General features: G+C 32.0%; 2 protein-coding genes and 1 pseudogene across 2 annotated transcripts; 2 read left to right on the top strand and 1 right to left on the bottom strand.

The window, feature by feature from the left end:
- The first annotated feature begins 24712 nt into the window (after window positions 1-24712).
- LOC120067293 (selenium-binding protein 2-like) lies at window positions 24713-28483 on the top strand. The gene is made up of 7 exons (XM_039018833.2): window positions 24713-25060; window positions 25352-25547; window positions 26013-26240; window positions 26614-26845; window positions 26952-27059; window positions 27215-27487; window positions 28043-28483. Exons 1-7 carry the CDS (start codon window positions 24934-24936, stop codon window positions 28322-28324), a joined length of 1446 nt encoding a protein of 481 aa, XP_038874761.1. The 5' UTR covers window positions 24713-24933; the 3' UTR covers window positions 28325-28483.
- Window positions 28484-33200: 4717 nt separating this feature from the next.
- On the bottom strand, window positions 33201-35292 carry LOC120068416 (Exostosin family protein). Its single transcript, XM_039020176.2, has one exon. It carries the CDS (start codon window positions 35070-35072, stop codon window positions 33495-33497), a length of 1578 nt encoding a protein of 525 aa, XP_038876104.1. The 5' UTR covers window positions 35073-35292; the 3' UTR covers window positions 33201-33494.
- A 2174-nt stretch (window positions 35293-37466) lies between these two features.
- LOC150032180 (uncharacterized) lies at window positions 37467-38168 on the top strand (annotated as a pseudogene).
- Window positions 38169-57529: the final 19361 nt, after the last annotated feature.

The raw sequence follows: 57529 nt of genomic DNA, 5'->3' as shown, positions 1-57529 counted from the left end.
CATAAAATTAATTTTTTTACCTAATTTTCTGTTTAATAGATTTTTGAAATAAAAATATTTTAACAAGAGATTCTTGAATTAAAAAAATGTAGATAAATCAATAACTTAATAGATATGAAATTAAAAATTCAAACATATAATTAAAAAAGTTATGGATTTATAAGAAACTTTTTAAAATTAACAAACTATTAGACATAAAAATGGAACGTTTAGAATATAATAGAAGGTTTTTAAAGTTAAACTATTTGTAAAAAAATAAAAAAATAAAAACTGAAAATTGATATATTACTTTTGTAATTCAACCAAAAATATGCCCCTTATTTAAACATTCGTGGAAACAAAAATAAAGAAAAAAAGAAAATCATAAAATGAGACAGTAATGGGGTCCACCTTTTACTTAATAAACTTAAGTGCTTTCCGATTCATAAATTAATAAATTAGTATCAACATTAATTAGTTAGATTTTCTTAAGGCTATTAATTAATGAGATTATTAAATAAATCCTTCGAATGATTTGACTGCCACGTGGTCAAGTCAAGGACTTATCTGATTTGGCTTTACAAATGGTCATCAACGTCATCATATAATCACAGAAAAATTAAATAATAAAGAATTGCTCTTTACGACTTTTCCTTATTTTAGATCACGTCCTTATTATATTTATTTAAATAATAATAATAATAATTTTGTTTACCAATTTTTTACTTTTATTAAATTGAACAATTCTTTGAAACTTAAATTAGAAGTTGTCGTCAACGTCATAAATAAGATAGTAATTAGCAATTAGTTTCTGGTTTTAAATGATATAATCTCAATTTTTAGAGGTATAAATTAATTTACGGTTAATTTTATTATTAAACTTTAAAAATGTTCAATAGAATTTAAACTTTCAATTAAGTCTTTGATATGTTCTTTTTTAAAAAAAAAAAACAAGTTGATTTATACAATTGATCATTTAGATGTATAAAATTGAGTTTATATGTCTAGCAAACCCTAAAAATTTCAATTTTATATTTAGTAGATACATGAATAAAAAAGAAATGTCAGGTAAATGATCTTTTAGATACGAAACTAGAAATTATTAGAAACTTAATGGACATAATATTGAAAGTGTAAGAACTTTTTAATCATATTTTAAAGTTTAAAGATTAATTTGATACAAAATTGAAAGTACAGATATCTATTTAGTCACTTTCAAAAGTCTAGAGACCAAATAAACACAAACTTAAAAGTTTAAACGTCGAACTTATAATTTAACTAATTATTTTACCCTTTTTGCTAAAAATAAGTATATGAAAAAGAAAAAAAAAACATAATTTAAGATATGTATTTTCTCTCGTCGACCCACAATCTATTTGGAAATAATTAGATGCTGACAAAATTATAAAAGAAAATTGTCCTTTTTTTTGCTCTTATTCAACAACGTATGAATAGTTCCTTAATTTTGATAATGAGATTGTTGAACCATTGCCACGTGTCATTATTCTATTTAACTTCAAAATAAGTAGATGGTTGAAAATCCCAAATCCTCTTATATTTGATTGGAGTGTTATTTGAAAGAGATTGGTAAAGAATTCCAACACTCAAAACGTTGCAAAAATGGCTTCAACTTTCCCAAAAGCTATGTCTTTTCATCAATCCCTATCTTTTGACCCAACAAAACCCATTATTGTTTTTTTACCTTTAAAAGAAAATGGAGACACGAAAACATCAAAATTATGCTTTTCATAATAGTATAATTAATATTATAAAATTATTTAAAATTTGTACGTTTAGGTCTAGGTTAGATTTATCCAATTTTAATCTCTATACTTATAATGAATCTCAAATATAGTTCTTCAAAGCTAATTTTTATCGAGACTGACTAAATGTAATAATGATAATTTTCAGGGTCTTTTTAAATATAAAAAATATTTAAAAATATTTACACTTTATAGTAAAAAGTTTTAAAACTACAAATCAATTTTAGAACTTTTTGCTGTAAAGTATTATTTTTTAGATTTTTCTATTTATAAGAATTTCTCTAATTTGCATGTAAAAAAAATACAATATGTGAATATGTTTTCAAAATTTTACAATGAAAATGCTAATAGATAACTTTTTTTTTTTTTTTGAATAAATCAATAAGAAACAAACATAGGGACTAAATTAAGATTTATTGAAAGTATAAGAAATAAAATTGGACATTGAGAAATGCAAGGACTAAAGTTAAATAAAAACTTTAAAATACAAAGATCAAAATGGTATTTCATCCTTAGATTTTTGTTTATGTAGTTTACAAAAAGAAAAACGTATAGGAAATACTTAAAAAAAAAAAAAGAAAAAAAAAAGAAAACTATTTCATTTTCTTTCAATCAATTCACTTTTATGCTTTACATTATAGTATATGGATTCTATTTGTTTAGTTTATTTATTTATTAATTATTTTTTTAATAACACAAATAACTACTTTGATAAAAATCGTGTCTATAGGTTTAATTTTCAAAAAAGAAAACAAAGTATCAAGTTCGAAAAACCTAATACAAACAAATATATAAATAAAATTCAATATTTGATTATATATTTAAATTGTTGAAATTCTAAGATTGAACCTATTTTAGTGTTGATGCTTTAAATTTTGATAGGTCCTTTCAAAATTGTATCAATGGTATTAAATTTATGTTGACATGTCGATATTTCTATCGACATTTTCATGTATCAATAGGTTTGATATCGACATGAGGGGTAAATTGATATTTTCATATATAGTAGAAAAATTCACGAAACACAAAAATAAACGTCAAAATGCTACTAATATAAATTTAATATAAACAATAAATATGTTAACTAGTTTAAATTATAAAATATATATCTATTGATTTAAATATTTGTTTTTATAATTTTTCTAGAAATATCTATCGAAATTGACATTTTATTGTATTTCCATCAAAATTTTCATAAAATTAAGACCTCGATATTTCCATATATAATCGGTCTTACCTTTAAAATGGGAGACATATTGAGCGGCGATGTTGCTACTCTCACCCATACAGATTAAAGGATAATCATGAATAAACAGGAGTTCATAGTTAGCTCAAGAATGATATTGAGTTACCTTAGGTCATCGACTTGAAATAGTCAGCTTTAACAGTAAACGACCTTATAAAGAAAAGTGATTATTTCCTTGTCCGGTCTTATGCAAACATCCTCTTACTCACATGTCTCCACATAAACGACTTTGGGATCACTTCGTTTGTATCAATATACATAGCGGGTCACATCCATAGTGTCTCCAAGATAAAGTATCCAACTCTATCTTTATACTTATAGACCGTTTTGGCTGTATACTTAAACTTGATTCACTTTTATGTCTCTACATAAAGTTTAAGTATTCATGTTATAGACCTGGGTTCGTTAGTTTATTGGATTTAGGAATCTATAAATGCAATTTACATGTTCAATAACAACTTCATTGAATAAATCTCAATAATAACTTTATTGTAAATAGAATATGTTTAGAGTTTACAAACTACGAGGTAGGACATATTGCCCAATGATATATGGTTTTTATTAAATTAATTAAAGAAAAATAAATTTTGTTTAATTAAAGGGAGTTATTTGGTAACCTTTTCCCCTTCCCCACATTATTCTCTCATTAACTAACATATAGAAGTGGAAAAGGTGGAATCTTTGATCTTTCTCCTTATTGATCTCTCTCCCTCTCCAGGTTCTCTTATGATTCCCTGAAGGATTTTCTCTCAAATGATTCTCCTATCATTTTCTACCAAAATTGAGTGCAAACCCACAAACTCTGCATGATTCTCGTCCTTAATCATAACGAGGAAGACTTCGTGGTGGTGTCCTCTTCGTTTTGTACGTGGTGTTTATGGTAGCAGGTTTAGGAGATGTTCATGATATGGAGAGGAAATGTGAAGATATAAATCTTCAAGGATATGTATCTTTTAATCTCTTCTTCTCTCTAATTGCACATTAGAAGTATGTTTAGGTTTTGTTTCATCTTTGAATTTCTATTGTTTTGTAAAATGAAAATTGGAGACCGATGCATTCAATTGATTCCACTACGAGTATTCAAATTCCCTTAAAAAATATCTTCAGGTTAATCAACACATGTGTTACTACTAAAGAAACATGAGAGATCCTTGCAGTGACACATGAAGGAATTCTCGAAAGTAAAGATGTCAAGGTTGCAACTCTTGACCACCCAATTCGAATTGCTTAAAATGCATGATAATGATAGTATTGTGGAGTTTAATATGCAACCCCTTTATATTGCTAATGAAGTTTTTGGCCTTGGAGAAAAAATTTCGGAAGAGAAACTGGTTCGTAAAGTGTTACGATCATTACTTGAAAGATTCGATATGAAGGTTACTGCTATTGAAGAGGCACAATATATTGATACCATGAAAATTAATGAATTATTCAGTTCTCCTTGAATGTTTGAAATGACCCTTGATGAAAAACCAAAAAGAAAGGCCAAATGAATAGCCTTGAAATCCCCGATGAATGATGGTGAATTGTCAAGAAAAGTCAAAGAGTCTGATGAGAATCTAGCAGAATCTATATCTCCCTTGGCTAAACAATTTGGGAAAGCTCTCAGACGATGGGATAAACACCCAGCCACTCGTGGTCCCTATGTTCTACCTCATGACAAAGACATGAATAACAACAATAATAACAATGTTCAAGACAGGGAAATCAATTTGTTAAAAAGAATGAATGCAACAAAAGAGGCAGTGGTGGTTAAGATCCTTGCAAAAGGAACTTCAGATGTCGTGAATATGAAGGTTTTGAGCATTTTCAAGCTGAATGTTCTAACTTTCTTAGAAGGCAGAAAAAGGTCTTCTCAACTACCTTCTCTGATGTGGAAATAGACTCTGGCAGTGAGTTAGATGATGACGTGCGTGCTCTTATGGGAAGTCTCTCTCTTATCTGTTTTAAAGACTGTAAGACATCACGTCTTGATTATTCTGCTTCAAGATCCCAGTCTGACAAAGCTACTATTTCTCGTGGAAAATTGTCCTATGAGGAAGTTTATTAGATGTGGATTGAAGACTCAGAGGCTTTGGCTATTTAAAAGAACATAATTACGAATCTGATTGAAGACAACTGTTGTCTACTAAGCACCATATCTGACCTAAAAAAAGAGTCACATGTCATCAAGGATGACCTTGAAACTATGTCTAAATCTGTTTGGATGCTCAACTCTGGCACAGATGATCTCAACAAAATTCTATCATCAGGAAAGAAGGTCTCGGATAAACAAGACATCAGATTAAGCAAGTCTGGGAACCATTTCTACAAAGGAGAATCCTCCTACTTTGAAGGGTTTGTTCCTGCCAAAGATACTGTGATATTTGATTCAATGTCTAAAGTAAGCGAAGGAACATTAGTCCCTCGAAATTCGTTAATAAAAAGGAAGTGGATTTGGCACTATTGTGGGAAGGAAGGTCATATTTGACTGTACTGTTATCAATTAACAAGAAGAATGAATGATATGCTATGGTGAAATTATCCCAGGTTTCCTACCCAAGGAAGATATGTCTAGAAATCTAAAATGGAGTGGAGGATGAAAAGGGATCCTCCTAAACTGATGATAAATGTCATGTTACCTTCACCTCTCTCTATGCCTCATCAAAAGAGAACTAGAACTTTGACAGTGGATGCTCACATCACATGACAGGTGTGAAGTCTTATATTAAAAATATTCAACCCTGTGGTTCTGATCATGTTACTTTTAGAGTTGGAGCAACATAAAAAGTTCTCAATAAAGGTCAATTATCGTATCCGAGACTTCTCCCCCTAGAAAATGTTATTTTTGTTGAAGGATTGACTGCAAATTTGATCAACATAAGTCAATTATGTGATGAGGGTCATTTAGTAAATTTTTCCAAAGAAAATTATCTTGTGACCAATGTAGAAAACGTGACTATCATGTCAGGTATGATTCATCTGATAACTGTTATCTTTAAACTCCTAATGTTTGTTATGATGTTTGTCACACAACTCGAAACAATAATGTTAATCTTTGGCATAAGTGGTTATGATATTTTAATCTCCGCCCTATCAAGAGGGTTGTGTTTGAGAATACTGTTCTCGAGATTCCCTTCTTATCTGGAGACAGAGATGTTGTATGTGGTGATTGTCAAGCCGGAAGACAAGGCAGAGTTGCCCATAAGAAAGTTCTCGTTCATACTACCAACCGAGTATTGGAGTTACTTCACATGGATTTGATGGGCCGATGCAGGTGGAAAACTTAGGAAAGTACGATATATTTTTTTTCTGCATTGATGACTTCTCTCAGTTCACATGGGTATGCTTTATCAGAGAAAAGTAAGACACTTTTCAAGTCTATCAGATGCTATTTCTCGAACTTCATATGGAACAATAGGCACAACTTGTGAGGATCAGGACTGATCATGGTAAAGAAATCGAAAACACTCAATTTGAAACCTTTTGTAACTTAGAAGGCATTCAACATGAGTTCTCTTCTCCTATATAACCCCTTAACATAATGGTTTTGTTGAAAGGAAGAATCACACCCTTCAGTATGGCAAAAACTATGTTGCATGCAAAACATGTGCCTCTACATTTCGAGGTGAAGCCTTGAATACAACTTTTCATATTCACAATCGAATCTCTATTCGGTTTGACACTAAGCACAAACTATAAAATTTGAAAAGGTTACAAGCTAAATATTAAGTATTTTCATGTGTTTGGAAGCCTTACTATATACTTTCAGATTAAGATTCTAGAAAGAAATCGAATACCAAAGCTGACGAAGGCATCTTTCTTGGGTACTCGTCTAACAATCGTGCCTTTCGTGTCTTTAACAAGTGAACTTGAAATGTTATGTAATCTATCAATGTTGTTGTTGATGACTTGTAAGATACTGAACATCCCTATAAAGAAGATGAAGATCATGGGCTTACTCCTTGTGTTGCCACTCATTCCATCATGTAGCAACTGTTGGGGTTGATGCCCTAAATCTCGTAGGATCCTATAGTTTGTAAACCATGTATGAACAAACTTGTATGTGATTAATAATATTTGATATTTTATTCACTTTGTCTATGAAATATGTGATATTTTAGTTGCATTAACCACAAACCAATAAACTAACATCCAAGATCATCATTGTAACTTAAACATGTATGTGGAGACATACAGGTAGATCATGTTTAAATGATAACCTAAATAGTCTGTAGCATATGGATAAGGTTGTGGTTCTTTATCCAATAACCTCCCACTCAATTGGTTATAAGAGAAAAAGATATAATTATCCAATAATTAATATCATTATAAATATATATGATAACCAACTTACCATATTATATTTATAACCTATAGTTTTAATATTTCATTTCATGAAACATATAAACCATAGTTCTTTTTCTATTTCATGGTACTTAATATAAATCTCATTTACATTAATCCTCCACTTGATGTATCTCATACATCACACCGATCATATCATATATAATCAAATTTCCTCTTGTCAATTTAAACATTTCAAATCAACACCAAGAACCGATTCTCAACTTGAATCCATTAAGCTACCAAGGGGCCTTATGGACCTATAGCTTGAAGCTCCAACGATACGTGAATAACTGACTAAACTCTTTAATCACGGGATCCACCATCCGTTAACTGCCAGGCACTCCATTAAAGACTGACAACTGAACTTTCTTTACTACAGATATATTTTGTGTCCATATCAACCAATCAACAGTGCGATAATCCTTCACAGATTGCTTGTAAGTACAGTTGGGCCAATAATCGTTATGCTCATGTAGTTACATCTAACTCCTTAAGTATCACTGATCCCTTTAATGAACATAAGTCATAGTTCTACTATGACTGAGTCCTCTCTTCCAAAGAGAAGCTATGGCCACTATGTTCAAGACTCAGAATCAGCCTTTAAGGGAGTAATCTATCTACTTACCCCTGCTTTGGGGAAGGAGTGAATTCCATCTTGTGTAACTGAGTTTCCAGCTCCCAAATTAAACAAATCCTCAAAAAAGTAGGCATGTTGAGTTGACAATCTGGGAACTCTCACCCATACTAATCAAAGGATCGCCCTCAAAGGTAGGAGTTCTCAAAACACTCAGGATTAAGGTCATGTCACCTATGGTCGTTTAGGTGAGATGTAAGTCTCAAGTATCAACGACGTTATATAAAAAGACGAATCATCTCGTGGTTTGGTTTTATACAAACTCTTTGTATAGGACACCCCCGCTCGCATGACTCCACATGAATGGTCAAGATCTACCATTTGTAGTAGTTCACAATACTTGTAAACCTCTACAAAGCGGGCCGTATCCGTAGTGTCATTAAGATCAGGTACCCCTCCTTAATCCTTATATTACATACCTTTTTAGGTTATCACTTAAGGCAAGATCCACTTGTATATCTCATATACATGTTTAAGTTTACATACCATAACCATGGAGCTTTATTTATTGGATATGAGTAAATGCCAAATAAAATAACTCTTATTTTATTCATAATAATGTGTACAGTTTACAAATTACGAGACTCTGGGAGAATTAAGACACTAATCCCAACATTCCCCACTCAGTCTTGTCTCCAAAATGGTGGGCTTATTGAGTCAACAATCGGCCATTCTCACCCATACAAATCAGAGAAAAATCTCTCATGAGCAGGAGTTCATAATACACGCAGGATTAAAACTATGTTACTAGATCATTCTATTGAAATATAAACCTAACTAGTCAACAATGTTACATCTAGTAGTCACTATTTCGTGGTCTGGTCTTATGAAAACTTATTGCATAGGATACCCTCACTCACATGTCATCACATGAACACGTTGGATCATTGTGATTGTATCAAATAAAAAGTGAGTCATATTCATAGTGTTGCTAGGATAAGGTACCCAGCCTTATCCCTATATTATAGACCCATAGGTTGTATTTTGAACATTGATCTCTATATGTCTCCACATATAGTTCAAGACTCATCAGACAGTTTAGGGTGTTATTTTATTGGATTTAAGGTTATTAAGACAAAATAGAATACAACACAATCAATAACACTTATTGAAATAACATCGATAACTCTTTATTGATGACAGTCAAATACTTACATTTACTATCTACAAGTTTTAGGACATGAAACTCAACAAGATCCACCTTATTTTTGTATCAGAGCGGGTTAATTGCTAGTTCATTGAGTATTCAATGGAGTCGATCAGGGAATGTGGATCAACTACTCATCCTCCTGGTTTAGATGGAACGAATTACTCATATTGAAAAGCTTGGATGATTGCTTTTCACAAATCTATTGATAGTAAGTCATGGAAGGCCGTTGTGACTGGTTGTCTCTTCCTTAAGTTGTTGATAATAATAGAGTAGTTAGACAAAAACCTAAAAAATATTGGACAAAGACTGAAGATGAAGCATCATTTGAAAATTCTCATGCTCTGAATGCTATTTTGAACAGAGTTGATAAGAATATTTTGGATTATCAATACATGTGTTTCTACTAAGGAAGCGTGAGAGATCCTTATCGTGGCGCATGAAAGCACCTCTAAGGTGAAGTTGTCTTGTTTGTAGATTCTAACTTCAAAATTTGAAAGATGTTGGATGATGAAAGTATTGTCGAGTTCAATGCTCACATTGTGGATATTGCAACTGAATCCTTTATTATTAGTGAAAATGTTTGAAGAAAAACTTGTTCAAAAGGTTCTATGTTCGTTACCAAAAAGATTTGATATGAAAGTTACAGCTATTGAAGAGATCCATGATATTGCTACCATGAATGTGGATGAGTTGTTTGGATCTTTATGAACCTTTGAATTGACCTTTGATGAAAAATATGATAAGAAAGGTAAAGGTATAGCTTTGCAGTCTATTTCTAATGAAGATCAAACTCAAAATAAAGGCAAAGATATAGAAGAAATCTTGTCTAAACAATTAAACAAAGTTATCAAATGCTTGGACAGGGGTTTGGAAACTTCACACGTCAAAGACAACAGTAGTAACAACAACTCTATTATGACAAAAATTTTAAACCATTTGGAAGAATGAGAGAAAGTGAATGTGGTTTAAGGAATGCTCATGACAGCAAAAATTGAAACTTCAAGTGTAGAGAATGCGAAGGGTTTAGCCATTTCCAAGCTGAGTGCCCAAATTATTTGAAAAGATAGAATAAATGATATTCAATGACTTTGTCAAATGATGAGTCTGATTCAAGCAGTGAATCTGATGAGGACAAAAGAGAATGAGATATCTAATAAAATTTTGAGTAAAGACTCAAAGGTATCCGATCATGCTTCAATTTAGATTTATAATTTATCACTAGAAGAAGCCTATGAAAAGTGGGAGGAAGACTTACAAGTTTTGGAGTTGCAAAAGGAATGAATAGAAAAATTAATTGAAGATAATCATCGTCTGTTAAGCACCATTTATGAGTTGAAGAAAGAGTTGAGGGCATCACAAGTTGAACTTGAATCAATGTCAAAGTCTGTTCGCATGTTGAACTCTAGTACTGATGATATCAACAAAATCTTAACTACAGGAAACCTATGTTAGATAAAAAAAGGTGTTGAGTTCAACAAATCTAAGAAATCCAGTTACAAATGTAAGTATCTTCCCATATCATATTCATTCCAGCTAAACACTCTCATATGTCTGAATTGAAGTCAATATATAAAGAACCCACTTCTCATGCCTCAACTAATGGCATGAAGAAGAGATGGGTGTGTCATTTTTGTGGTATGGAAGGTTATATTTGACCTTACTACTTTCATCTCTATGGTAGATCTATATATGGAGCTTAGAGTATATTTCTACAAGAGTTAACTTTATCAATCAAAATACTAGGAGTGTCCAAGGAATAGGCCTGAATGGTGTAAAAAGGGGGCATTATCCCAAACTAACTTTGAATGCAATGTGGCTTTTACCTCTCAGCATTCTTCAATTAGAGAGGACTAGTATTTTGATAGTGATTATTCTCGCCATATGACAGGTGAAATTTTTTTTGTTACAAATGTTGGATGGACACCATCACGCAGCGGAAGAAATCAAGATCCATAAACATTTTAATTCATTAATTTTGGTTGAAAAGAAACATGCTAAAAACAGAGTATAATGGGTTTCATGAACATACCTTGACCGAACCAACAAAATCTCCATTTTTAGCTGCAAAATCCTCCGAATCCTTGTGTAGACCACCACAAGATCTTCCCTACTATTATCTTGGTGCTCTAGATGGAGTTGTGGGACACAAAATAAGCTGGAATCAAAGGGAATATGGAGAAAGCTCACTGAACAGAACCCATTGAAGAACACCTTCTTCATCCGATTTTTTTAGCAAAAATTCAGTCAGTTCTTTTTTTCTTTCTTCACTTCAATCTCTTCAATATATTGCAGACAATCATGCAAAGAGATGTGTTGCATGAGATGTAGCTCATGCTTGGAGTAAACCAAAGGAGAAGGTGGTGGGTTTCTTGTAAGCTACTTTGAACATGACTTGAAAATCCCATTTTCAAGTTGTGTAATTTTCAATTTCCAAAATCCATTTTGATTTTAAAATCATATTTTATTTCTAAAATCAAAATTTATTAATTTTACAAATTAGTTTCAAAAATTAATTTTTTAATAAAATTAATAAATAATTATTTAAATAATTTAAATAATTCTAATTAATTTAATATCTAATATTATATTAATTTTTATACAAATTCATCTTCATATATTTAAATCATATTTAAATATATTTTCTCCAATTCCATTTGATTCTAATTTGAATGTTTCAAATTAACTTACCATGCTACTCTAGAGCTAATCCATTTTCGAGCTAGTAGGGGGACCTCATGGACCTACAGATCATGGGCTCCAACGATCCGAGATTAATCAACTAAACTCATTAGACCGACCCCCATTTGTTAACTAATGGGTCACTCTACTCTCCCCTCACTGTAGATATATTATGTCCACTCGATATAACCATGATTAGTAAGTTAACCTTTCACAGGTTGTTTGTAATAACGACTGGGTCAAATCTTTGTTTTATCCCCGAAATTACCTCTTGTTCCTTAAGTCCCCACTAATCCCCTAATGAACAATTGTTTTGTGATCCAATCACAAAACCGAGTTCCTCTCATGACATGAGAGGGCAGGATCCCTTGTTCAAGCCCTAGAATCAGCAATTAAAGGAATAACCTCTCTACTATCCCTAAAGCAGGTAGGAGCGAATTCCCTCTTGCACCCTATGTCCCCAACTATCTATCTAGTCTCACCCCTGAAATGGCAGTCATATTGAGCCAACGCTGTTGAGCTAATCCTCACCTATGCAAATCTAAGGGAAATCCTAGATAAACAGGAGTTCATAGTTAGCTCAGGATTAAGGTCAAGTAACCTAGGTCATCGCTTTGAAATAGTCAGTCTTAAACAATAAACAACGTTATAAAGTAAGAATGACTCATTACGTGGTCCGATCTTGTACAAACTTTTTTTCATAAGGACACCCCCACTCCTCATGTCCAACATGAACGAATTAGGATCACTTCGTTTGTAGCAATTTACAACTCCTTGTAACAACTACAGAGCAGGCCGTATCCAATAGTGTTACCAGAATAAGGTACCCAACCTTATCCATGTACTATAGATCACTTTGACTATTTACTCGAACCTGATCTACCTTTATGTCTCCACATAAAGTTCAAGTACTCATCCAATAGTCAAGGGACTTTTAGGTTTATTGGATTTCTATTCAAGCAATAGATCTATTCAATAACACCTTTATTGAATTTTCAGAATAAGCTCCATTGTTTACATACCACGAGTTTTAGGACAAAAAACTCAACAACAAAAGTCAATTGGTAAATCCTAGCCTTCTAGCTCTTCAGGATGTCCTTCTTGTCGAAGGGTTAACAAAAAATTTAATTAGCATAAGTCAGCTACGAGATCAGGGACTTGCTGTAAGCTTTTCAAAAGATAAATGTTTGGTGACAAACAAAGACAATGTGACTGTCATGTCAAGTGCACACTCATCTTATAATTGTTACTTGTGGACTCCTAATGTCATTAATCAAGTTGGTAACATCCTTAAGCACAATAGTTGTGCCCTCTCCCCAGAAAAGTGGAATAGTCAAGTGCAAGACTAGTACTCTTAAAAAGACAATTCTTGATATGATGCAATGTACTAATTGTCATGTTTCCAATTGCTTTGCTCTTGAGTCAAGGTGTGTGGGCCCAATTGTTGAATTATGAAGGGGAATGAATTCTAATAATGCTTCCATCTTTCTGGTGGCCCGAGTTATATTATGGCTAATTGTGCCTTGAGACAAAAATGGGTTCCAAGTAGTTATTATAGTGTATTTCTAGGATATTCCACCAACAGTCGACTGCATCATGAGTATGAGCTTAAGCATGTTCGATTTTCAGGAAGCCAGAAGGAAAGGTGATTGTTTTTCAGATTTATGATGATAACATAGCTTTCAGAAGGATGTCTTAGAAGATGGTGGAGCATTCTGCCCAACACACGCAAACTGAGTTTGAAATGAGTTAAGTCAACCAACTTACTTACTTTTTGATATCTCAGAATAAATAAATGAAAAATGTGGAGGTAGTTCAATTTGAAATCCTCGAAAGAACTTTATATCTTTGTAGATCTATTTAATAACAACTAAAGATATTTGATCAAGGAAAGTCCAAGTGGGTCAAGTCAGCTTCTATAAACAAGGTGAATACCTGTCAAGGTACTCAAACATTTGGATGTAAAATGGTCAATAAATCAAAAAAGAAGAAAAAAATTTTCAAGAAAGAGGGTTTTCCATTAAGAGTCAATGCCTATGGTGTTCGAGTGCGAGGTCTTCTTTCTTTTTTAGTGGTGAGCCTACGATACATAAGAAAACTAAGAAGGAAAAACGTGTTGTTAAACATGTTGTCTTGATAATAAAATACCGCATAGATCATATCATTGTGTTCTCCAGGTATGTTTTTGTGGATAATTCATATTAGATCTCTGCCTTACCTAAAGATCTTGAAGGTATTACATCTACAACTAAATCTAGTTTTTCTATTGAGAAATCTGAAAGGATCGAATCCCACAGCGGAAGCGTCTTGCATGAGATCGCCTTGCATCTCATGATTCGATTTTACATTAAACAAAATCGTTATAATAAATAGAATAAATAAACACGTAAATTAGCATGCTTCTAGGGAAAAGAGTTAGAATGGTTCTTACCTTTGTAGATTCCCTAAAGCCACGAACAAGCCTCTCCAAAGTTCCACCGAATGGATCTCCAAACGGTCTCAATCATGAATAACTCCTTGAGCGATCTTGAACACTACCATGAGAGAAAACTCATTATTCTTTGGGATTCCAATAGAGGGATAAGTGGTATCCAACTATTGGGAGAGGGAGAGGATAATAGGGTTTTTGGAGAATTGAGAGAATTTATGACTTAGAGAAAATTATGCACAATAACATTAGAGAATTGTGTATTGTTAGAGTTTCTCTACAACCAAAGTTGTGTAGGAATGTGTATTTGCAAAAAGGTCTTGAGGAGGTCTTTATATAGGGAAGGTTCAAGGATCATTTCCAATATATTTTCCTTTTCTGTAAATATATATTTTCAATTTTTGTAATTAATTAAACAATACTTATTTAATTAATTAGACCAATTAAATAACACTTATTTAATTTTCACAATTAACTATCACTTATTTAATTTTAATTTGCACAATAATTAAATAACTATTTATACATTAATTCCGATTTAATGTATATATTTATTTATCATATACACCGCATGTATATGTGGAATATCTCTCTATTAATTAATTCTTTATAAATCTAATTCATTTGAGTTAATTAATTTTAATCTTTTTCAAATATTACTTTCTAATTTAATTATAAATCATATCCATAATTAATTATATATTAAACACATTTATATATAGTTTCCTCAAATTAATTTGAATAATTCAAATTATCCCTTTTAAGTATCCTCTAGTGAGCTAACAAGAGGACCTAGTGGACTTGTAGATCAGAAGCTCCAATGATATGATATTAACTGGTTAAACTCTTTAACCAAATTAATCAATATTCGTTAACTGTGGGTACACTTCACTAAAAACCCACAATTGCACCCTTTTCACTACAGATATATTTATGTGTCCACGGATATAGACCAATAACAGTAAGTTAATCTTTCATGAGTGTTTGTAACTCTAACTGGATCAAATTATCGTTTTACCCTTGGGTTACCTCTGGCTCCTTAAGTATTAGTACTCCTCTAATGAACAACCTGTTTATGGTCCAACCAATAAACAAAAACCCTTCTCAGGCCGATAAGAGAGTAGGACTCTTTGTTCAAATCCTGGAGACACCACTTAAGGGAGCACTCATCTACTTACCCTCAAGGAAGGAAAGAGTGAATTCCATTTTGTATAATTATGTTTCTAGCTTCCCATTCAGTCCGTCCTCAAAATGGTAGACTTGTTGGGTCGGTGATCTGGTCACCCTCACCTATGAAAATCAAAGGACAATCCCTCGTGAACAAGATTTCATAATATACTTAGGATTGAGACTAAGTCGCCTATGTCATCCTATTGAAATAGGAACCAAACTAGTCAACGGTGTTATATTTAGTGGTTACTATTTCGCGGTTTCGCATGTCACCTACACGAACGCATTGGATCATTACGTTTGTATCAAATACAAAGTGGGCCGTATCCAAAGTGTTACCAAGATAAGATACCCAACCTTATCCCTACACTATAGACCCTTTAGGCTAAATCTTGAACATTGATCCCCGTATGTCTCCACACAAGACTCATAATACAGCCTTAGATGTTAGTTTATTGGATTTAGGGTTATTGAGACAAATTAGACAACAATTCAAACATTGATATTTATTGATTGAACATCTATAACTCTTTATTGATGATGATCAATCAATAACAGTTACTATTTATGAGTTTTAAGGCATAAAACCCAACAAAGTCTAGCAATTTGACTCCTCTTTATTTGGTTGTGGTTACTGAAGAAACTAAAGTTGTGAGTGGCGACCAAATTGTTAATAACATTGATAGTACTGTAATGGAGTCTATGGATCTTGTTGATCATACTAACCATGTTGTTAATCATGCTGAATTGTTTAATGTTTAGATTGTTTCTTCTGCTAAAACTAGGATTGATCATTCTTTGGTTGCTGAGATATTTATTGAGACTCTTGTGTTGTATGATGGTGTTATTGATAATGTTGTCTCCTTTAAAAATATTACAAATGATAAGTCTCTGATTGTTGATCAAATTGAATTCATTACTCATGTTGTTGTTATCATTGATTCCCAAAAGACTGGTGATCTTGCTATTTCTGAGGGTGTTATACAAAATGTCGTTTTTGTTGTTGATAATATGAATGTGATATTTCTTGACCCTCATGTTGTTGAAACAAATGTGCAAAATATAATGGAATATCTTGAGACATATAAGTCTTTTGGTCTTGAAAATGTTGGATTTTATGTCTTAAAACTTGTAGTTTGTAAATTAATAAACATATTCTATTTTGTTTTTCGATAAAGTTGTTATTGAAATTATAATCTTGAATCCAATAAACTAAGATCCTGAGGCTACTTAATGTAGTTTTAACTTTATGTAGTGACATAAATGTGGATTAAGTTCAAATATACAACCAAAATGGTCTATAGTATATGAATGAAGTTGGGTACCTTATTCTGGGGACACTATAGATGTGACCCTCTTTATAGTTAGTACAAACGATGTGATCCTGAATGGTTCATATAGAGATATGTGAGTGAGGACATCCTATGCAATGAGTTTGCATAAGACTGAATCATGAAATAGTCACTTTTTACGTTCTAAATGTCGTTTTATGTATAAAACTAACCATTTCGTTAATTGATGACCTAGGTAACTTAATCTTAATCCTGAGCTAACTATGAACTCCTATTCACTCGGAATTATTCTTAGATCTGCATAGGTGAGGGCAGCTCATCATCGCTAGCTCAATAAGCCTCCCATTTCAGGGGTAAGATCGGGTGGATATCTGGAAACATAGGGTGCAAGACGGAATTCACTCCTACCCGTTATAGGGATAGTAGATAGGTTGTTCCCTTTAGTACTGAATCCAGGTCTTGAACAAGGGGACCCACCCTCTCCTTGGCTCGAGAGGGATTCGGATTATAGGTTGGACCTTAAACCAATTATTCATTAGAGAATCAGTTGAACTTAAGGAATAAGATGTAGTGTCGGGGGTAAAACGGTTTTTATGACCCAGCCAAGATTACAAACAATTGTGAAGGATTAGCTTACTAATCATGGTTATATCAAATGGATACAAATATATCTATAGTGAGAGGAGTGCAACTATAGGACTACAATGGAATGACCCATTAGTTAACGAATGTTGATTAGCTCCATCTAAAGAGTTTAGCTAGCTAATCTCGGATCATTGGAGTCCATGATCTATAGGTCCATTAGGTTCCCTACTAGCTCATATGGAATAAACTTAGAACAGTATGATAGAATAATTCGAATTATTCGAATTGGATGAAGAGAGAGAAACCGACAAGTATATGTGATATAGTGGTCGGGTTTTTTAGTTTAGAGATACAACTTTAATATTTAAATGTGATTTAAATATCAAGAATATGAATACGTTCATTTTAAGAAGCTCGAAAATAATGGAAATGGTTAAAGATGTAAAAAGTCAAAGAGTTGACTTTTGACTTTGAAAAGTCAAACTTTGACTGACCTTATATTCAAATGTGATTTGAATTTCGAGAAAATGAATGCGGATTCATGCTTGGGAGGTCAAAATTAGTCAACACGAAAAAAATCATAAAAAATCAAAATATTGACTTTTTGGTCAAAGTTTGACTTTGACAAAATGACTATTTTGCCCTTTGACTATAGTTAGTGGGAAAATCTAAACTTTTGTTGGATAATTCCACTAACAAAATAGTGGGCTAGGTGTTGGCTTGTAGTGGATACATTAAGCCCACTTAGATAGTGGATACTAGGTGGGTTTTTATGAATTGATTTCATGCAATTGTTGCATGACCCTTTTCTATAAATTGGGCTTTCATTTTGAATGAAAATTTTTTTGGCCTTTTTTGCAAAAATTGTTTTCTAAATTTGGGCTGGAAAAATCATTTTCTTGAGTGAAGTCCAAAACCCAAACCTAACCTACATTTCCATCTCTTTCTCTCTCTCGGTTTTCTTCATCCACCAGGTCCCACAACTCGGTTCTGAGTCCAGAGGATAGTAGAACTCTAGTGGTGGTCCGAAAAAGTTCGGGTCGAGATTCAGCGAGGAAAAGTGGTTTTCGAGAGCTTCAAAGGTAATTTAATTTACTGTTTTCCCTTCAATTGCATGCATTTTTTCCTTTAAATTAAAAGAAATTAGAGTGTAATTAGGTCCTAATTCCATTGCATATGTCTTGTGTTCCATCATAAAAGAATATTGATAATACTTTTACTGGAATCAATTGTGTATCTGAGGTGAACAAAGTTGTTATTGTTGCTTCAATTAGTCAATTGGATGATTTTTATGTAAATGTCTTAAAGGATGACATTGCTTCTACTAATATATCTGCTAATGTTACTACTGAAAACTGGTCTTCTATTTTTGGGTGCTTGAGAATTTGATTATTGGTAGTGGTCTGGTTGATAGAATGGTTGTGAGTACTTATAGTCCAAAAGCTAGTAAAAATGTTGTTGAAAATGTTGACAGACTTGTCTCAAATATTGGTTTGCATGATGTTACAAATAAGTCTGCTCTTAATCAAGAAGAAACTAGGGTTCTTGAAAGTAGTGTTCCTATTGTTTTTACTTGTGATTTTGTTGAGATTAAGTGTGCTTATATTATTTCTTCATGTAAGGCTGATGATGTGTGACAAGATATTCTTGAAAATGTTGTTGCCTCAGTCTTAGTCGATGTTGATATAGATTCTCAGAAACCACAACAGAGAAAAGAGTCAAACCTCTGACCAGGTCACAACCAGCACCATTCTTTTTAGATAACTCTAACTTAGCAGGACTATTTCAATTTGGTTTAATTATTTGATTTAAAAATAAGTACAATGCTAATTAAAATTTGATTTAATTTTTTCATATATTGAATTAAGAATACAACTCAATTTCAGTTTATTTATGAAAATTTTCTTTATAAGGTGCGAAAAAACTATTTTTAGGAGTTGTTGGAGAATAAATTATCCAAAAAATGATAAAACTAAATAAAACTAAAATAGATATATGTAAATAAATTGTATTATAAGCAAAAAAAATATATATACTAAAGTTAATAATAAGTTTGGATTGGTTTGAGTTTGTTTCAGTTATTTTAGGTGAACCCATGAACCAACCAAATTCATAAAATTTTCATTTATTTGAACTCAACCCAAACCACACGGAGTAGATTAGGTTGATCGATTTTTTCGTGTTATCGGGTTCTTTGAACACCCCCAATATCTCATCATTTTTATACGATATACAAGGAGTAGGAGAATTCAAACCATAATCATCTTGGTTGCTACACCCACCACATGTTAATTTAGATATACTTGCTTTTTGGGAAAAACCTCACTTTATTGCAGAAATAAACATAAAATAGTAGAGAAATTAAAAAAGAAGCAATAATACTGGAAACACAAGAATTAACATGAAAAAGCTCCAAACTGAAGAAAAAAGCACGGACCACAAAATTTCACCATGTGAAAAATTATTACAATCGTACAAAATAATTTTCTCTCATGCTCTCAATTACAAGCACACTCTCTTAAATCTTTTATACTACCCACACATTTTTTTTTCACACTCAAACTAGAGAATACATGAATTTAACTAGAGTTAGCAAACTTAAGTTTAAAATATTTTCTAACTGGAGCTAGACCCGTAACTGACTTCGGAATGATTTAGAGAAATCAAATACATAGACTTCTTTTATAGTTCTTGGAGTCCATCATTTTGTTGAACATTTTAACTACACTTACTGGAACCCAGCACTTTGTTAATAAAGCTCATGCTACCTTTTAAGTTTTAAGGGAAAAAAAAGCAAAAGAAAAAAACGTTTTTTAATTCATATATTTGCTGAAGAAGAAAGTAATCTCTAAGGAAAAAGAAGAGGCCAAAATTTGTATGAGAAGAAGAGTGTTAAAGAAAATTCCACATTATTTAATCACGTGAAATGACAACTCACACCCGGATTAGGAGACACGTATGAATTATGATGAATGAGTCCGTCCAACCTTGGAATAATATCTTGAAAAATAAAAATAAAAATAAAAATAAAAGGGAAACACAAAATTACAGATACATCCCCTCTGGACATGTTTGGCCGTTGCTCCCACTTTTTCCCATACGTATTTATGTATGGTATGACGTCTACCCCTATCCACTTAAAATCCGTTTAAATTGACTTGAGAAAAAATATTTATCAAAATTTTATTTTTAATAAAACGAATTAAAATATATCTTAAAAATTATTTTGAATAGTTTCCGAACACTCTAATTCATTTCAAAATGCCTTATTTTTTAAATTAAATATTCGAAAATGTATTTCAAACACACCCACCATAAATATAAATACATATACATTTAATTTAAAAAGTAGGAAATTTAATAAATTCTAACTAATATTTTCCTAAAAATATATTTGAGAGATTGTTAAAAAAAAAAAAAAAGAAAAAGCAAATATCAAATTATACTCTTGACTCTTAGAGTTGTTTCAATTTAAACTCAAAAGTAATAATTGTATCAATATAAATCCTGAACTTTAGGATTGTATTAATTTAAACCTTGAACTTTATGACTTGTATAAATTTAAATCCTAAAATTTTATAAATGTATTAATTTAAACTTTGAGATTTCATAAGTATATCCATTTAAACTCTAATCTTTCATAAGTTTTTCCAAATAAAATATAATTGAGGATTTAAATTGATACAATTATAAAAGTTAATGATTTAAATTGATACACGAACAAAAGAAATTGATACAATTATTAATTTGAGTTTAAAATGATATAACCTCAAAAGTTCAAGGTTTAAATTGATACAGTTATTAGTTTAGTGTTTAAATTGATATAACCCCAATGTTTGGAGTATAAATTGATATTTGCTTATTATATATATGTTGGAGAGAAAAGTTCAAAATGTCTACTAGAAATATAGTTTAATAGTAATTGACATGTACTTTTTTCAATAAAATAATGAGGTTGAAATCCTCGTATTACTATTTGTTAAGAAAGGAAAAAACATATATTTTGTTAGATTATAAGTTTAATTAGGTTGTTGAAGGTCCATTTATTAACTATTTGATTTTTTGTTTTTAGTTTTTGAAAGTAAATTTACCAATGGTAATTCTATCCATTAATTTCTATGTTTTGTTATCTAACTTTTTATTAATAATGTTTTTGAAAACCAAATTAAATTTTGAAAATTAAAACAAAAGTAATTTTCAAAAACTTAATTTTTGTTAAAAAAAAAAAAAGGGGGTAAAAACCATCCTTAAAAAATTGGAAGTAAATAAACATATATATTTTTTAAATAAAAAATAAAAAATAAATTATTTTCAAATTGTACCCTAAATTTTTAATTTCATGTGTATAATAAATCTCTCATAGTTAACCATTTAAATGATGTGTTGGTTATGTTTTTTTAAGACAATTTAATTTGTTTGGTTATGTTGTTTAAGTATTGATCCTTTTTATGTGTGTGTTCCTTTTTCAAAGATTGTTATTTTATGGATCTTTTACTGCTTGAAAATTTGAAATTAGATTATTTTTTACTTTCAATATATATGTGTAGCTTTCTTTTTAAGACAGCAATAATCTTTTAGCATATACGACAATAGTTTTAGATATTTTTGTAATTATTTTTTTTTTGGAAGAGATATATATCTTTTTAAAGAAAAATATCAATTTTTACATTTCTTGCTTTCATTCAATCTGCTCTTCGATGATAGCAAGAAAATAAGAGAAACAACCCAATAAAAATTGTCAATACTAATAAAAATAGCCCATGTCATGATCACAAAGTATCTCAATAGCTAGCCAATTTCTATTATTCTCATATATTGCTTAAATTCGAAAGTTCAAATATCCATATTTAAATATTTTTTATATTTAAATTTAGAATTCAATTTGATTCTTTAAAATTTAAAGATATATTAACTTGTCAATCATAGTTCAATTAATTAAGATGTATATCATTGATCAAAAGATCAGAGATGTATTTAATGCATTATCTTTACATGTTGAACAATAAGAGTGGAAAATGTGATAGTTTAGAGTAACAATGTTATTTTATTCCTATAACGCCTTTTTTTTATTGATTAATATAAATAACAAAAAAAAAAAATGATTGTTTTCAATTATATAAAAATAAGTCAGCTTATTTATAAATCTAGAAAATGTTACTGTCTATCATTGATATCGATAGATAGTGACATTTTGTTATATCTGAAAATTATTTTTAGTGCTTTTACAATTTAAAACAATTATCCTAAAAAAATATAAAAAAAATAAAATATAAAATATACCTATAACGTCACATTTATCAATAAGTCAAAATCTACCGTTGCTGTAAAATTATAAAACTTCTATAACATGTCTAGATACACACGGTAAAAGTTCTAGATATTCTTGTCAAAAAGTTTTACGTCAATATCAAAATGGAAGGAATCTGCCAGATGGATGACCAAAAAGTTAGGTAAAAAAAGTGAAATGACTCGATTTTTAAAAAATGTCGAATGACCTTTTGCTGACGTCAAATTTGGGTGAAATTACCAAAATATACTCGTGCGTACGTGGAAAAGCAATCTCGCTTTCGTTCTCACTTGTCTTGCTCTCACTTCTTTTTTCGCTCACAAACCACTATGTATCTTGCTCTCGCTCGTCCTCTCTCTTCTTTTTTTCACTTACAAATCACTATGTCTCTTGCTCTTGCTCGTCTCGCTCTCTCTTCCTTTTCTCACTTACAAGATCACTCCTCTCTTCCACTCTTGCTCATCGAAGTTGGTCATGGCGAAGCTACTCGTGTGGACTCGTCGTGTCGGAGAAGAAGAAAAATGCGTACAGAGGAGGAGAAGCCGAAAAAGAAGAAGACGATGTGTAGATGAAGATTTCTTGCATCGGATAAGAAGAGGAAAAAAAAAAGAAGGACAATACTGTAATTTCACGTGGTCATGACTTCAGCAAAGGGGCATTTGACATTTTTTTCAAACGCTAGATCATTTGCCATTTTGGAATTTTAAAATGGATCCTTTTAGCAATTATCTCAAATAGAAGATTGGAGTATACAAATAAATACATTAATTTATTTTCCACATCCTACATTTTAGGAAAAAAACTAAGGTTAAAATATCATCATTTCGATGGGTGTATATTTAGAATTTGTTTTGCATGCACATATCTAAAACTCGTCTTTCTACTTTCAATAAATCTTAAAATTATAGTTTTAGGAGTTAGTTCACTATTAGTGTACGTTAATTGTCAAAAGTATCATGAACTACAATGCTTGTTTCAAATATATCCCTGAACTCTTAAGAGTTCCAATTCAACTAATGAGGTTTAAAATAACCCTGGTAGTTTTTATTGAAAAATTTATAAGTGTTAAAAAGTCTGTATCTACTTTTGTGAACAAATCTAAACACTTATATATAAAATAATAATAATAATAATAATAATAATAAAAGACACATGATGCATTTGTAAATCAAATTTGTTGTCCTCTTTCTCCCCTTTCAAACTCCACATCTCTAAATTTTGTTGTTTCATTTATGATTTCTTTTGCTAACTCTAACCCTCAGATTTACTTCCTATACGTGTTTAGATTTATTCACTAATCAAGCAACACATAAGGATTAGACACAATTTTTTTGTCCACGAATTTAATGACAAAGATCTTTCCATGGTTGTTTTGAGAAAACCTTCAAACTTTAAGAGATAAAATGAAACTTTTCAAAAACTGGGAGCATAATCGAAACTAATTCCATAATAAGAATTTTTTTTTATGATAATTTAACCTTTGTTATCAACTTTTCTTAAAAAAAGAAAAAAAGAAAAAAAGAAAAAAAGGAAAGAAAAAAAGAAAACTTTTTAAAAAGAAAGAAAAATATCTTTATTAGTAATCTATCTATAAGTTTTAAAAAATATTGTATTGTGTGATTCTTTTTACCCTAGAATTATTATTATTATTTAACTAATACACACATATTAATTTCAAAATACTAAGTTTAAGATTTATAAACATTTAAAAGCAATTAGCTAAAATAGAATGAGACTATATATTGGACAAAAAAAATTACATTTTTTTAACCATATATAGAATAAAAAAATCTAATCTCTAACATTGAAATGAACATATAGAAAAATTTTAAAATACTTGAACTCTCTTCATTTTCACACACATTTTAGTCCAATGATAAATAATAGTAATAGTAAAAACTAAAATAAAAATAAATAAAATAACAAAGTATCTATTATTTAAATACCGTCACAATCGAATTATCATTATTATTAATTTTTTGAGTTATTTTTAAATAAAAAAACGAGTGGACTTATTTACAAATACAACAAAATTTCATTATCTATCCAATATCTATCACAATTTGCTATACTTAAAAATAATTTTAACAATTTTACCATTTAAAATAATCCACTTATTTTTTTTTTTTCAGAGTACCAACAAATATTTACATGTGTTTTAATCTCCATTAAATTAAACTTTAGTAGATACTTTCCTCTTGCATCCAACGGTGCAACCGCAGGTCTTGTCGAATAATTTCTAATTTTCCCTCTTTTTTAGAGCAAATTTCTCGACGTTGTTATTTATAGTTGTACGTTGTGACATGTGAAGTCCATGAAACCGATAATTTTGTTGCTTTCGATTTTTTCTCAAAGGTAACAGAGTGATTGATTCTTGAAGCTCAGAAAGCTATGGCGGATGAAGTGAGGAACGGGAATGGCAGCGCTTGTTGCCGCCATGGACCGGGCTACGCTACTCCTCTCCAAGCTATGTCCGGCCCCAGAGAGACTCTGATTTACGTCACCGCCGTTTACTCCGGTAACGTTCATTACCACCACCGGAGTATCTTCATCTCTCGTTTTTTTGGTTTATCCACTGTTTGATGGTACTTTGAGACTGTGTTTCGCCGATTTTGTAGTTTGATTTTGTTTATTGATGGATTTATGCAAAATGAGTCAGAATTGAATATGGATGAACTGATTGAAGTCTTGTCTCTTCGACAAATTGCTTGAGTGAGAGAGAGGGATGAAATTTAGTGTTGGGTTTTACGTGGATTGATGGTGGAACTACTTTTTTATGCTTGTTCTGAATTGTTGTTTTTGTAAACAGGGACTGGGAGAAACAAGCCCGATTATCTGGCTACAGTGGATGTTGATCCTAATTCTCCTAATTATTCTAAAGTTACCCATCGATTGTCTTTGCCGTATATTGGGGATGAATTACATCATTCTGGGTGGAATTCATGTAGCTCTTGCCATGGAGATCCTTCTGCAGATCGCCGTTTTTTGATCCTTCCGTCGCTTTTGTAAGATTTTGAAGTTTTCTTTTGAGCTTTAAAAGGGTTTCTCCTTTTCTTTATAGACAAATTCTAGAATCGTTGAGATTGTCAAGTGTTTTTAACGAACAAGGAGATTCAAAACTACTTTATAGAAAGAGTGCATGTGAACTCATTCTGTTTTTCTCATTAAAATTCCAAGTTCACTAGCAGTTTTTGGATCGGCCCAGTCGGGGATATACTTTGAATTAGAAAATAAAGTGAGAGAAGTGATTAACTGAAGAATCTGATTCTACTCCCCAACCAACAGTTTAAATGTACTTGTGTTTGTCTAGATGATTTAACTTTCAAAGTCGTGTTGCATAATGAAGAAATACATGATTTTAATGTCTTTAACAAGCCTTTAGCGGATGTTCCATAACTCGGAAGTTCATGATTTCAAAGATTGCTGTCAATTGTTTGTGTAAATTTATTGTTGATTCTGTTTACATGCAGGTCAGGCCGAATATATGTGATCGACACGAAATCAAATCCCACTGCTCCATCTTTGCACAAGGTTGTTGAACCTGAAGACATCATACAGAAAACTGGATTAGCTTTCCCACACACGTCTCATTGCCTCGCTTCTGGAGATATAATGGTGTCATGCTTAGGAGATAAAGATGGAAATGCAGAAGGAAATGGGTTCCTTCTTCTCGATTCAGAATTTAATGTCAAGGGAAGGTACTTGATATTTTGCTTATTCAAGCATGCAAGCAAAGTTTCCTTCAAACGAAAAAAACCTTCCTTTTGTTGAATTTTTTCATGGCTTGATTCGTACTTTGATAAGCCAATGTTTTTTTTTTTTTTTTTTTTTTTTTTTTTTTTTTTTTTTTTTTTCTGTGTTTCAAAATACGGTTAATCTACATTTTAACGTGAAAGTGTGGATACTAAAGTTTTTAGAGATTGATGAATTCAAGGATTTCAAGCAGCATATTTGATATTGGATCCACACCATCAAGTTATTGGTTTAAATAAATGGACTTTGTCATTGCATTTTTTGTTCAGTTTGCATAGCATTTCTTGATCAGTTTTCGCTTAACCAATTATGAACCAGGTGGGAAAAACCAGGGAATAGTCCCCTGTTTGGATATGACTTTTGGTACCAACCACGGCACAAGACAATGATTAGCTCATCATGGGGTGCCCCATCTGCTTTCGTAAAAGGTTTCAACCTTCAACACGTTGCCGATGGTCTCTACGGGAAGCATCTTCATGTGTATAGTTGGCCTGATGGTGAATTGAAACAAACATTGGATCTTGGAGACACCGGTCTTCTACCCTTGGAAGTGAGTGTGTAATAAACGTTCAGATACAGACTCCTTTCTTACAGCTTATAACATTTTTCATTTGTCACTAATGGCTGTTGTTTGTGTCTATGTTCACCATTGTCAGACACGATTCCTCCACGATCCTTCCAAAGATACAGGTTATGTTGGTTGTGCATTAACAAGTAACATGGTGCGTTTTTACAAGAATCAAGATGATACATGGAGTCACGAGGTTTGAACAAAAAGGAATTGCACTCCCTTTGTTGTGCTTGTTGTACTTGTTTGTATCCAACCATCATTTTTCTGTCATTTGAAAAATTCAGATTCAAATATCTTCCAACTTTTAGATGACTCTGTTTGACTATTGTTTGGTTTTTCCCTCTTCAGGTTTCCATTTCAGTGAAACCATTGAAGGTTCAAAATTGGATACTTCCTGAAATGCCTGGTCTCATTACTGATTTTCTGATCTCGCTCGATGATCGATTTCTGTACTTTGTGAACTGGCTACATGGAGATGTGAGACAGTATGACATTGAGGACCCTAAAAGTCCTAAGTTAGTGGGTCAAGTGTGGGTTGGTGGACTGATCCAAAAGGGCAGTCCTGTGGTAGCTGAGGCAGAAGATGGTACAACATTTCAGTTTGATGTCCCTGAAATCCAGGTCTGCATTTCTACTATAAAATAGTCAATCTTTATAGTTTTGAATAAGATGATGGAAATTTGATCCTTTTAACTTAATAACTTCTTTAACATTAAACCTACCATTTCTTATCAACATAAGCCTTTGAATCTGATGGTAATTCAACACAATAAGATCTTGAATTCAAACTTTTGCAATATCTAGTTTCTTCTTATTTTCATGTTAGTAGTTTACATGTGCGTTTTAAGAATCAAATGATGAATTAGACTAAACTAACATTTATGTATAAACTTATGCTTTTAGTGACAATATCCAAGATGCTCGAGGCATTTTGCTTTCATGTTTCTTAGACATGATCTGTGCCTTTTCTGATTGACACAGAAGGTATTGGTAGTTCCTTATTGATTTGTTGTAGGATGTCTCAACTAGACAGGTATAGCTCGGTGTATAAGACAATTTACATAGGACAAGTAAAAGCTCAGATGTAGACTTAAACACAATTTGATAGTATAAGCTTATCCCAGTTTAGGGCTACGATTAGTTGATTTCTTATAGTAGTTGGATAACGAATTTCAGGGACAACGTTTGAGAGGGGGACCTCAAATGATACAGTTAAGTTTGGATGGGAAACGTCTTTATGTGACGAATTCCCTTTTCAGCACTTGGGATCGTCAGTTTTATCCTGAGTTGGTTGAGAAAGGTTCTCATATGCTGCAGATTGATGTTGATACACACAAAGGTGGGCTCACTGTTAACCCGAATTTCTTTGTGGACTTTGCAACCGAGCCCGATGGTCCTTCCTTGGCCCACGAGATGAGGTATCCTGGAGGTGATTGCACTTCAGATATATGGATTTAGCTTTAAAGCATGTATGTTTATGAAATTTCTCAAGAGAACAACTAAACTTTGAGCATGAAGCATGAAGATTTATGCTCCTTCAATTCAGTGTTTCATACTGTATGTTTCTGTTGCTGTGTTTATAATAATGAAATTAATAAAATGTTGATGATGGAAGTAGGTACGGTTTTACATAGGTTTTAACCTTTAAGAATACCTTGTTGGATTTTGGCAAAATATTAGAATCGTAATTTATCTCACATCGATTAAATTGAATAATGGGGATGGACTCCAAACCTATAAAATGAGCATACACCTCTAGTTTTAAGTCGTCCTAGTTAGAAACACTTTTAACTTGAATGTGCTAACTCTAATTAAATTCCTTTTATATTCTCAAGTTAGAGAGCGGGAAAAATGTGTGAGTAGTCAAAAGCTTAAAAAATGTGTGAGTAGTCAAAAGCTTTGAGAGCGTGCTCTTGTAATTGGGACTGGGGGGAGAATTGTTCTGTGTGATTGTAACAAGTTTTCACATAGTGGATTTCTTTCTGGTGGGTCGTGGTTTTTCTCCGAGTTGGAAAGTTGGAAGTTTTCTACCTAAATTCTTGTGTTTCCAGTTTTATTACTTTCTTTTAATTTCTTTATTAATTTTTTGTTTATTCCTACAATAGAAGTGAGAGGATTTACCCAATAAGTGGTATCTGAGCGTCAGGTTTGTAGTTTCTTGAATGTCTGAGGTCTGAGCTTCTACATCATAAAAGAATTCTTGAAATGGGCTGCTATGTTCTGTGAATAGTGTAAGTTGTTCACTATTTGTTGATTTGATAGGAAGAGAAGCTGATATGTCAAGTTTTATGTGAAGAAATTTGATGGAAAGATCAACTTCGGCTTGTGGCAAGTGCAAATCAAGGATGTCTTGATACAAGTTGGATTACACAAGTGCAAGTTAAGCGGTGATAGTGTTCTAGTGCAGTCTAGGAGTAATTCCAGTAGAGGTTTAAAGAAGATAGTCTTCGAGCAGAAGATAGGTTGTTGAGAATATAAACAGTTCGAGCACATGAAAGACAGAGTAGGTTTGTTAAGGGGCTCTAGATCGGATGCTGATGTTGTCTTTCTCGTCAAAGGAGATGGTGATGTCCTTTGAAGAAGATGGGATTCATCCTTGTGATATGTTCGCTTTACCATGATAGAGGATGTGACGTTAGCAGTACCACAAGTTTGCACATTGGCATTGACTTGGCGGTTATGTAAGGTGTGTGATGGAAGTTATGTCGATGGCTAAAGAACTTCCAAATGAGCCAAGTAGGTGGAAGTTGCACCATAAATATGAACAAAATTTATCGGCATGTAACGAGAAAGGAAAATCTTGTGAGGTGGTAGTCCCGTATCGGTTAAATTGAAAAATGGAAATGGGCTCCAAGCCTATGAGCCCATAGCCTCCCCTCAAATAGTCCTCCATCCTCCTTGCCTATCCAATAGAATTCAACCACGAATCATGCTTTTGAGGCTCCGTTACATCTTTGTTTGGCACATGAGGTTTCTATTGAGCATGGTTAAGTTAGGGGCATGGCTTTGATACTATTTGATAGGGACAACGACCTCTAACTATCTCCACAATGGTATGATATTCTCCACTTTGGGTATAAACCCTCGTGGCTTTGCTTTTGGTTTCACCCCAAAAGATCTTTTACCAATAGAAATAGTTACTCTTACTTACGAGGCTTTGGTCGCATTTCCAACCTATCTTTCATAGGAAAGCTCAAGATATTTGTAGACGAAATTTTTTTGTGAATTAAGAATTGCTACATCATTAATTTAAGTCAATGAAGAAAGTATATTTGAGACCAATCACAAAATTACAAGCGTCTCATATTAAATTAAAAGACATGAAAATTAGATAAATGAAATAATGTTACTTGTTCACTAAACAATATTGGGTTAGTCTAATCAAATTGTAGCACATGACGGTTGGACTCGAGACTACTATGTCCCTGGCTCGTTAAAATTGGTTTGTGTCAAAGTTGAATAATCCAAGCCCAATTGAAAAGAAATGGATTAAATTCCAAAAGTTGGACTCAAAGCCAACCAAGTTCAAGCTCATATCAAGATCTCTCGAAACTCTATCAGTAGAAGGGACATATAAGAGTTGAAGCTAGAGAATTAAGATTCAAAGACTAGAAGATTTCAACAAATTGATTAAAAGCTTAATGTAAAATTTTGGCTTAATAAAATTATATTTCAACTTGTACATAGACAATGTTAGTAACAATCAGCGCCAATTTGATTAAAAGCTTAAGGTAACAATCATGTTTTGTATGGTCCAATTCCCACACAAAATTAGGCAAATGCGACAATCACAAAGACACTTTGGCCATCTTGTCGTCTGGCCCTAAGCGCCCATTTGCATTTATTACTACCGGTCCCATAAGAACGTCGGTAGCAATCAGCTACATCTTCACAACACTACCGAAATTTATAATAATTTTGTTCCTAATATAAATAGATTCATCCAGTATCAATTTTTATTATTTTATGATATAGATTTTGTATTTTTGTAAAAATCTTGATTCTCTAATTGGTTTATTATTTTATTTAGACAAGAAATCTCATTAAATATTAACATTAATTTTTACGATAGGTACTAAATCATTAGAAAATTTAAAATACAAAGTCTAAAATGTTGCATTATGAAGTTCAGAGACTAAAATTGAAAGTATAGAGACTAAATCGTTACAAACTAAATTTTATAGGCTTATTTCTATGAAAATTCAGAGACTGTAAGTGTTTTTTTTAACTTTTTTTGCTATCTTTTCTTCTTTCTCCAAATGATAACATTTATTTTTTCGGTGTAGATTCCAATGTCTATATTTTAAGTTTGTTGATAAATAAGAACATATTGTTTATTAAAATAGGTAAAAGAGTTGATTAAAATATATTTCAACGGTGAAAACAATATATATTTGTCTTAAAAATTAGAGGTTGAATCTTCACTCCATATTGTTCAACTCAAAGAAAAGAAAAATACTTTAAAAAAAGGTTGATTTTACCACTTCTAGACTTTTCTTAAATTTTGTGGTTTCTCGCACTAAAATGTTTATCCTTTGATCAAATATGAAATTAACAGTTGAAAAATTTATTGATACTTTTTAAAGTTGAGAAATTAATGGACACAAACATGAAAGTTAAAGATCAAACTTATCAGTTAATCTATTTAGATCTGGTTCATAACGATTTCATTTTTAGTATTATGTTTTGAAATTTATATTTATTTCCTCTCAGTTTTATATTATGGTTATTAAAAACAAAAACTAATTTCTAAAAGCGTCCCCCTCTTTTTTTTTTTTTTTCAATTTTCAAAACTTGACTTGATTTATATAAATATGAGTAGAATGTGAACATCAAAGAGGATTTAATAACCCATCAATTTTTCTATTAACAAAACTTAGCATGGTCTACACTTAATTGAGATCTTTTAAAATATCAAACCCAAAATTAAGGGGAAAAAATTGAGAAATACTTGAAAAGGTTACAACAAATCCTTGAATATGAATGAAATTGCAATCATTGAAATGCCATGCAAAACCAAAAGAAAAAGAGTATCGAGAATCATGTTGAAAAAGCACACAAATGATTAGAGGCTATTCAAAAGAAGAAGCATTTGATGCTTTTTATAAACTATTTGTTTCCACTTTTTGTGGCCAGTTGCATCAGACAATCCTTGAATTCAGCTGTTTACTTTAGCACTATTGTTTGGCTTTATCAATTGAGTGGAGTATTCAACTCATATATATATATATATATATATAGGTTATGTATGATATCTATTTTCAACTTTAAGGTTTAATCTATTTTCAACTTTATTGTTTAGTCTAATTGTTTGACATAAACATATGAAATTACTTATAAACTAAGCATTTTTCAGGTGTTTGATAGTTACACGTAATGTTGCTTAACTTTACCGTTTAATCTAATGGAATGATGGACATTACGAATGAAGCTAATTATCTGATTATGTGACTTCTTATGCATATTCGTTGCGAACACGCACTCTAACTCGTAAAAAACTGGCCCATAATTTCTATTGTGAAAACTTGGTAATTCATCAATGAAGTTGGTCTAAATAAAATAGATGGATAAAATAAGAATATAATGAAGGTCTAAACTAAATTGATATTTAAACCTAAAAAGAGCAAAAAAAACGAGAAAGAGGGTATAAGTCAAAATAGATATAGATACAAACATGGTATTATTAATTTATTTTAAGGTGTAGACAATGGTGCATCTTTTGCACATTCCAACTACTTAGAAGTAACAGAAACTTCCTAACCAAATAAAATTGCATTTCTTCCATATTCTCCTAAACAAATGCAGCGGTCTATGTAATATTATTTAAATTAAAATATATTCTATATGAAAATGGGCTTTGATTTAAAATTTACATCTCCATCTTACCTTACATTTTCTAATAATTCATATGTAAATTGTGATATGTTTAAATGGACCGTCGCAGGTTCAAAATGGTTACACAACAAAATAATATATTTCACATATATTAGTATGATTTCAAGGATTAAAATATTGATGTTGATATCAATATCAAGATTTATATTTTACGAATATATTGACGAATATATCGACAAAATATCGATATCGATTAATACTTTCGTTAATTATGAAATTTATAAAATTTATTTAGATTAATAATTGAGTTTTTTTTACTCCAAAACTTAGTTATAAATATTGTTATTTGTTATATTCATATTTAACTAAATAAATGACATTTTTTTATATTTTAGGAGCATTTATAAAAATGTCGGAAATATACATGGATATTAAATATGATATTGAACTCTTTCGATTATTTTCATCGATGTGTGATTTAGACCATGAACACGAAACATTGCAATCTAATAGTAGATATATATTTGAGCAAACGATCATATCTTTGTGTTGGCAGTCAAATAATTTAAAAGACTTTCAGTAATGGCAGATTCTTTTTTTTTTTTTTTTTTTTTTTTTTTTAATGAATACATTTCAACAGTATCACTCATATTGTGGGCTAAAGGAGCAAAAAGAAATGGCCAAGGGGAGGACATATGTACACAATTTCTTACTTGGTGAAGCATATCCCAGCATCAATCCATGGCATTCATCCCAAATTTTCCAATGTTCATTAAAAAACGGCAAAATTTTCTCAGTTTTTACTAGAAAATGTATACTTAAAATGATCAGGATCATCAAATCCTTCACTAGGATCACTCCCTTCCCTAATCTTCTTTCTAATATTTTCAACTCTTTCAAGAATCCCTTTAACTGCTAAATCAAATGCATCCTCAAAATTCCCTGTTTTTGATCTGGGATCTCCATAAACAATCCTTGGAATGATTCTTATAACCTCCTCTCTCATGGCAGATACTCTATCTTTAGAAATCCCATTCAAAATCCCCTCAATACTCTCATTCCAGTTCTTCACATCCCTCACAGGTATATACACAGAATAAACTGTTTGATTCTCAGGAAAATGCCATAAATATTGAGAATAAGCAGTACCTGGATGAAAGAAAACTGGAATACATCCAGCTAAAATCGAATCGAATATTGATCTTCTTGTGTATGAATCTCCTGGTGGCTGCAAGCAGAAGATTGAGCTCTGAAACACTTCCATGGTGGTAATAGGATCATCACAATTAACCCCATCAGAACTACAATCTATGAATTTACAGAGACCTGAACCTCGGCATTGCTCGATCACCATACCGCGAATCGAGTCTGCGAGATCCGGCCGTGGAGCGCCGGTGAACGTGAACAAATGGTGGCGCCGTCGAGCTCTCATGAGACTCTGCCATTCAACTACTTCACTCAGTTTCGATGGATGAAAATAAGTCGGATACGGAATGGCGAAATCGTTTTTCCACGAACTTGCTTCAACAGAGAGCATCGTCATATTGTGAGATTCCGGCAAGAATCTGAGTTTACTTCCCCAATCGGAAACTTCATCAGTTTGTCTTCTGAAATCCCAAGAAATTCTTCCGGCGACGAAGAAATGATCTCTCCCAAACATCCTCTTCCACTCAGGTTTTTCAGAAACCGAACTCAGAAAATCCCTAGCGGAAGAATCCCTAACCGAAATACTCGGATTCCATAAGTAATGGCTGATATCAAGACCAGCGTAAAACGGTACATAAATAGCGGACGCCATAGCTGAATTATTCGTCAAGCATTCATACTGTTTCATGTTATTGTGGAAAATTACCTCTAACAGAAACTGATTCGTCTTGAACCAACTATTGTTAAGAAAAACCCCTCGAGAATTTTCGATTTCAGGGCCGAGACCAGAGTTCACCAAATACGGACACATATCGGATTTGTCGGTTCCTCTTGTAAGAGATTGACAGTTTCTGATCAAATCGAGATTGAATCGACTGGGAATGTTCTGGATGAAGAGGTAGCGGCCGGAGCAAGGATCGACGGTCCGGGTGGCGGAGGAGGGGGGTTTGAGGAGTAATTTGTTGGGGTTGTCGGTGGAGAAGACGGTAGGGTTAAGAGAGGAAGTGATAGGGACGCCATTGGTGGAGGAATGGAAAGTGGAGTAATCAAAACAGAGGAAAACCCAAACTAAGGCGGAGGAAATGAAAATGGCGAAGCAGAGATCGGTGGAGCAAGTGGTTCTGAAGGGCTTCTTCTCCATCGGAGGAACCATTGTTGACGGAGTCAAAGAAACCCCATGTTGAAGCGAGAGAGAGAAGGGTCTTTTGTAGGAGAAGATGTGCATGGAAACAGAGTAGAAATCGCTGTGTTTACGCCATTGATGGGGAATATCAATGGTGGAAAGAAAGAAAAATGTCGGTTACAGTGTCTGTAAATGGAAATTGAAGAGTGTTATAATTGTTGAACGATGGGAAAGGGAAGATAGAGCTGTAGAGGTCTATCTCTTTTAATTTACCAACCTAGACTATGCTCTCATACCTACCTTCTTAGTAATGGTTAGAAATAAATAATTGTTCGGCTATTAGTTATTATAGTTTGTGAGCTATAATAGTTGATAGATTATAATAGTTTATATTCGGGTGTAGACTATTTTAGTCTAAGTTATGATAGTTTATGTTTTGGGGTTCATATTATTTTAGTCTCGATAAGAAATAGTAAACCATGCTGTAAAAATTGTAGCAAGGGAGGAAAAGAAGATAGTAAAAAACAGTAAACATTGTAACAAATAGTAAACACCAATACCAAAGAATGATTTAAAATAATAATGTTGTAGTTAATAGTAGGTTATATTAGTTGGAAATATCAACTATTATGATTGGAGCCTTAAACATGGAGTGGGTTATAAGGGTGGAGCTCAAACACCTCAAAATTTTCCATTTTCTGTAAATAACTCAAATTATTTTAATCACTCATCCAATACAACTCAACATCGAACCAAAACAAAAATTAGGGTTTCACATGTAAACAATTTGGTTGAAATGTGGATATTTCGCTCTTCAAGGAGATTCAAACCCTTTTGCGATGTGTATTGAATTTCTTTATATCAACTGTGCAATAAATATTCTCTAATCTATTCCCTTTCGGATATAAAACGTTGGTAGCTCAAACCACAATATATTGAAAGATTGAGCTCAAAGCTATGCAACTAAGAACACCCTTCTTTTGGCCAGATGCTCTTAAAAGAGCTGATGAGAGAAAATAAAAGAGAGATGTATGGAGTATTTGTTCTTGTTATATGAGAAAGAAAACACGAGTATTTATACTAAAATTTAGAATTAGATATTTAATATGTAATTAATGAGATTTATTTTTTTCTTCAAATAAACACAAACAAATAATTTTTCTCTAATTTAAGAATGAAAATCCCTTTTCAACTTTCTAAATTTCTCATGTATAAGCTAAGACTCATGCAATTAAAATTTAATAATAATAGGCAAAATGAGTCTAGTTCAACTTTTGAAAGGTAAGAAACTTAAAAGTGTTATTTCTAATGTTGTATACAAATGATGATGGTTCAATGTATGTTAACTTTGGCATATTAGTAGTAGAACTTAACATAATTAGGGTTTAGGGCCAAAATGAGTCTAATCCAACCAATTCAACTGACATAAAACATGAACTATTGATGTTGAGGTTAAAGGTTCGATTTTTCGCCTTTAAGAACTTAACAGAATTAGACTTGTGTTAATAATTGACACAATATACTCATTTTCAGAGGTCAAAAGTTATCTTCATACCTTTCACTTATACTCAAGGAAAATAAAAATAATCTTAAATGCTATCTTTATTGGTGCATAAACTTGTTTGATGGTTTAGAAGTTTGAATTTCTTATCTCATATGTTGAATTGTAAATTTTTTTTATTGTATGATGAGTTAATTTAGATGGTTTGATATGATATCTGTGACCTGTTGATATGAGCATAGTTCAACCGAACTAAAATAGATATTTTAAAAATATATGAACGAAAATGAACTAAAGTTGAAAGTACATAAATAATATAATTAATTGAAGTAAAAAGTATATGGATTAAAGTAATATTCAAATCATATAAAGTTAATTATAAAGTAGAGAAATATTGAGACAATGCTAGCTTGGTTAATAAATGTTTATTTGAGATTTTTTTTAATTTTATTTTTTTATGTATTATGAATATTATAATAGAAAATAGATGTCAATTGCTTAGTGTCCCAAAGGCCATGTGTCACCATTGACGTTGTCCATGTGCCAGGTAGTTATTTATGCTTGTTGTCCATGTAAGTCCACCTTCTACTTGTTACTTTGCCTATAAATAGTGACATTTGGTGGATATTAAGAACACACCAACATTGGTGAGAATTCCACTTCTACCAATTTTCATATTATCCAATTTCATGATTTTGGTTATTTTATATTTTAGTTATTTTATTTTATTTTATAATTTTAGTTATTATTTATTTATTATTATTATATAAAAATATTATTATATTATATTTTTCATATCCATATTCCTGTTCTGCTCCTCAATTTTCATAACACGTAATCAGCACGGACCCTTGTCGTTTTTCTTGCTAAAGGTAAGTCCTAAAGGTATGTCGGTTTTTCCCTATTCGATATAACTAATAAATTTAATGTTATTTTGCATATTCAATATCTATTAAATTTCTAACATAAGTACAATATTTTATGATAGTGCTACCATGAAAAATCTCACAAAATTAGAATTTTTCGTCCTTGATATTAACAACAATAATTATTTATCATGGGTACTTGATACCGAAATCCACCTGGATGCTATGAATCATGGGGAGACTATTAAAGAAGAAAATATCTCCAGTCAAGATAAAGCAAAAGCTATGGTTTTCCTTCGTCATTATATCCACGAGGGATTGAAAATGGAGTATCTTACAATAAAAGATCCCCGTATCTTGTAAAAAAAAATTAAAAGAGAGGTATAATCATAAAAAACAGTTATTCTTCCTAAAGCTCATTATGAGTGGATGCATTTGAGGCTACAAGATTTCAAATCAGTAAGTGATTACAACTTCGCATTATTTAAAATCAGTTCAAAATTGTTGTTATGCGGAGAGAAAATTACTGATGCTGATATGTTAGATAAGACATTTTCTACATTTCATGTCTCGAATATGCTCCTATAGCAACAATATTGAGAGAAAGGTTTTAAATAGTATTCTGAATTAATTTCATGTCTTCTCGTGACCGAACAAAATAACGAGTTATTGATGAAGAATCATGAATCTCGACCAACTGGAACAACACCATTCCCTAAAGTGAATGCTGCGAATTTTAATAATAATCGTGGTCGATGTTGCGGTCGAGGTCGTGACCGTGGCAGAGGAAGAAATAATTATTATTTTCGTAGTGGTCGTTCTAATATTTAAATTTCAAAAGAATGATGATCACAAAGGAAAAACTTCACAAGATAAAAGTTCAAAGAGTGTTGAAAATAAATGCTTCCAATGCGGAATGACTAGACATTGGTACATACTTGTCGTATATCAAAACACTTAGTTGACCTCTATCAAGTCTCTCTGAAGGAAAAAGAGAAAAATGTGGAAGTTAATTTTGCATACCAGGATAATGACATATTTGACCCATCCTATATGACAAATTTAGATGTGATGAACTTCTTTGAATCTCCTGAAGAGAAGATTGGCACAGTTGGTGGCACATCAATTGTTTCCTTTGACTTTGAGAATATCTAAACTTAATGTTGTTGTTTTCTTTTATTTATCTTCATATTTTTTTAGTAACTTTTGTATATTTTAAGTTTTGTTTTTCTTATTATAATTATTTTCTTTTAATGAAGAAACATGGATCATTTTCATATGTTGGGCGTTTAAAAAATGAGCAAAGAAGATCTATGTTTGGCAGACAGTGCAATTACACATACAATACTTAAAAATAAAAAAATATTTTTCCAAATTGACAATGCTGAAATCAAAAGTAAATACAATATCAGGTTCTGCAAACTTGATCGAATGTTTTGGAAAAGTAAATATTATTTTTCCTAGAGGAACAAAATTTACAATTGATAATGCATTGTTCTCTAGTCAATCAAAGAGAAATATTCTAAATTTTAAAGATATACGTTGCAATGGTTATCATATTGAGACTGACAGTAAGAATAATGTAGAATATCTATATATCATATCCATTGTCTCAAATAAAAAACGTATATTAGAAGAGTTACCTGCTTTATCTTCTGGATTGTATTATACTCATATACGAGTAATTGAAACATATGCAAAAATGAACCTGAAGTTCATGAAGCCAGAGATATTTACAATTTGGCATGACCGATTGGGTAATTCAGGATCTATAATGATAAGGAAAATTATTCAAAATTCAAATGGATACTCGTTGAAGAACCATAAGATTCTTCAATATAATGAATTATCATGTGATGCTTGCTTTCAAGGAAAATTGATAATTAGACCATCACCTCTAAAGTGGGGACTGAATCACCCGCATTTTTAGAACGAATTCATGGTGATATATGTGGATTCATTAACCCACCAAGTAAACCATTTAGATATTTTATGGTATTAATAGAAGTATCCAACAGATGTTCACACGTATGCTTATTATCAAGTCGAAATCTTGCATTTGCAAGATTACTTGCTCAAACAATTAAGTTAAGAGCACAATTTCCTGATTATACAATTAAGACCATTTGTCTTGATAATGCTGGTGAATTTACATCCCAAGCTTCTGATAATTATTCTATGTCAATTAGGATAAGTGTTGAACATCTTGAAGCTCATGTTCATATACAAAATGGTTTAGCAGAATCATTTATAAAACATTTGTAATTAATTGCAAGACCATTACTTATGAGAGCTAAGCTTCCTTCATCTGTAGCGTCATTTATACGCATCAGGCCAGTAGCTTATCATAAGTACTCGCCATTACAATTAACTTATGATCATGAGCCAAATATTTCCCACTAAGAATTTTTGGATGTGTAGTATATGTTCCAATTGCTCCACCACAATGCACTAAGATAGGTCCTCAAAGGAGGTTAGGAATATATGTTGGATATGATTCCCCATCAATTATTAAATATCTTGAGCCCTTGACGGGTGATGTATTTACTACACGATTTGTTGATTATCATTTTAATGTCTATTTTCCAACATTAGGGAGAGGAATTAAGAAGTTGGAAAAAGAAATTACATGGAATGCATCGTTATTATCTCATTTAGATCCCCGTACAAATCAATGTGAACTTGAAGTTCAGAAAATAATTCATTTGTAAAATATAGCAAATCAATTACCAAATGCATTTATAGATGCAAAGAAAGTTACTAAGTCACATATACCAGTTACAAATGTTCCATAAAAAATTGATATCCCAACACAAGAAGTTGTCACTAATGAGTCTGGAATACGCCATAAGCTTGGTAGACCAGTGGATTTCAAAGATAAAAATCATTGAAAATGAAAATTAATTAATAGTGAAAAAGACTTGGTTGAGGATGTAAATACCCATAAAGAACTCCTCGACATGACTAGTGAGGAAGGTGAAATACCTAGAGATAAGAATGAGATTTCAATAAACTATGTCATGAAAGGAAAAATATGGAATCGAACTAATGTAATTATTGACAACATTTTTGCGTATAATGTTGCTCTTGGTGTTATATCTGAAAACGAGGATCCTGAACCAAAATCTGTTGAAGAATGTCAACATAGGAAAGATTGGCTTCAGTGGAGAATCGAGGCAGACTTAAACTCACTTTCAAAACGTCAGGTTTTTGGATCTGTAGTCCGAACACCAGAAGGTATTAAACCTGTGGGATACAAATGGGTATTTGTGAAGAAAAGAAATGAAAATAATGAGGTCACAAGATATAAAGAAAGACTAGTTGCACAAGCTTTTTCACAAAGACCTGGTATTGATTTTGAGGAGACGTATTCTTCGATGGTGGATACAATTACATTAAGATATTTAATTGGCTTGACTATGTATTAAAGTCTGGATATGCATCTTATGGTTGTAGTCACAACATATTTATATGGATCTCTTGATAATGATATTTATATGAGAATCCCAGAAGGATTTAAGGTACCTGAAACATATACATCAAATTTTCGAGAATAGTATATTGGGGTTGATGTCCTAAATCTTGTAGGGTCCAGTAGTTTGTGAACATGTATATGAACAAACATTAGTGATATAAAAATATGAGATATTTTCTTCACTATTGTCTTTGAAATATGAGATATTTTAATTGCATAAACCACAAACCAATAAACTAATATCCCTGGTTATCGTTGTAACTTAGGCATGTATGTGATGACATACAAGTGGATCGTGCTTTAAGTGATAACCTAAATAGTTTATAGTAGATAGATAAAAGAGGGAAACCTTATTCTGTTGACACTATGAGTGTGACCCGCTTTGTAGATGTTACAAGTATTGTAAAGTGCTACAAATGGTCTGCTCCTGACCATTCATGTGTTAGACGTGCGAGCGGGAATGCTCTATATAAAAGAGTTTGCATAAGACCGGACCACGAAACGTTTAGTCTCGTTATATAACGCCGTTCATGATAGAGACTTTCATTTCACTAGGATGACCATATGTAACATGATCTTAATTCTAAGTGAGTTGGGAACTCCTGCCTATGAGGGCGGTCCTTTGATTTGTATGGGTGTGAGTGGCCAGATCGGTGTGAGTGGCCAGATCGCCGACTTAAACCTACCACTTTGGGGATTCTTCTGATTGGGGAGCTAAGAACTCAGCTACACAAGACAAAATTCACTCCTTCCCCAATTTAGGAGTAAGTAGATAAATTGTTCCCTTAAGGGCTGATTCCGGGACTTGAACAATGTGGCGTCACACCTTCTCTTGGCCTGAGAAGGATTTACTCATAGTAGGACTATGATGTATTGTTCATTAGAGGAATCAGTGGTACTTAAAGAGTTAGATGTAATTACAGGGGCAAAAGAGTAATTTGTTCGACTGTACTTACGAGCAATTTGTGAAGGATCATCATACTGTTGATTGGTTATCTCCAATGGATATGGAAATGTATTTATAGCACGAAGAGTGCAACTATCGATCTTTAGTGAAATGCCCGACAGTTAACGGATGGTGGATATAGTGGTTAAAGAGTTTAGTAAGTTATTCACGTACCCTTGGAGCTTCAAGCTACATGTTCATAAGTTCCCCTTGGTAGCTCAATGGATTCATGTTGAGAATCAGTTTGGGTTAATTAGTGTTCAAATGAAAAAGAGAAAATATCATATATGATATAATTAAATTGCATCAATTATATGAGATATAATTGACTTAATATATTAAGTACATTAAATGGAGGAATTATTATTAAATGCTAAAAGGGAGAAAAAGAACTATGGTTTATATATTACATGAGATGTGATATTAAAACTATAGGTTATGAATATATTATATATTTGTAATTAAATCAATTATAGGATAATTGGTTACGATTTTTTCTCCCATAATCAACTTAGTGGGAAGTTGTGATCAGTTATGGTAACTAATGGATAAAATGAAAATCGTTTTCATTTTACATTACGGCAATCATTAAGCGATTGTGAATCATGCGATCAAAAGAAATAGCTATACAATAGCTTGAGAGCATACACGATCGTGTAAGAGTTTTCTATACGATAGTCACTTATTTTCTAAACGATTGAGTACATAGTCTATACGATAGACTATAGTCATCTCCCACTTACTCGATCGTCTATACGATCTGTAAAATTCCTCCTACCCTCTATCCAATCCTATAAAGCCCACAACTCCTAGATTCCCACACCGAGATATTGCACCTATGTATCTTGCTAATAATACATGACCAGATATTGCATTTTCAGTAATTTATTAGCTAGATATAGTTTTTCTCCTACAAAAAGACATTGGAACGGAGTTAAGCATATACCCCGTTATCTCCGAGGAACAATCGATATGGGTTTGTTTCATTCAAATAAATCAAATTTTGATCTAGTTGGTTATGTAGATTCTAGATATTTATCTGATCCACACAAAATTAGATCTCAAACAGGTTATCTGTTCACATGTGGAGGAACTGTTATATCATGGCGATCGGTGAAACAGACTATAACGACCACTTCCTCAAATCATGCTGAAATTCTTGCAATTCACAAGGCTAGTCGAGAATGTGTATGGCTAAGGTCAATGACTCAGCACATTCGTGAAATGTGTGACTAGTCTTCTGATAAAAACCTTCCAACAATATTATACGAAGACAACACAGCTTGCGTAGCCCAAATCAAAGGCGGATATATTAAAGGAGATAGAACAAAGCATATTTCACCAAAGCTTTTCTACACTCATGATCTTGAAGAAAATGGCGACATCGATGTACAACAAATTTGTTCGAAGTATAACTTGGCGGAATTATTTACAAAGGCATTACCATTCACAACTTTTGAAACATTGATGTACAATATTGGAATGTGGCGATTCAGAGATCTTAAGTAATGTTTTCATGAAGGGGAGCAAATATATTGTATTTTTTAGGAATATGTATTATATGAAATATATACACTTTTTTCTTCACTAGGGTTTTTCCCATTGGGTTTTCCTATTAAGGTTTCAACGAGGCATATTTCATATATATATATATGGGCATCTAAGAGGGAGTATTATGAATATTATAATAGAAAATAGATGCCCATTGCTTAGTGTCTCAAAGACCATGTGTCACCATTCATGTTGTCCATATGTCTCGTAGTTATTCATGCTTGGTGTCTATGTAAGATACATCCTACTTGTCACTTTGCCTATAAATAGTGGCATTTGGTGGATCTTAAGAACACACGAACATTGGTTAGAATTCCACTTCCACCAATTTTTGTATTATCCAATTTCATGATTTTGGTTATTTTATGTTTTAGTTGTTTTATTTTATAATTTTAGTTTTTATTTATTTATTATTATTATATAAAAATATTATTATATTATATTTTTCATATCCGTATTCTTGTTGTGCTCCTCAATTTTTATAACAGTATGCATGATTAAGAAATATTTAAAGAAATTGATTTGTTACCTTTTATACTTCAAGGTACACCTTTCTCAACATGTATGACCTGTAGTAATAATGTATTGAGTAACTTTTTGGATTTTCTTATCAAGTATGTGAATGAGGGATAAAATATGTTAAAAGTACCGATGTTTGGTATTAGAAAGATTGGTTAAATATGAAAAAAAAATCATAAACTTAGTAATTTTTTTTTAAAGTATCTATGAATTCTCAAAAGTTTCAATAATATTAATAAACTTTAAAAATGTTTTTCTTAAAAAATAGTTTTACCATTAGTTTTGGATCGAAATCGTTAGTATGCTGTTTAAAAAAAATACCCTTCTACTTTAAAAAATTTCAACAATACCTTATCAAGAAAAATAGAAAATACACTTACCATTAATAAATGGAGAAAAAAAACTCTCAATATCTTATTTTAATTTTTTTTTTAATGAATTTTCAAGTTTTAAATTAGCACCTTTATTCCTTCAAAGAAAAGTTAAAATATGCCTTTACTATTAGTATATTATCTATACTACATCACCTATGTCTTCCACTTCCCTCTTCTCCTTTGCTTCAACATATGATCCAACACTTCTCAATTTTATCTTTTTTTCCCCTCTATTCTTCAGTACCATCTTACTCCCTTTCTTCCATTCCCAAACTCTAAAACCATCTCTTTCAATTAAGATATATGAACTAATAAAAACATATAGAATAATAATGAAACTAGAAAAGGAACTTAGAATTTAAATATTATTTTAAAAAAATTGTAAGTTAGTAGTTGAGTGTGTGTAACATACTCACACAAAAGAGAGTCACATTAAGAATTTGAATTATAATTATGAGGACAACCAGTAAGAGGAAAAAAAAAAGGAAAGAAAAATGTGCATTACAAAATTTTTAACAACAAAGACTTACTTTGTTGATCTTTTTGGCAATTCAAATTAGTATATTTGTTTTAGTCACTTAAGAAGATTTCACATGATCAAAGATGATTCCTTTATCAATTCTTCTGTATTTGACAATTCATTATCTTGTTGAGTTTTGAGGGAACTTTGATTTCGAGACTTTATGAGATTTTGTGGGATTTTATGCTTTAACTTGATGTTTTGGGTTTTATTTGATTGTTGAGAAAATTGGAATACCAATTGAACAAAAATGAGGAAAATGAGAAAATCTATATGGAATTTTTTTTGGACTATATATACTAATGGTAAGAACATTTTATAACTTTTTTAAAGGTTAAGAGTACTAATGCAACTTTTAAAAGTTCAAAATTATTGTTGAAACGAGATATATTAAAAATTTTTGTTCATATACCAATGATAAGGGTATTTTTAATATTTCTTAAAGTTGAAGAGTATTGTTAAAACTTTTGAAAGTTCATAGATATTTTTATAATAAAATTCTGAATTTTCATCTAAAACTAATGTTGGGCATATTTTTTATTTTTACTTTTTAGAGTTTATGGATATTTGTGAAAGTTTCGAAGTTTTGGGACAGTTTTGAAGTAGAGTATAAACTTATGGAATATTTTCTTTAATTTAGCCTTTTAAGTTTTATGAAAAAATTTAAATGCACTTATACAACATGATCATCTCTTGGTTGGGTGGCTAACGAGCCCCAACCCCATGCAGGCTTGGCTTCATGCAATGATAACAATGTATTTAATATTTAAAATGTCGATGTTGATGAAAATATCAAGATCGGATAAAAATTCTACTTTGATGGATATTTTTAGAAACATTATAAAAAAAAGATTTAAATTAGTAAACAAATATGTATGATATTTAAACAAGTTAACATATCTATTATTTATGTTATATTTACATTAATGATATTTAGTTGTTTAATTATTATGTTTCGTGGATTTTTCTACTATACAATAGAAGTATCGATTCTCCTCTCATGTCGATATTGAATCCATGGAAATGTAAAAATATCGATAGAAATATCGACATATCGAAAAATATTTAATACTATAAATGTAACATGTTCTTTTCTTTCATTCTTTCTTTTTGAAAAGGGTAAAATGTTCTTTTTAAGTTAAATAAAAATTTAATCTTCCACATTTCTATCTAATATAATTTGAACTTAGAAAAAGTATTTACTAAGTTCTTAAACTTATAATTTTCTGTTTAATAGATTTTTGTCATATTCAATATTTTGAGCATGTTCTTTTATGTTAATTACAACTATACAAGTTTTGTTCTTGCACTTTTATGTTTATAACAAATAGAACTTGAACTTAAAAAATAGATTAAAATACTATTTTGGTCCCTACTTTGAAGTTTGTTAAATTTTAGTCCATATATTTTTAATAATTTTCTTATTTTGGTTTCTATACTTTCAATAAATCTTAAATTCGGTCCCAATGCTAGTTTATTTTTTATCTTTTAAAAACGTTTTGTTATCTACTAGTATTTTTACTATAAATTTTAAATATATATTCACATATTATATTTCTTTGCATGAAAATACTATTATTAGTTAACCAATTTCGATAAAATTTAACTTTGAGAGATTAAATTTAAGATTTATTAAAAGTATGAGGACTAAAATTGGACAACCGAAAGTATAGAGACTAAAATTGAACCAACTTTAAAATATAGAGACCAAAATTTTAGTTTAACATAAAAAAATATCCAATATGCGCTTAACATTTAATTCCGTATTTAATAGGTCTATGAGATATTCAATATTGAAAAAAAAAAAACCATTAACACATTTACTAGATATAAAATTGAAATTTGTATCTAATAGGACAAGGCATTCAATTTTTTTTTTTAAAAAAAAAATTGAAAAATTCATTAAAATTGAAATACAACCCAACAACTAAACATCAATCCCTCTTAGAGATAGAGATAGGCTGGACAGAGGAAGAAAAGAACTTCCTCCAAACGACAACCCAACAACTAAACACTAATTCATAAAACTATATAAATTTAATATGAATCGTATTCACATTAAATTTTAACAAATAGATTTTATATGAATCATATTCATATAATTAATATTCGAATGATATTAAAATATTTATTTTTCTCATAAAACTATATCTAAATTTAATATAAATCGTATTCACATTAAATTATAACATACAGTTCATAAAATAAATATTTGAATTATATTCAAATGATTCTTTCTCTCATAAAATTATATAATGTATCAAAATATATTATATTAATAATATATCAATATACATTATTTAACTGTATCTTATACAATTAATTTCCTTTAATTAATTTGAACAATTCAAATTAAACCAAAATTAATTTGATTCTCATCAGTCCTCATTGAGCTAACAATGGGACCTTATAGACTTATAAATTGAAGCTCCAATAAAACAAGATTAATTGATTAAACTTTTTTAATCAAATTAATCAACATTCATTAACTGTCGGTCACTCCACTAAAGATCGACAGTTGAACTCTTCACACTATTGATATATGTCTGTGTCTATTGAATATAACCAAACAACAGTGCATTGACTCTACAAATTGCTTGTAAGTACAGTTGGGTTAAATTACAATTTTTCCCCTGTAGTTACATGTTAGCTCTAAAAAAGAGCTATTATTCTTAGCTTAATTTAGGCTCGTTAATGGATTTTATGTGTTTATTGTCTTATTTTGTAGGTACCGAGTAACCGAGAAGTAGAATTGGTGATTTGAAGCTAATTGGGGTTAATTTGAAACAATATGGACTTGATTTGAGCATCTGGGCATCAAAGGATTCAAAAGGACCAAAATGCTCCTGTTGGAGCGTCACAATGCTCAAAATTGCCTAACTTGACGCTCATGCAATGCTTGAAGGCAGTAGCTCGAAGTACAAGGGAGCATTGCAATGTTGCCCACAATGTTGCAATGCTCCGGAAGATCAACATCGCCACCGTTGCAATGCCATGCGACGCTCAACCCTGATGCTGGAAGACAGAAGTGCAACATTGCAACGCTTCTTTAGAGCATCACGACGCTGAGGACTTTTATGGAAGTGGTGCTGAGTGCGCACGCAAGTGAGCGTTGCAACACTATTTTTAGTGTCGTGTCGCTGCCTCAATTTTTATAAATATTTTCTTCGGCCCTAAGTCAAAATATGCCGAATTTGGGAGGTCAAATTGATGGAGGCCGAAGTAAAACTTATTCCTTCGTCCATTCCCTTCAATTTTCGGTATCTTTAGGTTAGTTTCGCTTTTTATTTTGGGTTATAATCAATGGAACGGATGTGTATCTCAGATTTGTCTATGAATTGAGAGGTAATCTCTATCTAGTTTCTTTGAGCAAGAGCCCTGTGTTTAATTTCTTGAAGTTTTCTAATTAATTTAACTGTACTCTTGTGAATTTTTTGGATGGATTTATTTTAATATCAATAGAGTTTCGATAAATTCTTCTGACAAATTAATTTGTTGAAATTCTTGTTTGCAAAACCATTCTAGCCTATGCCTCATTTATTGATTTAGTTGCAAGTAATAGGATCACATGTTGAGGGTCTAGACTTTTTCTAGCCAAACTCATGTATGCCCTAGTATAATCTTTCCAAATAAATCATGCTACTAGATATGGTTTTTCAGCTTGTAGTATGTCTCAACAATTGAACCATTTTTTAATGCTTTTCAATTTTAACTTGTATGTAGCTAAGAATGAAAAGTTTTAAACTGAATTAATGCTAGTTTGGATTTTTAATCAAAATTGGCTAATTGGGCTTTTAGAATTTCTAATAGGTTGAGGGATTGATAGATTCAACATAATTAGTTGGTGCCTAATGAAAGAAATTGCATAGGAACTCTCTCTTGCTCTAGAAATTAGATAGACTCCTATCCTAGATTACATTTATCTTTTTTAATTTCGTACATGTTATCTCTTCCACACGAAACCCCCCAATTTATCGCTCTAGTTAAAAAATTAACTCAATGAAACCAATCGCGCTTCTCTGTGGATCGACTCGGACTTACCATTATTGCTACGTTTTAGTAGTGATAGGAGTAGTTCTATATTTACAAATTTTCTTTTGACCAGACTCGAGACTTATTAACGACCTAGGCTTTTGGCTTTGTCATTACATCTAACTTCTTAAGTACCACCGATATCTCTAATGAACAATGATTAATAGTCCAACTATGATTGAACCTCTCTCAGCCCAGGAGAGTGAGACCCCTCATTGTTCAAGCCCCGGAATCAGGCCTTAAAAGAGAAATTTATCTTCTTACCCTAACTATAGGGAAGGAGAGAATTCCTTCTTGTGTAGCTATGTTTCCAGATCCCCAATCAGACAAATCCCTTGAAGGAAACCGATGAAGGTTTGCAGTGGAAGCAAGGATCGAACCCAAATCTCAATTTTACAGATCATGCATTTTTTTACAGAATCATTATGCATCAATTAAAATTTTACAGCATACTAGTATGAAAAAGAGAAAGGAGATGGGAAGAATGACTAACCCTTAAAGAGCGATTTTCTTCATGTAATTCCTTCTCTAAAATACCATGTACTTGAAACCCTAATTGGCCATCACCAATAAAAATCTCCTGTATTCTCTGTAGGGGAAGAGAATATCTAAGGGGCTTTGTGGGCTCTTATGTTTTTGGAAGAGTGGGAAAAAATGAGAGGAGAAGAAAGGGAAGGTTTGTTCATTTTCTGGATATTTCTTGTAGAGAAATTGTTCTATAATCTCTCTGGCCATCCAATTTTTTGAAGAAGATACAATTCCAATAACCACCTCCCTCACACGTAGTGAGTTGAGACGTTCAGAGAAATTAGGGGAAGGAAATTATTTCCCTCTCACTTATTCAAAAATTAAAATTAAATTAATTTTAATTTAACTAAAACTATTTTATATTTATATGTGTAGGTTACATGATATAAACATATAACCTATGGTTTAATATTGTATACATACAATATAATCTATAGTTTTACTTCTCTCATTAATGATACTTAATGTAAATCTCATTTATATTAAATTTAATTATATGAATCAATTCCATAAAATTAATATTTGAATCATATTCAAATATTTATTTTCTCTCAAATAAACTTATATTATAACGTATCATATACATTATAGTAAATATATAATATATAATTAAATTAAATTAATTATATCACATATAAGTAATTTCCTCAATTAATTTGAACAGAATTAATCCAAAATTGTATCTCATTTAATCCCCGTTGAGCTACAGAGGGGACCTCATAGACCTGTAGCTTGAAACTCTAATCATACTTGAATAATCAATTAAACTCCTTTAATTAAATTATTCAACATCCATTAACTGTTGGATATTCCACTAAAGACCGACAACTACACTCTTCACACTATAGATATATTTCTATGTCCATTGAATATAACCAATCAATAGCGCGATGATCCTTCACAAATTGCTCGTAAGTAAAGTTAGGCTAAAATTACTGTTTTGCCTTTGTAGTTACATCTTACTCCCTAAGTACCACGATCCTTCTAATGAACAATAAATCATAGTCCAACTATGACTAAACCCCTCTCGGACAAGGAGAGGGTGTGACACCACATTGTTTAAGCCCCAAAATAAGCTCTTAAGGGAAGAATTTATCTACTTACCTCAACATCGGGGAAGGAGTGAATTTTATCTTATGTAGTTGTGTTCTCAGCTCCCTAATCAAACGAATCCAAAAAATGTAGGCTTTTTTAGTTGGCGATCTAGCCACTCTCATGCATACAAATCAAAGGTCTGCCTTCATAGGCAGAAGTTCACTACTGACTCCGGATTCAGGTCATGTCATCTATGGTCATCCTTGTGAAATGCAAATCTCTATTATGAATGGTGTTATATAATGAGATTAGTCATTTCGTGGTCTGGTCTAATACAAACACCTTTGTATAGAATACATCCGCTCACATATCTCTACATGAATTATCAGAATCAGATCATTTGTAGAACTTTATAACAATTGTAACATCTACAAAGCGGACGTATTCGTAATGTCACTAGGATAAGTATCTAGTCTTATCCATCTACTACAAACTATTTAGGTTATCACTTAAACATGATCCGTCTGTATGTCTCCACATACATGTTTAAGCTACAGATGATAACCTTGGATGTTAGTTTATTGGTTTGTGGGTTTAATGCTACTAAATGTCAAATAAAACATCTCGTATTGTATTAAATAATTTTTTTTTACAATACAATTGAAACTAGAGGACCTATAAGATTTAAGGCATCAACCTCAACAATCTCTCATTTGTTCTAAAACTAGTATAGTGTACAATATACAAGTCATACTAATATAAAAGCACATAAATCAATAAACTAGGGCATAAAATGCGTCTAATACAAAATCTCCCACTCACCTTAGACTAAATGTGGTCTGTTCCATAGACCCATACTCTATAGTGACCCTTAAACACCTTAGCCATGAGGGCTTTTGTAAATGGATCAGCAACATTGTGCTCTGAAGCTATCTGCGTGACGATCACGTCCCCTTGATGCACAGTCTCTCAGATGAGATGATACTTCCGCCTATATGCTTCTCGCATTTGTGACTCCGAGGGTCTCGGAAATTAGCCACAACACCACTATTATCACATAAAGGGTGATAGGCTTTGACATGTCTGGAACCACTTCTAGTTCAGTTAGAAATTTCTTGAGCCACACAGCTTTCTTAACAGCTTCACAAGCCGCTACGTACTCAACCTCCATGATGGAGTCAACAATGCACCCCTACTTGGTGCTCCTGTAGACTACTGCTTCTTTATTAAGAGTAAATACTGATCCTGGTGTAGATTTCCTAAAATCATCATCAGTCTGAAAATCAGAGTCCGTGTATCCTGTAAGGATCAAATTCTCAAAACCATACACGAACATGTAGTCCTTCGTTCTCCATACATACTTGAGGATGTTTTTAACGGCGGTCCAATGATCAAATCTTGGATTAAACTTATATTTTCTGATTATCCCCACCACGTAGCAGATGTCAGGTCTAATACATAACATCACATACAACATACTGCCAACAATGATGCATAGGGGATCCATCTCATTTCCTCAACCTCTTGAAGTGTCTTAGGACACTGTTCCTTAGACAATACAACTTCATGTCTAAAAGGCTGCATAAAATATTTGATAAGTATTTTGTCAATATACGATGATTGTTCTTTTGATCTCTAAAGATCTGAATGCACAGAACAAACTGCACCTCACCCAAATCTTACATTTGGAATTGGGTCGCTAGCCAATTCTTAATTTCAGTCAGTAGACCTACATCATTCTCAATGAGTAGGATATCGTCTACATATAACACTAGAAAAGCTACTGAACTATTGATGAGTCTCTTGTAAACACAAGGCTTATCAAATTTTTGATTAAAGTCATAAGATTTGATTGCAGTATCAAATCTTATATTCCAAGATGGAGAAGCCTTTTTCAATCCTTAGATGGACCGATTAAGCTTACAAACTCTTTGCTCTTGACCATAGGTTATGAATCCCCTAGATTGCTCCATATAAATGGTCTTCTCAAGGTTGCCATTCAGAAAGGCGACGTCCATTTTCCAGATCTCATAGTCATAATATGATGCAAAGGACAGGAGGATCCGAACAGACTTTAACATGGCAATAGGTGAGAAAGTCTATTCATAGTCGACTCCCAACTTGGGTATAACCCTTTGCCAGTCTTGAAGGTTTGTACCTTTCCATCAGCACCCTGTTGTCTCTTGTATCCCATCAGGTTGATCTACAAGATCCTAAATAGAATTGAAGTAGATAGACTTCATTTCGAGATCCATAGCTTTGATTCACTCATCTTCGTCAACATCCTCCATTGCCTTCTTGTAAGACAATGGATCCTCAACATCTCTGTCATCTACCATAGCTAGAATTTTTGTTAAACCCACGTAACGGACATGTGAGTTTGCAACCCTCCCACTATTGGGTTGTATGTCCTAAGACTTGCAGTTTGTAATGTTAAATGTATTATACTATCAATAAAGATGTTATTGATGTTTATTCAATAAAATTGTTATTGAATATGTGAATTGCACTTGTAAAGTCTAAATCCAATAAACTAAAGATCCATGACTATTTTTTGAATACTAGAACTTTATGTGGAGATATAAGATTGGATCAGGTTCAGTAAATAGCTAAAACAGTCTATAGTATATGAATAAGGGTGTGTATCTTATTCTGGTAACACTATCGGATGCGGCCCACTTTGTAGTTATTACAATTTGTTGTAAAATGCTACAAACAAAGTGATCCTAATTCATTCATGTATTGACATGAGGAGTGGGGGCGTCCTATGCAATGAGTTTGCATAAGATCGAACCAAGAGTTAAGTCACTCTTACTTTATAACGCTGTTTACTGTTTAAGATTGACTATTTTAACGCAATGACCTAGGTAACTTGACCTTAATCTTGAGCTAACTATGAACTCTTATTTATTCAGGATTATCCTTAGATTTTCATGGGTGAGGGTTGGCTCAATATCGTCGGCTCAATAAGTATCCCATTTTAAGGGTAAGACCAAGTAGATAGTTGGGGACATAAGGTACAAGACAGAATTCACTCCTACCCACTTTTAGGGATAGTAGAGAGGTTGTCCCCTTAAATGTTGACTCTGGGTTTTGAACAAGGGGCCCCACCCTCTTATTGGCCTGAGAGGGACTCAATTTAGTGATTGGATCATAAGTCAATTGTTCATTAGAGAACCAATGGGACTTAAGGAGCAAGATGTAATTCAGGGGTAAAACAGCTTTTGACCCAACCGTTATTACGAATAATTTGTGAAGGGTTAACTTACTAATCAAGGTTATATCGAGTAGACATAATATATCTACAGTGAGGGGAGTGCAAGTACTGGGCTTTAGTGGAGTGACCCGATAGTTAATGAATGGTGGTTAATTAGGTTAAAGAGTTTAATCGGTTAATTACGAATCGTTGGAGCCCATGATCTGTAGGTCCATGAAGTCCCCTTACTAGCTCATATTGGACTAAAACTTAGAACAGTGTGATGAACGAATTTGAAGTGTTCAAATTCGATTTTTAGAGCAAAGTGTTAAATATATACGATATATTTAACCTAATGTTTAATTATGAATTAAACATAAAGAGAGAGAAAATAAGAGTTATTTAAATAAGATTTAAATATTAAGATTATGAATAGAGATTCATATAAATTGGGATTAGTGTTGGATTTAATATTAAATTAAATTAATTAATTTTTTAATTAATTATTTAATATTAATTTAATTTTAAAATTGATTATTAGAATTAATTTTTTTAAATTAAATGGATTTAGTCAAAATTGCATTAAAAGTCAAATGGTTGACTAGGTAAAAAATGCAATGGAAGTCAAATTGTTGACTTTTTATTCTTGAAAGTCAAAAAATCAAATTTATTGACTTTGGATTTTGAGAGTCAAACTTTGAGCAAGCTAGTAGAAAGATCCAACATTTGTGAGTGGGAATTGCCAATTTTTGCTCGACTAAGTATTATCTTCATTTGAAGGCACTTGTCCCACTAAATCCCACTTTGAGTTAGCGGATTTTTTAGTGTCAAATTCTCATCAAACTCAAAGTTGCATGTTTGCATATAATTGTCTTTAAAAGGGAGTGTTTAATGCTTTTGAAGAACTCTTGGCCATAGTGAAATTGGATGAGATTACGTGATAATCTCATTTCAATTTTCTCTCAAATTCTTAATCTTTTTCTCTCCAAATTAGTCACTCACCGGATTCTACCATCCGGTTCTAAGGCCCAAGAATAGTTGGGAAGACTCTCCTGGTAGTCTACAAACCGTTTGTGAAGAGATTGAAGCTGATTTGGAGAAGATTTTCGAAGACTACAAAGGTTGTATTCTTTTTGCCCCTTTTACTTGTTTTATTGCATGCATGATTATCTTTATAATTAATCTAATTAGAGTACTTTAGATCCGTTTTTCTTCCATTGCGCATGTGTTCATTGCATCACCCACTACGTCGAGGTTCCCTCAACACTTGAGGTGAACATGACCTACTAGATGAATCAACTTCAACAACTCTTATTGAGATGTTGGGTTCTTCAACAAGTAGTTTCCTTAGAAAGTTCATTCAACACAATCTTACTATGGGGTTTATGCTCCTTAATGTAGTCCTTCTCTAGAAATGTAACGTTTGTTGACATAAACACTTTATTTTCTTTAGAATCATAGAAGTAACCACCTCTTGTTCCTTTAGAGTAGCCTATAAATAGGCACAATTTTAAACGAGGTTCCTGTTTCTTAGGATTTACCTCAAGCACATGTGCTGGGCAACCCCAGATCCTAAAATGGCGTAAACTACCTTTACGACCATTCCACAATTCCAAAGGTGTTTTGGTAACACTCTTGGATGGAACACAGTTCAAAATATAAGTTGTAGTCTGTACTACATAACCCCAAAACAAGTCCGGTAGGGATGCATAACTCATCATTGACCGAACCATGTCCAACAAGGTCCGATTTCTCGTTTCTGATACACCATTCTGCTGAGGTATACCAAGTGCTGAGAGTTGGGATACAATACCATGCTCTATCAAATAGTTCTAGAATGCAAGATCCAAAAACTCTCCACCTCGATGAAATTGAAATGTTTTAATCGTTTTACTTAATGCATTTTCAACTTTAGGCTTAAACTCTTTTAACTTTTTAAAAACTTCAAACTTCTTTTGCATTAAATAATCATACCTATATCTTGAATAATCATCAGTAAAAGTGATGAAATATTCAAACTCTCCTTTTGCTCTAACATTCATCGGACCACAAAGGTTTGAATGTACAAACTTTAAGGTTCTTTAGCTCTATACCCTTTTCTAGTAAAAGATCTTTTAGTCATTTTGCCTTCAAGGCATGACTCACACACGGGTAAAGAATTTTCTTCTAACTCGCTTAACAATCCATTCTTAACCAATCTCTTAATCATATTGAGATTAATGTGTCCTAATCTTAGGTGCCAAAGACGAGCATTTTCTTAGAAGAAATTTTAAGTCTTTATTTTGAGTTACCGCAGTTTTAAATATTTTAGGGTTAAAGAGGGCTTTAGTTGCTAATGGTTTTAACACATACAAATTATCTTCAAGATTAGCACAACAAATTAATACTTCATTCTTGTAAACATACACTTTTATTACTTGAAAATTAAGAGAATATTGTTGTTCAAGAAGACATTTTACAGAAATCAAGTTTCTTCTGAAGCCTGAAACCACATATACATTATCTAATAAAATATAATATTTATATAAACAAAGTTTAAGGCCTCCCACTGCCATAGTTGAGATGACGTGCCCAGTTTCAACACACATCTTTATCTCTCCAACTTCTAATTGCCGTCAGGAACTAATTCCTTGAAATGAAGAACAAATATGGTTCGTGGTGCTTGAATCAATTATCCTGGCCGAATCAGCATTCTCCATTAAACAAGTCTCTAATACAAGTAAATCAGGTTTACCTTGCTTGGTCTTTTTCTTTTCTGCCAAGTATTTGGGACAATTCCTCTTCAAATGTTCCTCGTGGTTGCAATGGAAACCAATTCCCTTTGCAGCCTTACCCTTCTTGCCATTCTGGACAGCAGCTGGTGGGTTAGCTTTCCCCTTTCCACCTTTCTTCTTCTTCCACTTTTTGGTGCTGGAAAAAGAAGGCACAGACTTAATTCCAGAGGACGATTCTCTGTAGAACTTCTTTAAGGAAGAGGAAACATTTGCCTCTCCCTTTTGTTCATTGCTTTTCATCAAGGACTGAAAAGTCTTAAGCTCATTGAGTAATGTGGTCAGGTTTTAGTCAATCCTATTCATAATAACATTGCTACCGAACTGTAGGAAACTTTCAGGTAAAGATTCCAAAATGAAGCTAACCTATCTGGCTTTATCAATGACAAACCCAATCATCTCTGCCATGCTGAAATGGACCATCATGTTGAGAACATTTACCCCTTTTGAATACGAGCATTGAAGATGTGTTTCAGAGCGTCATGCCTGAGTTGTGTAGATGGTCGTCCGAACATCCCCAGCAGGGACTCCAGGGTCTCACTTGTAGTGATCATGGGCTCATGCTTCTTGGCCAGGACTTTAGAAAGGCTAGCCAAGATATATGTTGGGACTTTTCTTTTGCTCTTATCCAAAGCTCGTATGCCTTTCAAACATTTTGAGTGGCATTTTGAGCAAGAATAGGAGGACAATCCTCCATAAGGACAAAATGCAGGTCATCGATGATCAATATTGTGTTTATTATATTTTTCCACATATAATTTTTGCCGGTAAGTTTGTCGGCAGCGAGTAAGTTAAGTGTCGCAGAAGTCATGATTTTAATTTGCTGAAACCATACAACTTATTTATATTAGTAATCTATGCATTAACCCATTTGCAAAAACCAATCAAATTTAGCAAAATAATCTAATGCACCCTAAGTGATATCTATTGCAATGATGTTTTAGTGAGACAGGACAAAAGGCATCATAGGGTGATCACCCTTTCACTAAAATGAGAGTATCTCCACCAATAGATAGAACAACTCCTTGTTACTATAACTATTAGTTACCATTGTTTGGTCCAAAAATTGTTAAACTTGCTTAACATTTCTTGTAAGTGTAACCCCTCATTTTGGATTCTAGAGTTCCACCCCAATGAACTAACCGTAGGGAAAAACTGATTAGGGCAAAAACTAAATTAATCTTATCCATTTATGGAGTTTGAGGTAAATAATCATGCAAATGTCATCCGTAAGGGGACACAAGT

The sequence above is a fragment of the Benincasa hispida genome, chromosome 12, assembly GCF_027475165.1.
Source record: "Benincasa hispida cultivar pf3 chromosome 12, pf3_genome.v1.1, whole genome shotgun sequence".
Classification (NCBI taxonomy): Eukaryota; Viridiplantae; Streptophyta; class Magnoliopsida; order Cucurbitales; family Cucurbitaceae; genus Benincasa; species Benincasa hispida.
Note: the sequence above shows the minus strand (reverse complement) of the source record. Positions and strands in the feature narration are given on the sequence as shown.

Excerpts from the sequence above, each read along its gene's own strand:
- LOC120067293 (XM_039018833.2), top strand. The coding sequence starts at position 24,934 with ATGGCGGATGAAGTGAGGAACGGGAATGGCAGCGCTTGTTGCCGCCAT. Across the intron at positions 26,241-26,613 it reads GAATTTAATGTCAAGGGAAG|GTGGGAAAAACCAGGGAATA; the intron begins GTACTTGATATT and ends ATTATGAACCAG. Across the intron at positions 26,846-26,951 it reads CCGGTCTTCTACCCTTGGAA|ACACGATTCCTCCACGATCC; the intron begins GTGAGTGTGTAA and ends CACCATTGTCAG.
- LOC120068416 (XM_039020176.2), bottom strand. The coding sequence starts at position 35,072 with ATGCACATCTTCTCCTACAAAAGACCCTTCTCTCTCTCGCTTCAACAT.